General features: G+C 62.4%; 4 protein-coding genes across 6 annotated transcripts; 3 read left to right on the top strand and 1 right to left on the bottom strand.

Moving 5' to 3' along the window:
* The first annotated feature begins 8,055 nt into the window (after positions 1-8,055).
* On the top strand, positions 8,056-14,762 carry DBNDD2 (dysbindin domain containing 2). The gene is made up of 4 exons (XM_032198387.1): positions 8,056-8,123; positions 12,510-12,665; positions 13,169-13,306; positions 14,163-14,762. The coding sequence occupies exons 1-4, from the start codon at positions 8,081-8,083 to the stop codon at positions 14,369-14,371; spliced, it is 546 nt and encodes a 181-aa protein (XP_032054278.1). The 5' UTR covers positions 8,056-8,080; the 3' UTR covers positions 14,372-14,762.
* Positions 14,763-16,213: 1,451 nt separating this feature from the next.
* Positions 16,214-21,998, top strand: PIGT (phosphatidylinositol glycan anchor biosynthesis class T; the record flags this gene model as incomplete). Its single annotated transcript, XM_032198639.1, has 12 exons — positions 16,214-16,310; positions 16,812-16,989; positions 17,786-17,913; positions 18,548-18,648; positions 18,764-18,850; positions 19,189-19,276; positions 19,359-19,456; positions 19,729-19,894; positions 19,999-20,199; positions 20,739-20,904; positions 21,041-21,124; positions 21,496-21,998. Coding segments are annotated over 12 exons (1,647 nt in total), but the record flags the coding sequence as incomplete, so codon positions are not given.
* Positions 21,999-23,369: 1,371 nt separating this feature from the next.
* On the top strand, positions 23,370-30,841 carry BLCAP (BLCAP apoptosis inducing factor). Its single transcript, XM_032198657.1, has 2 exons — positions 23,370-23,473; positions 29,112-30,841. The coding sequence occupies exon 2, from the start codon at positions 29,196-29,198 to the stop codon at positions 29,457-29,459; it is 264 nt and encodes an 87-aa protein (XP_032054548.1). The 5' UTR covers positions 23,370-23,473; positions 29,112-29,195; the 3' UTR covers positions 29,460-30,841.
* A 5,645-nt stretch (positions 30,842-36,486) lies between these two features.
* Positions 36,487-57,654, bottom strand: SRC (SRC proto-oncogene, non-receptor tyrosine kinase). 3 transcript variants are annotated; one of them, XM_032198641.1, is made up of 14 exons: positions 57,586-57,654; positions 45,742-45,810; positions 43,596-43,845; positions 43,267-43,366; positions 42,783-42,800; positions 40,241-40,339; positions 39,715-39,818; positions 38,568-38,717; positions 37,933-38,088; positions 37,645-37,824; positions 37,487-37,563; positions 37,197-37,350; positions 36,928-37,059; positions 36,487-36,818 (listed from the first exon to the last, which is right to left on the bottom strand). In XM_032198641.1, exons 3-14 carry the CDS (start codon positions 43,834-43,836, stop codon positions 36,610-36,612), a joined length of 1,620 nt encoding a protein of 539 aa, XP_032054532.1. In that variant the 5' UTR covers positions 43,837-43,845; positions 45,742-45,810; positions 57,586-57,654; the 3' UTR covers positions 36,487-36,609. The 3 variants fall into 3 exon arrangements, with proteins under 3 accessions (XP_032054532.1, XP_032054533.1, XP_032054534.1); XM_032198642.1 differs by having other exon boundaries at positions 45,742-45,807; XM_032198643.1 differs by lacking the exon at positions 42,783-42,800.
* Between the last annotated feature and the right edge of the window lie 5,629 nt (positions 57,655-63,283).

Below are 63,283 nucleotides of genomic sequence, written 5' to 3'. Positions count from 1 at the left end.
CACGGCGTGCAGCCGCAGGATCCTGCGGTTCGTGCGCTTCAGCAGCCTGAGCAGCGACAGCTCCTTCAGCACCTGCGGAGCGGGGCGGGCAGGGTGAGCACCCCCCCCCCCGAGCACCCCAGCCCCCCGCGCAGCCCCGCCACGGGGACCCTCACCTTGCGGAGGTGGCTTTTTGGATCCCTGCTGCCCAGGGGACGGGGCTGGTCCCCCATGTCTCCAGCCTGGGGGAGGGAAAGACGAGGACAAGACAAGGTTAGGGTTAGGGCTAGGGGTTTGGGTTAGGACTGGGGTTAGGGTTAGGGTGGTATCGAGCTCGTCCCGGCAAGCAGCACCACAGGCTTGCACTCCCTGGGGACGTGGGGATGTGTCCCCACAAGGCAGAGGTGCGTAATTTGGGTAACCCCACAGGGGCTTCTCCCAGCCCATGGCATTGCCCAGGAATGTCCCCACGATGGTGGCCGGGGGGGCACAGTGCCATGCCGTGGGGCTGTACCTCCTGAGGGGCAGCTGGCTCCTTTTTGGGGGCCTCGGATGGCAGTGTAGGGCCGCAGGGTGAGGGGCTGGGGCAGCGGCAGTGGGGGACGAGGGCTGGGTTGTGCTTGGAGCTGGTGGTGGTGGCGAGGACAAGGGCTGTGACCTCACGCTTCTGTGACACCAGAGCCCCGGTCTCAGCGCCCAGCTGCGCAAAGGGGACCGGGGACAATCCTGTAATGGGGGACACAGCTTAATGGGGAGTCAGCTCGGGTGACACAGCTCAAGACGTGGCTGGGAGTGGGGCTCCCCTTCCCTTCACGGGGTATGGGAAAGCTGCAGGACCCCCCTGCTCCAGCTGGGCCCAGGGAATTGGGCAGGGACAGCCCGGGACACCGGGGTGGGGACAGGGGAGCTGCCAACCTGCCCGTGGATGTCCTCGAGCGGATCCTGGGGACAGCGCGGGTGCACGGAGCGGCTCCAAAGGGCAGAAGGGCCGGGGCACAGGGCCGGGTCTGCAGGTCGAGGGTCATCCCGGTCCTTCTCCCGTTATCCCACAAGCAAGAGAACCTGAGTAGGGCCAATGCCAGCAGTCCGGGTACAGCGCTGGGGGGGATTTGCCCACATTTACCTGTGCCCCACTGCTGGGTGTGGGCGGCAGCAGGACACGGCTGCACTGCCACGGGCTTCATCCAGCTGGGGGGAGACCAGGCGAGGAGCTGAGCCCAGTGCACCCAGGGACCTGCCGAGGAGAGCACAACACCGCTGCCACCAGCAGCTCTGGAGGGCTGCCTTGTGGGGGGGTGAGCTATAAAACCTTGCTGTGGCTGAACTGAGACCTCATCGCGTTTGTGTCCATACGTGAGCACGCGTGCACGCTTCACACACTTCAATCCCCGGTGGCATCTTCCCATTTGAAGCTCTCCCTTCCTCCCCTCCTGCCTAGAGAGGAGGAAAACCAAGCCGTGCAGGGACCAAGAGGCTGGTGAGAAGCAGCAGGGCAGAAGCAAGCAGCCGTCCCTACCTCGCACAGCGGGCAGGCAGCTCCTCTCCTCTGCAGTCCTGGCTGTGAGCATCCCTCCCAGCCCCACGGTGCCCTCAGCACCGTGCTGAGCACCCCTCAGCTCCTTGGGGCCGGGGCTGCCTGACCCCACTGCGGTGACGGGGCAGGCACCCACGGCGAGCCCCGCTTCCCCCCGGCCCTGCCGCCCGCCCAAAATCAGCATCTCCGCGTGCTTCCCCGCCGCCGTCCCCGGCTCTCGGTACCCAGATGAGTGTGAGCAGCGCCTTGCCAGGCCGGGGAAGGTGTTTTCACCCAGCCGTGTGTAACCACAACACAGTGACAGAGAAGGTGGCTTAAATGTCACTGCTGGAGGAGGCTGTTTCGGCTGCTCCTCCTCCCACTTTCCCTGCCGGCTGAGCGGGGCCCGGGTGGGTGTCAGGACCCCAAGCTGCCAGGATGGTTTTGGGAACGAGGACGCACCCCAGGATGCCCAGCCCTGGTGCAGCACCAGCTTCACGGGCTGTTTGCAGGAGTCCCCGGGGCCACCTCCTCTCCCCACGGGTCCCCACATGGCAGCACCCATGGGGTCACCGTGCCGCAGGTGCAGCCCACCAGCGTCCCCATCCGCCTCCATCCCCGGCCCCTTTCCCACCCTGAGGGCTCAGCTCGGGGGGGCCACAGCCCCGCAGCCCATACCTGGAGGGTCCCACGTCCCCTCCTGCGGCTGCCTCGGGAGGAGGCGCTGAGAGCAGGAGCGCTGCACGAGGCAGCCTCCCACGCGGCCCGCAGTGACCTTCTCCGCCGCACGCAGTGCGCCCCGGTGCCCCGGCAGACAGGGCGGCTCGTGCACCCTCTGGCTCCCACTGGGCTCCCCCCAGCAGGTAAGGGCTGCTCCGGCTCCTGGCCAAGGCGGGGGGCTCTGGTTTAGGGCAGGGAATGGGGAGCGGGGGGCTCCAGGCAGGAGGTGATGGGGTGTCGGAGCTGTTTGGGGGAGAGTCTGGAGCTCGGCAGTGCCGTGCTGGGGTGAGCAGGAGAGTGAGGGAGCATCGCCTGGTTTGGGGGGGGTGGTTTTGCACCCATGTGAGCACCCGGGGTGGCTGTCCCTGCCAAGCTCCTGTCCTCCCCCAGCCCCACAGACAGCAGGGAGGTCGCAGACCCCTTCCCATTTTGCCCAGCCCTCACGGTGCTATGGCACAGCTCTGCTCCGAGGGCTAACGGGGCTGGTCCCGGGCACCAGGGCAGAGATCCCGCTCCCCCCAGCCCCCTCGCAGCCGCTGGCCAGGCCGTGCCCTCACCCTGCAGCGGTGCAGAGCAGCTGCGGAGGGCACAGCACCCACCTGGTGCTGGCTGGGGGCTGCCGCAGGCACGTCCAGCTCGGAGATGTCACCCGCCCGGGGCCAGCTGGGCTGCGTTTCTATTAAGCCAGCTGAGTTTTGAAGCCGATGTTGTGCAGGGAAAAAAATAAAAAAATAAAAAAATCATGATTATGGCAGAAAGAGCACCCCTGAGTGGCCGGGCTCTGTCACTAACCCTTGCTGCTTGTGTAGCCCTCGTGAAAGTGAAAAGAGCCGGGGTGGTTTCCCCGGCGTGGGAAGCCAGCCAGGGCTGGGAGCCGAGCACAAGGGGAGAGCCGTGGGGGCGGTGGGGCTGTGGGGCTGCGGCTGGTGTTCAGAAAGCCAGAGAAATAACTCAGCACCAGCTGAACCTGCTGCTTTTTGGCAGCCCCTGCCCAGCTTCAAAGGGGCTCAGCCTTGCTCTTGCATCTGTTCTGCCTCCCGGTGCCGCTGCCTGACCCTCTAGGGGTCACATCGGCCCCAAGCCCTAGGAGGGGCTTCCCTTGCCCCTGCCACCCCTCCCCAAGCCCCCCATGGGAGCCCCGAGCTCTCACGGTGAGATGGGGACGGAGCCAGCCCAGCCCAGCCCCAGGGCCTGATGCTCCCCTGCTATGGGACCGATGTCCCCAGCGGGGGATTATTGCCAGCCTCCTGGATGCTGCGCCACTTCCCAGCCCTGTAACCCCGCTCCTGGTGCTCTCCTAGATGCTCCTGCTCTCCGAGCCCCACGGGTGACGCGGTGCCTCTGGGACCTGCTCGCAGCAGCCCCACAAAATGCCCCAAGAATCGGAGCTGCCGGAGGGTGCCGAAAGCAGGACCGTCACAGGGGGGCTCAGCCTGCCCCCGAAGAAGAGGGAGATGACGGCGAGGAAGGCGCTGCCGGCCCCGGGCAGCCCCAGGCCCTGGGGCTCCACAGCAGCTCCGGGTGCCTGGGTGCTGCTGGGGGGGGCCCAGGGCTGCCTGCCCTTCACCCCAGCATCCACCCCACTGCGTGAGGCCAGTGGTTCCTGCGGGCACCCAGCAGCCGTGGGCACGATGTGCCCTGTCTGGGCACAGGAGGGACCCTGGTTCCACGATGGGCACGGCTGATGGGGCAGCAGGGGGCTGCCCGCAGCCCCTGGGCATCGCCACCACCTGCGGAAGGGGCTGGGGCACCCCCCAAGGCTGTCCCGGGGCCAGGAGCTGCCTGCACGCCCCAGCCTGGATGTCCCCGAGCAGGCAGCATGGGGACAGGCAGGACACGGGGATGGGGACGGTGGGGGCCCTGCCAGGGCTCTGGTCTGCTGCCAGCCCGGTGGCACCAGCTGGGGGCACTGAGCCGGGCGGGGGGCTCCCCTCGGTAACCCCATTGCCCACAGGCAGTGTCCCCAGGGCACGGCTGTATTACGGACTGGCAGTGGGCACGGGCGAGCCGAGCAGGGCAGCTGCCAGCCTGCACGATGCCAGCATCCCCCCCAACACCCCAAACCCCTCGGAGCCCCCCAGCCCCTCACCTCCACCTCCCACCAGCGCTGCCCCTCCGCAGCCCCCTCCAGGGGCGACTTCCCCACTGGGGACAGGCAAGGAGCAGCCGCCCGCTGGCACGGGGACCGTCCCCGTGACACCCACCCCACTCCCTGCCCACATTCCCACCTCCCCAGGGCTGCCCCCCACGGCACCGTCCCACGCGTTGCTCTACTCCCGGCCGCTCTGCCCCGCGGTCTCGTACCGGCGGTGCCGAGCCCCGGCCGGCACCGGGGGGCTCTGGGCCATGCTGCTGCCCACCGCCAGCACGCCCGCGGTGCTGCCCCACTTCCAGAGGGGCTCCCTGGTGGTGCTGCCCGGCGGCGAGCAGAGGAAGGTGGAGGAGCTGCGGGAGGAGGATTTCCTGCGGTGCGCGGCGGCCGGCAGCGAGCTGTGCATCAGCTCGTGCGTGGTGCGGGGCATCCAGAGGAGCTCGCACGCCGGCTTCACCTCCCTGCGGGTCTGCCTCGGGGAGCAGGACGGGCAGGTGCGTGAGGGGCTGTCCCCTGGGACGGGGATCCCCGCATCCCCAAACTCACGGGGCCATTCCCTGTGCTCATCACCCAAAGGAGCCGCCTGGGCTTTGCGAATATTTTTCCCCAAAAGCTCTGCGCCTCCAGGGGCTGGCAGTGAGGTGCAGGGAAGCGGGCAAGGCTCCGTCCTGCTCTGCGTGGAGGGAGCGGGGGCACGGGGAGAGGCAGGCCAGGCTGCCTGGTGCCACCTACATGTCCCCAGCCTCATCCTTAGGGGGCCTTTCCAAGCATCAGCCCCAGAGAGCTGAGAGCACAGAGAGGGACCAGCCGGCCCTGGCACCCTAACCACGGAATCGGTGGCCTTCCTCGATGCCAGGCTGGCCCCGGCCCTACAGAGGAGAGGGTCAGAGGCCAGGGAGGGCTGAAACGGGTGAACTGCAGCTCCACCACCAAGCTGCTGCATGGCTTTGGTCACCTCTCCTGATGTGGGAGGGCAAGAAGGAGCTTCAGGGTGTGGTGGGGCTGGGGGGTTTGTGGAGGGCAGCTTGGGGAGGAGGCGGCCAGCCTCGCAGCCTCAGGAGGCTGCCCTTCAGCTGTGGGGCAAGCAGGGGGTGCCGGTGGCATTGGGGCTGCTCCTGACGCGGGCCCTCTCCTCGCCCTGCCCAGGTCTCCGTGGAGGTGCTCCAGGAGTTCCCCTTCTTCTCCCGGCAGCGGGGCTGGGTGTCCTGCTGCCCGCACAGGACCTGCCAGCTCTACCAGCTCCCGTGCCAGCAGCTGGCCGTCGGGGACATCTGCATGGTGTGGAGCCCCAGGAGGCAGGGACACGACACCCACGGGGCTCAGCGAGAGCCTCCTGGGGACCGCTAGCCCTGGTGGCCACCGCGTGCCCCCGAGGGGCGCAGGCAAGGAGCCTGCAGGGCCGGGCGGTGCAGCCCCGCTCCCCCCGCCGAGCTGGCCCCCGCGCTGCGGGGATGCTCGTTTCTCAGCAGCCACATTCCTTCACGGGTGTTTATGGCTTTGCTGTCTCCCCGCTGTCCTGGGCTCAAATCTCCCCTTTTAAGGGAGCCTCGGGAACTCGGTCGCTGGAGTTTCACAGGCTGCTCCCTCGCAATTCATTGCCTCGGGGAAAAAAAAAATAAATAATAAAAAAAAAAGCCTTGTTTTTCTCTTTGCTCCACGATGTACTGAGCGAGTCGAGCTGCGTCTCATTCCCAGCGCTGCGTGTAACGAATAAGATCTATTTTCACCTCCCAGTGATTCACCTGCCTGGCACTAGCTCACCTTTCCCTTAGCAGCTGTCTCCCCGCGCAGCTCCATCCTCGCCTCCCGCCCCGCAGCACCCTGACTCACCTCCTGTTTTCTCCAGCCCTGTAATCGAAGGGAGAAACCTGACCGGGAGCGGCAGGAGGAACGAGTCACGTTGCGTTTTCTCCTGATGACGGCCACGCTTTGATGCTGGCTTCCCCGGGGACCTTTGGCAGGAGCTGAGCTCTGTGTCCTGGAAAGGAGATGTGTCATTTCCTACCTGTGCTGGCGACCCGCATCTCCAGGGGACACCTCCCAGGGACCTGGGGATTGCAGTGAGGGCGAGTGCTGGTGACACACGGCAATGCCATGAGCCTGCACCCGCGGCACAAGCGAGGCAGGATGCTGCTGCGGGTAGGGGCAGACCCTGCGGGTATCTCCCTGGGGCCGGCGAGGCTCGTAGCAGGGAGCCCGGGGGACAAGTGGAGACTCTCCACCACCTTCAGCGTCCCCTCCGTCCCCTCCTGCCTTTTGGCCGGGGGCAGGCACGCCTGGCTGGGAGCAACGCTCGTTACGTGGGGCTGGCTTGGCTGCGTGCGTATAATGGGACTAAAATGGGTGCCCCGCTGCGCAGCACGGCTTGTGCTGAAGAGCTGGGATGAGTCAGTCTCCGTGCGGGTGATATCAGAGCTTCTCCAGCCCCCTCCCCGCCCGGCGGGACGGAGGGGATGCAGCAGCGGGGTGCCCGTGTGCGGGGTCTCTCGGCGCTGCCGGTGCCGTCACCACCGTGGGGATTTGGGGAGCCGCAGGGAGCTGGCGAGCACAGAAACGGCCTCAACGCCTCGCAGGGGAAAGCGGTGCCAATCGGCGCAGACATCTCACATAGCAGAGACCTGAGCTAATTCCCTGGCCCTGCCTCTCGCCTCCCCGCCGGCAGGGCCGGGCAGGGCCAAGGGGTCAGCAGCAGGGACGGCTGATGCTGGAGCGCGCTGCCCGGACGCGTGCCAGGGTTCGGAGCTGGGGCAAGGGAGGGCCGGCGGCTGCCCCGAGAGCCTCCCCCTTCCTGCCACCGTCCTGTGAGCAAAGCTCGCCCCTCGCACCCAGCGGCACCCAGTGGAGCTGAAGCCAGCAGCCGTGGGCAAGAGCAGGGGGTGCGGGAGCAGGTCCCCAGCTCAAAGGCGCTTTCAGCAGCAGGAGGCAATTTGGGGACAGCAAAGGGACGGTAGCCAAAGCAGGGCTGGGATGCAAACAATACCCAGTTATCTCCAGCCATGCAGACAGCGAGATAAACAGGCTGAGAGGGGCCGGCAGGACATGCCACAGACACTGGGAACTCCCCTGGAGCCGGAGGAAAGAACGCAGAGGCCCGGAGCAGCCTGAGAGCAGGGCTGGCGCTGGGCACTGAGTCACCCCGCAGGGAGCAGCCCGGCTGGAAGTGGGCAAAACACCCCAAAAGGGGATTTTGGGGGTGCTGCTGAGGGAAGTCAGGGAGAGCTGCGGAAGGAGTCCACGGCCCGGCCACGGAGTGAGCTGCCCGAGCTGCGTCAGCTGGCCGTTTGGGGAAGAAAAGCAAAAAAAAAACAAAACACAGGGAGCGTGAATCACAGGCACGCTCCCTGCCCTGCCACAGAGGCTGCTGTCCCCGCCACGCGTGGGGCAGAGCCCCCAGCTCCCCGGCCGGCTGCCAGCGGGCTGCAGAGGGGCTGACACTGCCCAGCCGTGCCCCCCACCCCACCCCGGGGACCAGCGACCCTCCGGGGGCACCGGCACCGCGGATCCCCTTTCCCACCACCCAGGACCTCTCCTCTCCATGAGCACCGGCTGCTGCGCGCAGCCCCCCTTTTTCCCCTCGCCCCTCCACCCCGGCATCCCCATCCTCATTTCGGGGGTCCCGGGGGGGGTCTCCCCGTTGCCGGTCCCCGCCCGCCGGGGCCGGGCTCGGCGGCGCCGCCCCGCGCAGCGCCCAGCACCGCCCCGCAGCGCGGCATGGGCGAGCGGCGACCCGCGGCGGCCCCGATCTGAGGCGGCCCGGCAGCAGCAGCACAAGCCGCATGTCGGGCTCCGGGGCTCGCAGCCGCAACCGGCGGCTGCCCGGTAAGTACCGGCCGCTAAACGACGGGGGGAGCTCGGAGGGGTCGGATGGGAGAGGACGGGCAACGCGGTCCCCCCCCTCTCCCCGTCTCCTCGTCCCGCAGCGCAGCCCGTGGGTGCTCCTTGCCCCGCAGCGCTGCTCGCCTCGAAGCCTGGCCCTAAAAACGCCGCCCCACAGCCCCCGAGCCCCGGTGCTGATCCCCCTGCAGCCCGGCTGGTTGGTGAGGGGCTGCCCGGAAAGCTCCGTGCCCCGGAGGGGGATGCGCTGCGGGGGCACCTGCACGGAGAGAGCCCGAGCTCGGGCACCTGTTGGGCCATGGGTTTGGGGCACCCCCCGGGTCCCCCCCGAGCACCCGGAGGAGCGGGTGCCCCCCCTGCGGTAAGGGTTGGGGCCAGAGGAGGCCGAGCAGAGCAACAGCAAGTGCAAAGGTGTCAGGGGACGGGGTGCCGTAGCCCTGCCTTGCGTCCGGTCCCTCCTGGTTCCCCGTCCTCCTTCGGCAGGAATTGAATCAGGGCCCCGTAAATAGCAGGGTCTTATGACACAGCCTCTGCTGGGGAAAGAGCTCTGGGCGGCAGGGATATTTTTAGTGCCGAGACGCAGGGGATTTGGAGATGGCTCGGAGGAGCGCAGGCGATGAGACCGCTGCTCAGGCAGGGGCTGTGCGGTGCCGTGTCCTCCCCGGCTCCTCGCCCCCTGCTTTTCCTAGCGCATGGCTCTGCCAAAACCACCGCCTCCCTCGCGCTCGCCCGCTGCGTTTCCTCTCACCGGGGCCGGGGTTATTTTTTGCTCGGCTGTGGCACGAGGTCAGGCGTGCCGCTTGGGAAGGGCCCGCGCAGGGAATTCACGCTCGGGCATCCCCTCCCCACCGCCATTCCCAGCTCTCCCCTCCGGCTGCTTCTCCTGATGCTGAGGGAGCTGAGAGCCCTTGGGACTCCCTCGTGCCACCGTGGTTTTGCTGGGGCTGGGCTGATAGGGAAACGCTTGTGAGCTCTGCGGGGCGTCCCAGAGGATGCTGTGGCGGCCGAGGAGCTGCCTCTTGCTCTGCTCCCCTCTCCTTGCAGAGGCAGGGAGCGTGAGGTGCACCCCAGCCAGCAGCAGCGGGGTGCCCCTGACCGCTCCAGAGGTGCACGGACATGGGGTTGGCTCCAGGAAAGTGCAGGGAGAGGGGCAAAGGAGGCTGAGCAAGGCTGCCCCAGCTCTTAGAGAACAAGCCCACGCTCGGCACAGCCTCTTGTTTAAACTGCACCCCTCGCCATCGCCCCTCTTCACAGAAGGTCCTGAAAAACAAACCTCAACTGCCTTGAAATTTCCACGAGGTATCAAAGAGCTGCGGGCTGAAGAAAAGGCCGTCCCCATCCCCTCTTGGCCTGGTGCCTCCGCTAACGAGGCTTCTCCCACCCCCAAGCACACCCCTCCCATTCACCAGCACAGAGGGGGGTTTGTGCTGGGATCCCGGGGACAAGGAGGAATGGAAAACACAAAACGCGTCTCCTCCCCGGGGAAACGCAGCCAGACAAGTGAAACGCGCTCAGCTCCCAGTGTGAGTGCCGCCTGAACACCTTTCCACCGGTGCTCCCTCGAGCTCCGTTCTGCCCTCGCCCCGCGCCAGCCCCATCCCAGGAGCTGCTCCCCTTCCCTCCCACGGCAGGGAGGATGAGGACGGGGCAGTTGGCAGCCCCTCGCTGCCCAGCCAGCCGTGAGAGCCGGAAGGATCTGCAGGCAGCGGGGTGCTCGGGGCCGGCCCAGGCGCGCGGGAGGTTCAGCCACCAGCGGGGAGGGCCTGGCTCTGAATGCAGATAAGCCTCCGGCCCCTTGGCTGAGCTGGCTGGAGTAATAACCATGACAATAGTAAGAAAAGGCAGGCCACCAGCAGGTACTGACAAATCCCCCGCGGTGCACAGGGGCCGCATTGTGCGGGCGAACGTGTCCCTCGGTGGGAACATGCCAGCCGGATGAGACAATCCCCGCCGCTGACAGGCAGGGAGCGTGACCGGCCGTCACATGGGGAAGGGCAGCGGCAGGGAACGCCGCTCTCCTTTATGTCCCCGGCCAGGGTTGCTGAGTAGCAGCCACACACTAGCGGGGCTGTTTGCTCCTCCTGTGCCCGGAAAGGCCCGGGAGGAGGGGGAAGGCTCCGTCCCCGACTCTCACCACGGTCACGGGTCTCAGGCCGAGCCCAGCGGCGCAGCTGCCGGTGTGACGGCCACAATGGCATCTCAGTGCTCGTGCCCGGCGCCCCGGCCGGAGCTCACAAACAAGTTCACAAACAGGTCCTGCTAATTTCTCCCGCAAGAGGAATCCCGGCCTGCCCTCCCCGTGCACCCACAGGAATGCCGCCACCAGCGCTGGCTCTGGCTGTCCCCGTCGCGCCCTTCCGATGGGGATGGACAGTGAGAACGCGAACGGTGAGGGTCAGCCACGCTCACAGCACTACAGGCAGCACCTGCCAGTGTTTCAGTTTATTTTGCACGTGCACTGCAGAATTTGGAGACTCTCCACCTTACCTTGAGATTAGGGCCCCTTTGGGAAGAGGCTGCACAGAGAGCTGCTCCATAACCCCAAATCCGGGAGCCTGAGCTGAGACAAGGCGGACAGGCGAGGGGTCACGTCCTCCTGCTGATAAAAAGCCGGCACAGTGCGCTCTGAGCCCAGCCCGATGAGCTCTCCTCAGCCCTGAGGAGCGGGATGAAGCGTGGGCTGTTTGTCACAGATTTGGCACAGCTGGGCTGGGGGGCAGAGCTTTGACGGGACAGGGCTGGCTCCAGCAGCAGCAAAGCACCAGCTCTGCAATCAGTGCCCTGGTCACCTCCGTCCCTGTCCCAGTGCAGCCCCTCCTTGTCCCTGGCTGAGCCCTGCTGCAGGTGGCAAGGGAAAACCCTCCCCTGTGCCCCGTGCTGGGGGGCAGCAGCCCCCGTCAGCTGCTGGTTAGGCAAAGCTTATCCTGGACCGTGCTTTGAACACCACAGCTCCCAGCTCGGGCTCTGCTCAGCACCGCAAGCCTCTGCGGGTGCCCAGTGCTCAGGTCAGACATGCCGAAGCCGAGGTCCCTCCAGGCAGCCAGGGTTGCTGCCCCGGCCATCCTAGGAACACGCTGAGCAGTCAACGAGGAGCAGAGCCACTGCCAGAAAGAGCTCCTGAGGCAGGGGCCTGGGGTTCAGCTGGAGGATGTCCCAGAGAACGGGGTGCAGAGGGCAGAAGAGCACCGAAGGGGCTCTCGGGATGTGACATTTACCTCCAGGACATCTCCCCAGGCCCGCCGCCTCTCTCCCGTTGGGGTCCTACCCCACCAAATGTTGCTGACAGCCCCCCGCTGCCCTCGCCCCTGCTCCTGCCAGACAGGGTGGGGATGCTGAGCGCTGGCTGCTGCTCGGCTCCCTCCCTAGCTCGGAGGAGTGGAAGGTTTGGGCTGTGCTCAGGCAAAGCAGGGGATGTTTGTTTGGTTCCCTTGGTTACTGCACTGCCTGCTCCAGTAATCACATTTTCCTTGTGCCGGCCGGGCCAAGAGCTGCAGAGAGGAAATGTGGAACAACTGAGGCCAAACACCAGCCTGGGAACAGCCCGGGTCACCAGCCACGGCCCCTCCGTGGCGGCTGGGTCCTACCTGCTGCGCGTACCCAGCCCCCGAGGGATGCACCAGCCCCTGGGATGCAGCAGCAGGCTCACTCCTGCTTTCCTTCAACAACTGCCCAAGGGCTCCGTCGTTCCCGTGCGAGCCAGGGACTCAAGCACCGGCGCTGAACTGCAGGAGGAATTACAGGAATGAAAATGTTTGTGCAGGCAGAAGCCAAGCTGGCTGTGCAAGCAGGGGATGTGAGCGCGGGAGCCTGTGAGCGTGGGTGCGGCTGTATTTATAGCGCCGGTGGCGGCAGGGGTGGCAGCAGGGGTGAGCGTGTGCAGGGCTAACGAGGTTCCTAATCCCTTTTGTTCCTTATGCATTCCTCAGCCCAGCAAGCCTGGAGCACTAACGCCAATTCTTGTTCCAGGGAGTTTCCCCTGCCTGTTGACGTTCACAGGCAGCCCTCTGTTTTGTCGCAAGGAAGATGAATTCCGAACATGTGCAAACCGTGGCTGATCTCACACCAACACCCTTTCCCCCCTCGATAATTTACTTCAGCAGCAGTGCAAGCAGCACGCGGCCCCCCAGCTCCTAGCTGCCCTGAATCTCAGAAGGGAGGGCTGAGGCTCCAGCACAGCAAGTGCTGGTGGTGCTGCCACTCCAGCCTGTCACATCCACTCAGGGCGACCGGATCACTGTGCTCTGACAAAAAAGCAAAGCAGAGCAGAGGGGAATCACCCAAGCTCCAGCACAGCAGCGCCGTGTGAGCTGGGGCGGGCAGGAGGGCTCGGACAGCCCCTCCTGGCCTGACCCTCCTCGCCTTCCTCCCCAGCCGACATGGAGCAGGGGCAGCGCAGCCTGGACACGGAGCAGATGCAGCAGCAGCAGCTGAAGCTCCGGGAGCGGCAGAAGTTCTTTGAGGAGGTTTTCCAGCACGACGTAGATTTCTTCTTCCCCGTGTCTCACCTGCAGATAGAGCACCGGAGACGTGAGTGCTGTGGGCACCGGCACGGGGCTGGGGGTGTTTCAGGGAACTGGTACAGCCGTTAGACAGGGGTCGGGTGTCCCCAGTCCAAAGGCAGCTGGGGACGTGCCTGTCCCGCACGGACACAGGACCACACACGCTGCGTGGGGGTGTACGTGCGGATTACTCACACCACTTCACCAAAGGCACTGAACTTGGGTACCCTGTACCCTGGCTGGCTCCCTGCGTAGTTACTGCTTGAGACGGGCTCCTCCAGACAGCAGCTTGGGACAGGAGCAGGGGGCGCAGCGAAACAACAAGGTTTTCCAGAGGGATGTTTTAAGGAAAAAGGATTCTCCCGGGGACCTCTTACCAGCAGGTGGAATTCAGTTTCCCACTGCAAGGCTGGCCTCCCACTTTGGGGTCCTTCCCAGCGTCTGTGGGACAGACAGACCTCGCCCCACAGGCTACGAGTGCCGTTTGCCTGGCACTTGCACTCACCTTTTTGCTGGCCTCTCTCTCCGCAGCCCCCTTGGGCAGCATCTCCTCCATGGAGGTGAACGTGGACGTGCTGGAGCAGATGGACATGATGGACCTGACAGACCAGGACACCGTGGACGTGTTTCTGGGCTGCGGGACGGAGGAGAGCAGCAGTTCTGGGCCAGGTACAGGCAGCCGGAGCGTTTTGCGGTGCAGCACGGGAGCTGTTCCTGCCCCCAGCATCCCCCCAGCAGCTCATTCTTCAGCCCTGGCCGCCCTGCTCTGTCAGTCGCCCGTCCCAGCGCTCAGCGTGCCTGCGTACACGCACACCCCCTGTACAAAGACAGCCCCGTGGTGTTTGGCCAACTGTGAGGCTGGCCAGACTTCACCCTGGGCTGGTCCCTGCCTCTACCCACCTCCACAGCCCAGAGGTACGGAGCCCGTAAATGTATTTCACTGCAGAAGACCGGAGAGCTCAGACGCTTCCCAGAGTCTGCGGGGCAAATTCTCTTGTCCTGAAGCTCCTCCAGAGCGGCCCGCGTCTTGCCATGATTTTCTAGGTCCCCACCACGCTGCAGAGCTCGCTGCACTCAGCAGGGAGGCTGCAGGAGCCCTCCCCTCCCCAGCCAGTTCCCATACTCCAGCAGCAGAGCTGTGCTGAGGTCCCACAAGCAAAGCCTGGGGTGCCAGCACCCCACGCACAGGCGCTGCAGCGAGCCACCGAGGCCAACCCGAACATCTCCCGGCACATCCTGCCGACAGCCTCACGTAGCACGGCTCCGAGCCGCGCCTCACGCGAGACAGAAACGGCTCCGCTGCCAAAAATGGGGAAGGAATGCGAGGCACGGCCTCGCGCCAAGCCGGGGGGGTGAGATGGGGAACGGCCAACGCGTGGCTCCCGCTGCACCTGAAAGCGGGGTGTGGGAGGGCAGTGCAGCCCGCAGAGGAGCAAGGTGCTTTTGTGGGGATACCCGTGAAGTTTGGGGGCCAAGAAGCCTCCAGAAGCCTTTTTCTTCCTTCTCTTACCTCTCTCTGCACCAGGGGCAGACGCCAGCCAGTGCCCAGAGGAAATCACCCTGCCGGTGCCCAGCGCAGCCGAGACCAAGTCACGCATCTCCTCCACGTCGTCCGTCTCCACGGATCCCAACAGCTTGGACACCAGCGAGGAGGGGGCCGAGACCCCCGTGGTGCAGTCGGACGAGGAGGACCTGCAGGAGGACAGTCCTAAAGAGCAGGCGGCCAGGAGCTAGCAGCCAGCTCTGCCCCGCTCCCAGCCTCCTCTGTACGGACCTGCCAGCCTGGAGGAAGGAAGGCTGCTGGCACTCTAAGCCCCATCCTGGACTGCTGCCCTGCAGGAGAGGGGAGATGTTTCCCCCCTCTCCCTCCACAGGTTCTCCTGGCAGCCAAGGGAGAAGGAAAGGGGTGTTGTTAGGCTCCCAAAATTAACACTTCAGGCTTTGCTGCTAACACTCCCTGCTTCATTCCCCCCCCCCCAACGCTCAGTATCCCACAGTCCCTCCCACACCGTTCCCAGAAAGCCATCCCTTGGGATCCCAGCTCCCCCGGTCGCACTGACAAGGATCCTTTCCGGACAAGCATTTAACAACAGCAGACACAACAATAACACTCCTGTCTAACCCAGCAGCGGGTGCGTGTGTTATTGGGAGAAAAGAGCGCTGGGGATGAGGGTTAGGTGGGGGCTGCAGGAGGGAAGATGGGGATAAAGCAAGCGTGCTGAGGGTACAGCTGAGAAGCAGATGACCACATTTCTCCTGCTAGATATCACAGGGTGGGAGCAGGCAGCAGGGACCTCTGCTTGCTCTGCAAAGGATGGGCGATAGTGGAGCTGGTACCATCCCGTGCTGCCTGCCTCACAGAGGCTGCTGTGTGGGCACAGCTGTCCCAAAGAGGGCTGCCAGTGACCTGTAACTGCCCCCAGCAGAGAGCTATCCCATGCCAAGCAGCTGAGAGGAGTACTTCAGCACATGCAGCACCAGCAGCTGTTGCTCCCCAAACCCAGTGCAGGGAGCATTGTCCCGGTTGGAGGCTGCTTTGAGGAGCGCAGGAAGAACCATTGCAGAGCTGCTGCCTCTATCAGTGGCTGCAGGCCAGGAAAGTGCTGTCGCTGCTCCGGCTGTGTCAGCACAACCGCAGTCACCCCGAGGGGGGAAGGAGCCTGCGAGATAAGCAACTGGATCCCGGCAATGCCATGCACCCCTGCTGCTTCCCAGGGGAGCTCTGTGCTGTTTGCCGTGATCTCTCCTGCACCAGGCAGCCATGCGTGGAGGCTGCTGGGTCTCTGGGGTAAGAGGAGCGGTGAGCTCGATCGTGTCCTCGTCCCAACGCTGTCCCGGTGTGACCTTCCTAGGGGTGCCCCCATTTGCTGGTGGCTGGTGAAGGCAGCGTGCATCCAGCCGGGTCCCTGCCTGAAGACAGCCGCTGCCTCTGGAAAGAGCTCGTCAAGGGGTGAGGGGGACCGGGAAATGGAGGGGCAGGCTGGGAAGAGCAGGATGATGTGGGGAGGCCTGGGACACGGGGACAGGGCTGGGACACGGGGACAGGGCTGAGCCATGCGGGCAATGTGAGACATGAGGATGAGGATGGTGTTAGGGCACAGAATCACCCAGGCTGTGGGAGACCCCCGAGATGACCCTGTCCAGCCCCTGACCTAACCCTTCCCATTCCTCCACTAACCCCCAGCACTCGGCTCTACACCCACACGTCCTTTAAAGACCCCCAGGGACGGTGACTCCACCACCCCCATGGTCAGCCCATTCACGGGCACAGCCGTGACGGGGACAGGCTCTGTGACACGAGGCCACCCCTGTGACACGAAGCCATCCCTGTCACACAGCACAGCCCCATCTCTCGCCCCTCAGGGGCCTGCCCCGGCCCCCCCCTCCCCTTAGGCCCGAGGCCTCCATGGCCCCGCCGCCTCTCCATGGCAACGGACCGGAAGCGGAAGCGCTGAGGCCGGGGCCGCCATGATGGCGGCGGGGCCGCTGCTGCTGCTGCTGCTGCTGCTGGGGGCGGCGGGGCCGGGGCTGGGGGCGCCGGGGCCGGGCTCGGGGTCGGGGCCGGGGGCGGCGCTGCGGGAGGAGCTGCTGCTGAGGCCGCTGCCCGCGGGGGACGTGGCCGCCGCCTTCCAGTTCCGCACGCGGTGGGACGCCGACCTGCGGCGGGGGGCAGGTAGGGGCCGTGACGTCACGGGACAGAGGGGGAAGGTCGGGGGGGCGGGATGACGTCATCGCGGGGGAGGCCGCGTGACGTCACGGCGCCAGGCGGGGACACCCGGTGGGGACAGGGAGGGGGCACCGCGAGGCCTGGGGACACGGGGATGTGAGGGGGATGGGGGCGGTGACGCAAACAGGCCGAGCCACAGTGATGCGAGCAGGCTGGGGGCGATGACGTGAGCAGGAGTAGCTGTGATGACATAAGCAGGACGAGCCACGATGACGTAAGCAGAGCAGGGGACGGTGACATAAGCAGGACGAGCCACAATGATTTAAGCAGGACTGGCCATGACATAAGCAGGATGAGCCACAATGACGTAAGCAGACCAGGGGACAGTGACATAAGCAAGACAAGCCACGATAACATAAGCAGGCCAAGCCACGATGACACGAGCAGGCTGGGGATGATGACGCGAGCAGGCCGGGTTGCGCTGGCCGGCACTGACGCTGCGCGCAGTCTCTCACTACAGGCTCTTCCCGAAGGCGCTGGGGCAGCTGGTGGCGGCGCAGGGCGTGCGGGAGCTGCACCTCGCCCTGACGCAGGGCTTCTGGCGCACGCAGAGCTGGGGGCAGCCGCCCCTGGGCGCCCCCGCAGGCGCCGAGCTCTGGGTCTGGTTCCAAGACTCCGTCCCCGAGTAGGTACCCGCACGGCGACACCACAACCATGGCACCGCCGGGTGTTTGGGGTTGCAGCCCATGCCGGGTGGGAAGTGGGGGCTGCAGGAGGCAGGGCAGGGTGGGTGGCAGCACTGCTGTCCTCTCCCCGGGGCCTTTCTCACCAAAGGCCTCGTGCTCTGGGGCTTGCCTGGAGCTGGAAGAGGTTTGGCAGTGTCTTGGTGGAATAATGAGCCTGTAACAGCAGGGGCCATGGCAGAAAGGGCACAAAGGGCAGAGTGGTGTGGAGAGATAAAGCTCTAGTTCGCTAAAGGAACAAGCAATTCCCTCACAGGGCTGTGTGCTGACAACCCCCTCGCTGTGCTGTGGGGTTATGCCTTGAGCTCTCATCCGTGACTCGCTTCCTTTGACTCCCATCCCATATCTGCCACCATTCCCTGTCGCACGTTTCCTCTGGCTGAGCCCAGCAGCTCGCTGTGGGTTTGCAGAGCTGCCTCCACCCCACAAGGGCCCTGCCCCCGCCCTGCTGCCCGGTCAGCGCTCAGAGCAGCACAAAGATGCCCTGTCACCCCCCGCCTGCTCCCCCAGCCCGCCTCCTCGCTGCCCAGCTGTGCCCAAGGACTGCCCCCGCAGTAAACGTCACCCAGATGCCACGTGTTAGAATAAAACATGAAGAGGGGCGGAGAGTGAGTGACCAGCAGCCTCTGGCTGTGAGCTGGAAGCCAGCACGGTGACCGCAGTGTAGCTGTTGAACGGTGCTGATTTACCACCCGTTATCCCCAGCTGCTGAGTAAACCGTGGTGTCTGTTCTCACAGCGTTGACAAAGCCTGGAAAGAGCTGAGTAACGTCCTCTCGGGAATCTTCTGCGCTTCTCTCAACTTCATCGACTCCACCAACACGGTCACGCCGACGGCGTCCTTCAAACCCCTGGGCTTAGCCAACGGTGAGCCCGACCCGCGCGTGCCTGGGGGCCGGCTTCGTGCTCTTTGTCCCCGGCTTGAGTTCTGCCCTGTGGCCCTGGGGGAGCCCGTGTGCGGGCCCTGCTCTGGCAGCATTTGTTCCTGAGCTCACAAGTCACTGCGATGAGGTAGCCCTAGAAGGGGAAATCCGGTGTCCCAGAATAAACACCGCAGAGGCTGCTGCTTTTCCAGCTCGCCCAGGAGGGGTGGGAGAGTAAGCGTTCCCACTCGGTTCCCTGCCAGCTAGCACTGCTGCCAGCTGCAGCAGCAGGTAGCGGAGCACGAGGGCACGGACAGCAGGGGTTAGCCTGTTGGAAGCGTTTCCTCTCCCTGCTGATGAGGTTTACGCTTGAACAGAGGAAAGCCACAAGCAGCACGTGGCTCCCAGCCCCTCGGCTGTCTCTCTGAAAAGCGTTTTACAAAACAGAGATTTAAAGAGATTTAAAACCGCAGGATTTAAGGCCCTCAAAAAAAAAAAAACCTGCCAAGAGATACCCTCACCTAGTCTGTCCGAATCACCCTGAACAGAGTAGGATCTGTTCCTGAAGGAGTTTGTGGCATTTTGGGTGTATTCAGGGCGTGTCGTGCCTGCTGTTAACCCCCTGCCTGCCCGCCCAGGGACGGATCACCGCCTGCTGCGCTACGCTGTCCTGCCCCGGGAGGTCGTCTGCACAGAGAACCTCACGCCCTGGAAGAAGCTGCTGCCGTGTGGCTCAAAGGTAACGGCGAGTCCTGCTCCGGGGAGCTGGGGGCAGTCCAGCAGCGTACACCGGGAAGTCTCGTGGCCTTGCAGAGAGCAACTTGCAACCAAAGTTTTGCTTCTTCTCCCCGCAGGCCGGTCTGGCCGTGCTGCTGAAGGCTGAGCGGCTGTTCCACAGCAGCTACCACTCGCAGGCCGTGCACATCCGCCCCATCTGCCGGGTGAGTGTCGGGCTCAGTGGCTCCCTCCTGTGCCATCCTCCTGCAGCAGCCGGGCCTCTCCTGGCAGCCCGGGGCTTTAGGGACTGAGGAGAGGCTCGATGTTTGGGAGCTTTCCCCAGGGCTCTGTTCTAGACAGCTTTAACGCCCCCAAGAGAACACCAGAATCCTCCTTGCTGTGACTTCAAGATGACCCTGCTTTGCCCAGCTTCCGTGCAGTGGGTTCGGTGGCTCACTTCTGCCCCCCTGGGACTCTTGCAGTCCTGCTGTAGCTCAAGCTCTCTCCTGCTGCCCTGCCCTTCTGGAAGGTGCGATCAGAGCCACCTCTTTCTCTTCCCCAGGATGCTTCCTGCCTGGCTGTTTCCTGGGAGCTCAGGCAGACTCTCACTGTGGTCTTTGACAGCTTTACCAGTGGCCAAGGGAAGAAAGGTAAGCTCAGCACCAGCACGCCGTGCCCCCAACCTGCCCCAAGCCTGCCTCACGCTGCTCTCACTGACTTTCCTTCCCGCAGACTGGTCCTTGTTTAAGATGTTCTCTCGCACCCTTACTGACGCGTGTCCTCTGGCATCGGACAGCAAGGTCTACGTTGACATCTCCCCTAAGAACAAGGTAACGCTCCTGGACTTACAGGCACCTGGCTCTCTGCTCAGCCACTTCACGTGGCCGTGGAGCATCGTTGCCTCTACACTCCGCACAGGCTGGATACCTCCAGGGCTGCTGAAGGGCTGCAGTGCTCTCCTGCCTCTGAGCTGGGCTGCTCAGAAGCGCTCAGGAGGAGCATGGCGGTGTCAGCAAGCGTGCTGAGCCGGCCACTTCTGAGAGGGGCTTTGCCAGTTACTACAAGAGGCACGGCCCTCTTCATGGCCAACTTGCTTTCTCAGGAAAAAGAGCTACTGGAGGTGACCCCCACTCCAACGTCTGTACATGAAGCTGTTGTGCAGGGAGACAAGAGAACCTACGCGGTCTACGACCTGCTCAGCCCCTCGCTCTTCAATTCATCCCGCAGCCTCAACGTGCAGCTGAAGTGGAAGCGGCCCCAAGACAGCCGTGAGTGACCGGAGCGCTGTTCCCTCTGCGCTGTCGCTCCAAGCTCCGGGCCCAAAAGCACCTGGCGTCAGCCCCTGATTCCTGTTTCTTTTTCCCTTTTGCAGAGGAGCTGTCAACACCCGTGCTCCACGCTCAGCGCTACGTGAGCGGGTACGGGCTGCAGACTGGCGAAATCAGCACTCTGATCCACAACACTCACCCCTACCGGGCCTTCCCCGTCATCCTGCTGGAGACTGTGCCGTGGTATCTGCGGCTCTACGTGCACACCCTGACTATCATCACGAAGGGGAAGGAAAACAAGCCAAGTGAGTCGATGCTCCCAGCAGCACGTGGCATCCGAGGCCCTTGGCACCAGCAGCTCATTCCAGAGATGGTTTAGCCCCTCCCTTGAGCCCCAGCTATAACTGGGGAACAGGACTGGGAAATAAAACATCTTAGGATGTTTTCCCAGCCTTCGGTTCAGCACTCGCCACAGATGAGGCTTTATTAAGTCCATTCTCTAAGAGTCCCTTGGGCAGTGTTTCATAACCCAGCAAGAATCTAAAGCAAAGGGCATTGATTTTTTTTGCAGTTAAAGGAACCTCGATGTAAAACTGATGAGTGGATGACGTTTTACATTTTTAACCTTTTCTTACAAACACCTAACTTTTGTGGGTCATCAGCACTAAAGATCAGCCAGATTTAGCTTTAACCCATGCTTTTTGTTACTTGTTACATCTTCACTTGCCCCGAAAACTTCTCCCGGGACAGTAGAAGCGAGATCACCCACCTAGTGAGATCTGTAGGCAACGTGAGGCTGCACAAGTGCCACTCCAGTGCCACTGACGGGTGTCTTTGGGGCTAGGTTATATCCACTACCAGCCAGCGCAGGACCGCAAACGGCCTCACCTGCTGGAAATGCTGATCCAGCTTCCAGCCAACTCTGTCACCAAGGTCACAATCCAGTTTGAGAGAGCCTTGCTGAAGTGGACAGAGTACACGCCTGACCCGAATCACGGATTTTACGTCAGGTAAAGGCATCGCTCAGCTCCTTGTCCCCTTCTGGGCTTTGTGTAGGACTGGCTGCCCAGGTCTCTGGGGCTGGGAAGAACTCGTGCTGTCCCTTTGCTGGCAGGACTGACACTAGTGCGTCCTTTGTCTCCTTAGTCCCTCCGTGCTTAGTGCCCTGGTGCCCAGCGTCATTGCAATGAAGGACGTGGACGTGGAGGAGAGCCCGCTCTTCGCCTCACTGTGAGTGTTCCTGTCCCCAGGAGAGGGGCAGTGTTGCAGCACGTGGGCTGGTTGCAGTTACCCTATCTGGTCTTCACCAGCCTACAAAGACTCGTGGCTCCTTGGGGAGCTGCTGCGGGACGTTCTTGGTGTGTCAGAACAGCAGCCCAGGAGCCCTTCCGAGGGGGGCTGCTGGCAGGGGGGTGACTACAAGGGACAGCTGGTGGTGTGAGGCCCCGCAGCCTCTTCTGTGGTCTCCCCTGAGATTTGGAGGTCCCGGGGAGAGCCTGGCCCCTAAAGGGGCTGTGAGCACCTCCAGAGGCCACCCAGCTCCAGCACAAAGTGGCAGTCCTGTGCAGGGTGGCACTGACTTTCCTGCTCCCCCTCTCCAGTTTCCCTTCCTCCGATGGCTCCAGCTATTTCGTCCGCCTCTACACGGAGCCGCTGCTGGTCAACTTGCCGACGCCGGATTTCAGCATGCCCTATAACGTCATCTGCCTGACCTGCACCGTGGTGGCGGTGTGCTACGGCTCCTTCTACAACCTGCTGACCAGAACCTTTCACGTGGAAGAGCCGAGCCGGGGAGGGCTGGCCAAGCGGCTGGCTAACGTCATCCGTAAGTTCAGGGGCGTGCCGCCCCTCTGAGAGCAGCCAGGGCCGCCGGAGCAGGGCACAGCAGCGACGTGCTGCTGCCTCCTGTCTCTGCTGCCTGCATCTCTCCTGGGTCCTACAAGCTGAGCTTGCTTCCAGAATTAAGATGGAAAAGGGCTCAGAGCACAGTAACCACTGAGCTGCACTCGCACTGGATTAGGAAATGTGCAAGCCGTCTGTTTGGGTGGGGAGTAACTTATTTACCAGGAACAATGCTGGAAGTAAACTTGAGCTGTTTTGTACATTTGTGCTGCTCGTTTTTGCTTTCCTGACCCCACAGGCAGAGCTGACCCCAGAAGACACTGCTAAGTGTCCAGCAGACTGCTGTGGTTGGCTAGGGGAAGATGCAGACGGTCTAGGGGTCAGGGGCATGACCTGCACTGCAGGAAAGGCTGCATCTGCTCTGCCAGCACAGTTCTGGTTGCCACATTTCACTGCCCTCCTTCCAGCCTCTAGCACATCTGAGCCAGTTTGCAAATGAACCTCCAGACTTGGTCTATAAACTATCTGCTTGTCCCCTCTTTCATACCAGGAGGTTATTTCCTTTTCTAAAAGCCAGGAGCAGAGCTTTCACTCGCAGTGTTTTGAAACCCCTCCACCTGCTTCCCTGCGCAGCAACTCACGATCCTCCATCCCTTCCCCCAAAGCTCTGCCCCTGCCCTGTATCTCTGCCTGTCTGTGCCACACGGTGTCCCCAAAGCCTTGAGGAGCCTGGGCTCAGCACCCTGCAGCCCTGGGCTGGGAGCACAGAGCAGGGGCCCAGTTTAACACCCTCCCCAGGGTGGTTTTGCTGCTGGTTGCAGGGTGGGCTCAGTTCCAGGGGTACGCCCTTCGCACCTTAGATATGGTGACAGGAACAGAGCTGAGTGCGGGCAGAGGAACAAAGCACAAGAACCTCAGCATTGCAATGAATTTCATTGAAATTGAAATGAATTTCACTGAAATGAAAACACTGCCATGAATTGCTCGCAGCAACTGCCCGAAAGGAGGACGTGGGGGCTGGGGGTCGGCCTCATCCTGCAGGTAACCGGTGATGGGACCAGAGGGAACGGCCTCAAGTCGCACCAGGGGAGGTTCAGGTTGGCAATGAGGAGCCATTTCTGCTCAGAAGGAGCAGTCAGGCGTTGGGACGGGTTGCCCAGGGCGGTGGTGGCGCCGCCATCCCTGGGGGTGCCCTGGGGCGGGTGCTTGGGGACGGGGTCAGCGGGTGGTGGAGGAAAGGGGGCGGCTGGGGGGGGTGACCGGGGGGGTGACCCCGAGCAGGAGCTGCGGGCACAGCCCCCAGGGTCCCCCCAGGGCCCCTCCAGGCCCCCCCAGGCTCCAGGAACAGCCGCAGCGCCCCCATACCCCACCCCCACATCCCCTATATCCCCCCTATATCCCCCCCAGCCCAGGCGCGCTCCCGCCCGCCCCGCGCACGCGCACTGCCCCTTCCCCCCCATCCCCGGGGCCGCGCATGCGCGCTCCCCTCCCCTCCCCTCCCCTTCCCCTCCGTCCGTGCCCGCGCAGGCGCAGTGCGCGCCCCGGCGGACGGAGCGGCCCCGCTGCCGGGGGCAGGGCCGGGCAGGGCGGGGGGCGGCGGGGCCCGGGGGGGGGGGGCTCTGAGGCGGCTCCGGGCGCTCCTCGGGGCCTCCGCGGCGGGAGGGAGGCCCCGGATGGCGGCCTGAGGGGCAGCAGGACGAGGAGGAGGAGGAAGGAGGAGGGAGGAGGCGCCGCGCCGTGAGTACGGGGCTGGGGGGGGCCGTGTGGGGCAGGGGGGCGCTGGGGGAGGCTGAGGCGGGCCGGGGGGGGGGGGGGGGGGCGCTGAAACCCGGCCCGGAGCCACCAGCGGGGTTGGGGCAGAGGGGCCGGGGCCCGGCCTGCTGGTCGCGATCCCTGCCCGACACGGGAAGGGCAGGGGTGGAGAAGCAGGGCCGCTGAGAGGTGAGAAACGAGCACAAAGGGGAACGGCACCACACGGGGCTGACAGCGGGCTGCAGGGCACGGCGGGCCCTGCTCCTGTCAGCTGCTGCTGGGAACCAGCCACGGGGCTGCTGCCTGCTGCTGCCTGCTGCTGCCCGACCGCTCACGGCCACAGGTTTGTCGCCTCTGGTGCCCACTGTGCAGTAACCCCGACGGGGCAGGGCGCTGTGCTGGCTGCAGACCAGCTGAGCGCTTCCCCAGAGGGACAGGGCCCAGGGAGCGGCTGTGGAAATGGTGAAGAGGGGTCCCACCGAGCGCCTCCGCTCCTAACGAAAGGCACGCTGCTCCGGATTGTCCCCAGCTTGAGAAACCAGAGCGCTTTGTAACCCCCGAGGCTTGATTCGTCAAGGAGTCGCTGCCCTTTCGGGAAGTGTTCGCAACCGTCTTGCACCATTGCGGAGTCTCCCTCGGGTGTTCCAAGGCATGAACTTATCAAAGAGTGGCACAAAGCCTTGGCCAAAAGTTGAAGACTCACTTTTTCCAGCTGAGTCACCCTGGCAGAATAAGCCTTTAAAAGAAAAAAAAAAAAGCATAGAAAAATAGTGGCAATGACTAAAATAAAAGCTGAAGTTAAAACCCTGTTACTACAAATAAGACTTAGCAGTTTGAACAGTTATGGCCCTGAGTTGTTTCATTTGTAGGTTTGTATTTTTTTGGGAGGGCTGACATCTAGAAAGCTGGTGCGCCGATATTTTTTGTAGATAAAAAGGCAAAAACCAAACAAACACCCTTGTCACTTGATAGCTCTTTCACCTATTTTTTCCCCCAGCGCTTTGGATGTTGTGTGCTTAGCAGCTGTTTTGGACACCAGGCAGTATTTGAGAGCTGGCTTCAAACACACGCAGGCAGCAGGAAGCTCTGCCCACACAGCAAGCTGCGTGGCTCTGACAAGGTCCTTGATTTAAACTCTTTTAAGCAAACTATGGTACAGGCAAGCCTTATACATAAGAAACTCAGGTGCGAGGCCCCGAGGCATGCTGTAAGTACACCACGCTATTTAACTGGAGAGATTTTTATCTAGATGTGTGGCTTTTAACTCCCAAGCAGGAACTTGGGCTCCTGGGAGAGGGGGAGATTGGCATCGCCACACACAAAAAGGAGTTGTTCAGCCTTTTGTTGCGACTCTGGGTGACTGGTTTGTGTAGCATGGGCAAGTTTTGCCTTCCTTGTGGACACCACTGGCTTAGCAGCTGCCTCAGTGAGGTCTGAACACGCTTACCTTTTAAGTACCTCGAGTGATTAGCGAAAGCCAGCTGATTATTCTGTCCTGTAAATGGCTTGTTAAGGACTCAAGGCATTCTTGACAAACACGTAAACTTGGTATTGGCATCCTGATGCGGCACGTCTGTGGTGTGTGAGCACTTCTCATCCTTCTAAGTGCTGAATTAGCTCGGAGAATACCAAGGTGCAGCTTGCGAGCTCCTCGGATGGACTTACTGTAAAGGTGAATGATCCATTGCAAAACACGAGACTTGTGCTGGGCTACTCGCTTTGGACTTGTCCTAATTAAAGTTTTGTTTCTGGGTGGGAAAGGTGTGCCGGGCTTGCCTGGGAATTTGCAAACCCTCCCCACGATCACATGCCAGTCCCACCTGCTGGTTTTGAATGGTCTCGGGAGGGAGGAGGAAGGACCGTGAGCACGGTGGAGACTGATTAATAGGCGTGTGGACAGGTATTGGTGTGCGCCTGCTGCCGAGGCGTGCAGGGAACTCCCCATGCTGCTCCTCTGCCTGCGGGAGCTGGCAGGGAGGCTCCGGCAGCATGGGGAGATCAGAGGGGAACCGCAGAGCGCTGGCTGCGGGCAGGACAGCAGCAGCAGCACGTGCTGTGCTGCCGAGGGGCTCCGAGCAAGTCTGAGTGGCTGAGGAGCTGCGGAGGAGCGAGAGGAGGCAGTGGTGGTGCGACGGAGAGGAACTGGCTGGTAAACACGAGCGGCTGCCAAGTCAGATGACTCGAGCCCTCCTGAGGGGAGCAGGACACCAGGCCGGCTGAGGAACCAGATGAGTCAGGCAGGCAGGGGAGAACAGGAGCAACTGGTTGAGGAAAAGCAGGATGCGGTTGTGAAATGGGGCTTGCAGAGGTGCTGCTGGGTGACAGGTAATTATTGGCTTGGGGACACGCGGTAATCTTTTGCTTGGATCATGAGGAGGGGACAAAGAAAACAAGGGAGGAATGTCTCATTTGCAAGTTTCACCTGCAGATCTAGGTGAGCATCTAGGCAAAACTGCTTTGAAAGCTTCAGGAAGGGACTTCCTACCCTGGGCACTAAGGAGAGTGCCATTTCCCTAACGAGCTGGCAGTGGGAGACGTGGCTTCTCCCTAGGAAGGCCTCTGCAGCATGAAGAGCGAGAGCTTGGGAAGGGAACACTCACTGCCAGCTGCGTACAGGAACCTCCAGCAAAGAACGAGGAAGAGTGTGAGTCTTGAGGAATACAGAGCTGCAGGATTCTCAAGCAAAGGTTACCTTATCTAAGATCTGCCAGATCACGCAGACTGCAGGTTTTCAGCCTTTAACTGGTGGGTAGTTAAGGGGCAGAGGCAAATAAAGCTTACTGCAGATACAAGGCTCAGCTGCTGAAACACCTGCGTTTGTTAGAAGTCTGAGAGCTTTGCAGATTGAAGGGCACTGCCATAGAAACTTGACAGTAAAAATAACCACCATTAAATGCTTCTTTATTCTGCAGAGTGGTGTTATTGATTGCTACGAGCAACTGGCTCCTCCAGAAAATATCAATATTTAAAAACGGGTAACCTGTTCCGAGAGCGGTGTGTGTAGGAAGGAGCCTGCCACCATGAGAAGGCCAGACCCTGGAGTTCAGTGCAGCTGTCACGAGTTTTAATTATACTCATGAAATGTAATCAAGTGCAGTTTGAGAGCCAAAGGCTTGGTGGTTGTAGCACGGCTACATCTGAGGTATTTATGACAACGGGCCTAGAAGATTCTGGAGTTTGTACTATGATAGACACGTTGTCCTAGGCTGATTTTCTTATCCATCCTTTGCTGCAGAGACAGCCCGGAGCAGTTATCTGTAGGCACAACACTAAGGCTTTAAGGAGGGGTGACCTGAAGACTGCAGCACAAGTCCAGCAAGAGAAGTGGAGCTGACATGATTTCAGGGCTGGATTTGGCCGCGGTGTTGCGTGGTGTTTATGCAGTGCTTTGCCCTGCACAGTGTTTAGGGCACTTGGGAGGGAGGCTACGGGAGACGTCAAGTGGAGAGCACTCAGGAGGATTAAGCTGGCCACATCACCGATTTAGCACAACTCGGTTGTATTCAGCGCAGCGTCATCCTCGCAGGACAGGAACTGAGAGATTGGGCAGTGTGGTTCAATTACGTATCTGTTAAATCTGCTCTCTGAACACTTCCCCTTGGAGAAGTTACCCAATGCTCCAGCAGCACTCGTACTCCAGAAACAGCTCGGTGATGTACAGAGGCTCGCAGAGAGCAAGTTTGGCTGTGGAATAAACGATCATCATTCCCAGATCGTCTGCTCACAGATGAGGGAAACTCAAGACTTGCCCTTAAAGATGTGAGCCGCATGAGATGGGATTAACACTGGGATTTTATCCCTTTAACTCCAGCCATATTGCCGTGTAAAATAACTTCCTTATTCCTCTGGCTGCCTAACGGAACCCCAGCTGGCCTCTGCTGCAGAACACTCTCTTGCAGGACAGCCAACACAACGTGCTCTCCCCAAATACTCTTAATCTGTTTGCCCTGGTGGGGCCTTTGGCCTGCATTCTCTTTCACTGCCATTAGCATCGATCCTGCCGCTAGGAACAGGGCGATGGCAGCGTGCGTCCTGCTCCCCACACCGGAGCTGGTCGGTACCAGGGAGCTTCCCGAGCTGCGAGGCACGGGCCTGACCTCAGTGGTTTTTTTGGAAGAGACCCATTTGTGGTTTTCTCTTGGCTTTTCTGTTCAGTCCCTCATTCTCTCTCCCTTCGCCAGGAAATCCCTTTTCCTGCCAGCAGGAGCCAGAGCACTGTGCTGTTTGTTTACTTTCTCACTCCTTCATCCTACTAACCTTCCCGCCCCCCAGCCCTAATCCGAACAGGCTCGGCTCAGCCCTTCATCCTCCTGACAGCATACCTCGCAGATGAGTATGTTCAGATAAAAGGATCGCTGCCAAAAAAGCTGTTCTGGCCAGGCTCTGGTTAGTTGGGGTGAGGCCGGGGCTGTCCTGCCCATCTTCCTGCGTCTTGCCTAGCAGCTGCGTGTCCCCATGTGCTGCAGGGAAGAGCAGTAGGCTTCCCAAGCTGGGCCCTCTTGCAGCATTCCCCTGTGTGCTTTTGCCTTTTAGGGGCAGTGAGCTAGGAGTTGTTCCACAAACTGAGGGAAATCTTATCAGTTGCTCTCCCCAGCGATACTGACATCTGCTAACCCGGCCGGCTGTTGCTATCCCACACTGCTCAACTCCATTCTTCCGCCCTCCTTTAACAGTTCTGGCTCTGTAAGAACACCTGTAAGGCATTTATTATTTTTAAAACCCTCTAAAATACTTGAAGATGTTTGGCTTAGAAAGAAAAAAAAAAAAAAAAACAGTGTAGTTGATCCAGTTGCTAAAGATAGAAGTGCATTTTCTGGACTGCTAGTGTGCTGCCATCCCTGCTCAGAGAAGCCCTTGAAGCTCGCTGCTTCCACAGGGTTTTGTAATAATCCAAGAAAGGAAATCCTGTGTTTACAGCACTTATGAAAATTGCCATTTTGAGACTGCCCCCTCCCCTTTGATCCATTCGCATGCTTTGTCTTATCTGCCTTTAGCTGATTGGCAAGGGTTGTAAATCCCTTAAGCAGGGACTGTCCTCTCCTTTGTTTAGCAGCAGGGACGCTGTCGGGGCTCCCCCGGGCAGCTACGTGCCGGGTTCAAATTTTCTGCTGTCCCCCTGGCAGGCTGCAGTGGGGCTGTGCCTGGGGAGGAGGCAGTTTGTGTGCTTAACACTCCCCAGAAGTGTGGCTGAACATCAAACCAGCCCTTTTTGCTTCTTCCTTTGAGCCACCTCTGAGTTTACCTCTTGGTTGCACATTTGTACCATCACTAAAGGCTTTGGACAGCCTTGTAGAAATACAGGTGTAGGGAGGCAGCTTGTTTCCTCCTCTCTTGCTCCCCCCTCCACCTTTCTTCCCCTGCACTATAAAGAAAAGGGTCTCAGGAGTGTTCGCCAGGGTAAGAGCCCCAGAAACAAAGCGCACAGGGGATATGCTGCTGTGTCAGCAAGAGGTAATCGTTTCCCCGGCTCCTCCCTCAGGAAGCAGGGAGGGTGACACCAGAATTTCACATTAGGGGTTTGAGCATCAGCGTGTGATGCTTGGGAACGCGTGAACTGTGCAAGAACTGCTGTTGGTCTGTTTGCTGAGCGCCTCTGACAGTCTGACATTTCACATCCCTACAGGCCAGCCCACCGGAGGAGCTGCTGAAGACTTGCTGGGAGCACACCTGCCTGCTGCTGCCGCAGGGCCCCCGCCAGCCGGCCACCATGTACTGCCTGCAGTGGTTGCTGCCTGTCCTGCTCATACCCAAGCCCCTCAACCCAGCGCTGTGGTTCAGTCACTCAATGTTCATGGGCTTCTACCTGCTCAGTTTCCTCCTGGAACGGAAACCTTGCACGATTTGTGCCTTGGTCTTCCTGGCAGCTCTGTTCCTCATCTGCTACAGCTGCTGGGGGAACTGCTTCTTGTATCACTGCACAGGATCCCAGCTGCCGGAATCAGCTCACGATCCCAGCATCGTGGGCACCTAGAGAACGATAATCTTCCAGTCTGCTGACAGCTCTGGTTTTGCTTTTTTAAAAAAAAGGGGGGGCTAGGGAGGAGGGGAGGGGGTGCTAGGCATGTGACTGGAGTAAAACCAGCCTGTTTCCTGTAATGTGTGTGTGGACCTGAGTGGTAAATTCCTGACCAGCCCTCCCACTCTGCCTGTGAAATTTGACTTGTTTACTGTGTGAACTCTGGCAGCGCCACCTGCTTTTTTAGAAGCAGAAGTCTTTTTTTTTTTTTCTCCTTCCCTTCCCATATCACTGGGAACGGACACCAGCCCTCCTAACTGAGAACTGGTGGAGGAAAGAGCTGCTGGCCTCTGCCCAGCTGCCGCGTGGTGGTGGAGCTGCGTGGCTCTTGTCTGCATTAGGCCACGGTGGTCTAACTCGGGGCTCCCGGCCCTCTGATTCTGCCCAGGTAGCTACAGGAGCCTCTCCATCTTTCTGTTTGCGGGGAGCCAGCCTTCCCGCCTTGCTGATCAAGGGAAAGCTCGGCAGCTCGCAGATGCACTTGGCCAAAAGCTGCTGGAGCCAGAGGCAGTTGAGTCATCTCCTCCCGCTCCGCCTGCCAAAGAGATGCGCGCACTGCCCAAGTGCTTTCTGAACTACTTACGCTCCGAGGTCATAGCCTGAAAGCCTCAGTTGTGCTGCTGCTTTTATAAAGCCTCACAGGCAGCCGAGACTGCCGCTTCCCCTGCTAGATTTCCAGGGTTTACTGAGGTATTGACTGTTGGGATAATAAAAAAAAAAAACTGCTATGCTGCAAGACGTGGGGTTTTCACAGCTGCCACGAGCCTCACCCCACAACGCTCGCCGCTAGCCTGGCAGGCTGCGTGTGGGCAGGGCAGGAGAGGGTCCCGAGGAGGAGGCACAGCTTGGAGCAGCGGCTGCTTCAGCTGCTTTGGGTGACAGTGTTCTCAGGCCAGGGGTGACAGAGGGTGCTGGTGCTGTGTGCTGGGGAAGGAGAGAGGCCAGAGGGGCGCCCGCTGCCTCCACCTCCCCTGGCAGGAGGATGTCAGGGCTGGGTGGTTGCAGGATGCTCTTACACTGCTGAGAGCTCTGCACTCGCTGCTGCCTGCAGCAGTGGCTCTTGGGGCAGCCTTCCCTGGGGCAAGGGGGTTTGCTGATGAGCAACCTCGGGGGTTAACTCAAAGCACTGTCTCTGCACTGGCCAAGGGTTCCCTCTCGTTTGCCATCTGTTCATCTTCACTTCAGTCTACGAGTCCCGGAGGGGAGAGCAGCACAAGTGGCTGCTGCTGTCCCGAGGAAGTTCGAGCTATGAGGTTGTGAAACTTCCCGAGTATTGTTTGTTCATTGCACAGCTGTTCGAAATGTTTAATAAAGCTTTATAAACTTTGGTCTATGGACTCCTGCCCAGCGTGATGCGTTTGCTGCTCACTGCAGATGCCTCAGCCCAGCAATCACGCGTCTCTCTGTATTGTTTTGTTCCCGGCGCTGTAATCCCAGCCTCTAGCAGGAGGCAGAGCCTGTCAGCCCTGCAGCTCCCAGCACTGGCTGCACTAACAGGGTAACCTAACCCAGGCTGAGAAACCTACAGGCAACCCCTAAAACAAGCCCGTTTTGCACACAACGCAGGCGGCAGCTTCTGGCTGTGTCCCTATTCGTGTGACAGATCCTCACCGTTCCCTTACTCGCTAAGAAACCCAACCCCAGAGCTGTGTCCTGCAGTCCTGCTGATCCCAGCTCCCGCTGATCCCAGCACCAGACACGTGCACCTGAGGCTGCCCCGCGGGGTCCCCCCAGTGCTGTCCCCTGGCTGCGGGCAGAGACGGGGCTGGGACCCAGCTGCTGCACGCCCAGCCTCGCTCCTGAGGACACCAAGCCCGAATTGGAAGGCGTTCAAGGCATATCAGTGTTTGCACGTCCAAAAAAACAAGCGTGACACATCCTCGGGAATAGAGGTGGCAGCCCCGTCACCTGTCGGGCTGAGGGGAATCCCAGGAGCTGCCGTGCTAGCTACAGTGTGAATAAAAATAGAAGGGAAAAAGGAAGTCCTCTCATTGGCAAGCTGTGACAACACAGTTGTCTGCACTCTGAGCAACTTTTAAGTTTTATTTATTTAAGCTAAAAGGATTTTTTTTTTTTTTAATTTAAGCTAATGCAGTCGGTTTAAAGCTATATTTTAGTTGCTAATGAGCCAAGATGCGCTCTACTGCAATTTAAATAAGTCCTAGCCACAAAGCCAGACAGCCCTGGGTGAGAGCGAGCCCTGGCTTCCTACACCCAGCCCAGCCCAGGACAGGGCTTTGGGCTTCCCCTTCTGCCAGACCTGACCTGGGGAGAGAAGCACTTCAAAAGGGGGAAGGAAATCTGCTTTTTACAGCACTCCCACCCCAAACGCAGTTAAGGGCGCTCTTTGATGTGCACATCGCCCTCACCGGGGCACTACCTGCCAACTTCTCAGCGCGCCGAGATGCAATCTTCATCTCCAAGATACAAAATTAAAGTCACTTCATCACGGTCAGACAGAAAGCCTCGGGCAGGGCGAGGAAGCCAACCGGGTCTCACATCCCATGCTAATGCCCTGATCCCCAGCTCATCGAGGCCGTGAAAAACCAGCCTGCAACTGCAGAACAGGTCAAACCCGACAGCTTTTGGAGAGCAGCACCACGGCTTCCCTGCCCGCGCACCACAGGCCGGGCTGAGCCCACACGAGCGCGGTTGTGGCTCCTCCGCAGTGGCTTTTGTCCCCCAGCGGGGTGTCCCTGTCACCCGGGGGGTCCCTGCTGCGCTGTGGGCAGTGGAAGCGCTGCGTGGCACCACGTCCTGCCGAGCCCAGGCAGTGGCCGGGAGGGATCTGGCGCAGAGCACACCTCGGCACCTGGCTTTGCAAATTGCCCATCTGCCTCGCGCTCCCCGGCTACGGGGGAGCAGGAGCCTTAAGCTACTCCTCTGCCTTTCCATCGCAAGGAGATGGTTTTCTTTTCTAGGTCACGGAACAGATCGGTGGCACTGCAGGGTCAGGGGAAGGAGAAAAGAAAAAAATAACACCAAGCCAAGCTCAGAGCCCAGCGATCAGAGCCGCAGCGGGGCCGGCCACACCTCGGGCTCCCCACTGCAGCTTCGGGACCGGGGGCTCCTCTCCCTGTGCCCCCTTCCCACCTCTCGCCTGCTCCCACCAGCCCGGGGCTGGCCCAAGCCCTGCTGGACCCAGGGAGCCACCAGCACCGCTCCGGGCCAGCCATTCCCCTGCCTGCGCCCTTTGCTCCTGCTCCTTGCACGAAAGGGGCATTTTCCTCGCCCTCGGCAGCTGGCAGGAGCTAAGTGCAGCGGGTGAGGACTTTAGCCCGTCTCAGGAGCCCAGAGATTAACCCTCGGCAAGAGGGCTGCGCTGTGCCTCCCAGCAAACAGGCAGTGGGATGAGGGAGGACCCCAGTGCCGGGACAAACCCACAGCATTTTCCACCTTCACACTCCAGCAGCCTGGATCAAGAGCTGGGACTCGATACGCTTTGGAGAAGATTAAGGGGGTGCTCAGGCCAAGCAGAGTGCATCCTTTCCAGCAGCCCCCCCAGCAGGAGCAGCCCCCTACCAGTGCCCGAGCCCTCTCCCTAGTTCACAAGGCAAGGCGAGAGCACAAACAGGGAGATTAAGCCTGTTAGAGGAGGCGAGTGGTGCAATCCCCAGGCACATCTGCCCAGCTCAGGATGGGGACGTGTGGTGGGGGCTCCTCTTCACCCCCCAGCCCAGCAAACCTCAGCTTCAGCCCCCCCCAGCATGCAGGGGGCTCACCAACAGCAGATTCTCCCTCAATCGCTTAAGTGCTTTAAGGAGAAGTCGAACACGAAGCGTTAGGCACCAAGGAGGACACATGGCTCACTCACCGGCCCCAGGAGAGCACCGCAGCAGCAGAGCAGAAGCGCAGCACGTGGATTGCAGGGCACCAAAACCACCCCGCACCGCTGAGGCTCAGCCACAGCCCTGCTTTCCAAGAGCCTATTCCCACCGCACCGCTGGTACAAATCAATTACTTAATCACCAGCTGAGGGATCCCAATCAGCACCCACTAATTACCCTAATGAAGCGAGCCTGCTCCTTGCCAGCCCGCTGATCCAGCAGGCTGCAGAGAGGAGCCTTCCCTCCCTAGCCTGGGCTTTGCCACCCGCACAGCCCCATGCAGAAAAGGATTTGGGATGGATGGATGCGGGACAGGAGCCGGCTGCCATCCCATTATAGCCCCTGCCTCCCCTGGGAGCTCACCCAGCACCACCAGCCAGGCTTGCTGTGCGCAATTCTATGTAGCTTACATAAATCAGGGGTCTGTAAGTGAATATAAAGTTGTATTTCGTGCTGGCCATTACCCAGGGGTGGATTTGGAGCTCCGGCAGAGCAGGAGGGATGTGATGGAAAAGGTTCCCCTTGCTGGAGGCGGCTCTGGTCCCCCCGAGCCCAATCCCAACCCCAAGAGGCGCACAGCATCCTGCAGGGCTGCGCACTGAATCTGGGGCACATCGCATGGAAAAGGCCCCCTGAAACCCCAGGAGCCATACAGAGAAGCTGCGTTCACTCCGGTAACCACCGACCCCCTACCAGGGATGCCAAGAAACCCTCTCATACATGAGCTACACTTTTTTTTTTCATTTGTTTTTGTGAGGTCTGTTTGTATTTAATTATCAAATTGCAAAGTATTTACAACAACATTAGAGTTCCAAAGCATCTCCGCCCCCCACCACCCACAAAGCTGGACATTTTCAGGTTTTTCCAAAGTTTTATTATTATCCAAAAAAAAAAAAAAAAAAAAAAAAAAAAAGCTAAATATTTTACTTTGACACTGAAAAAGGCAGGTGGGGAGGAGGGGGAGCTGGGGAGAGAGAACCAGAGCCACACGTTCTCTGCATAGTCGTCTGGAGATCTTACAAAAATGCTGTTTAAAAAAAAAAAATAAAAATTACACCAGCAGAAAATCTCTCGTACGGGGTTATCGGCCCATCGCGTCCGTGCCGAGGAGCATCGTGGGGTAGGGGGGGGCTCCCCTCTAAATGACAGGATTTAAAAACAAATTGGCAGACCAGGAGGGTGACGGTGGGGAGGCTCTGAGCCCGCGTGGCCTCTGTTGGGGCCACCTGCAGCAGGGACCCCAGGTGCCACCTAATGCCCCGCACACACGGTCAGATGGACGGACACGCAGACGGACACGCAGACACACATCCCCTGCCCTGCGCCGTGCTCCTCCTGGGTTGTTTCCCTGCCTCCTGCCACCAACAGTCCCCAGCCTCTCCCTGTCCTCAAACCCCCAGGGCAGGGAAGAGAGCCCAGGGCGGTGCTGACGCTGCTGGGACGTTCTTGCTCCTGTGCCAGGGAATGAAACACCTGGGTTGGGAGCACCCCGGCCCTGCTGTTCTCTCACGAGAACCTGTCCGTGCTAAAGAAAACAAAAGGTCACACGCTAACACGTGCATTCGCCTTCTCTCTCCCCAGCTCGTGGGTCCGATCCGTCTTCTGCACATGGATTTAGAGCTTTAGGAGCCTTCTCCCGGGGATGGGGATTCTGTGTCCCACCCGTGGTTTCGGCACAGGCTGCCCCTCATGGCACTGAGGGGCTTCTCCGGGACCCATCAGCCAAACGACCACGAGACCAGAACTAAAAGACCTCAGGGCGTGACGGTCCCCGCACGAACGCAAAGATGCTGGGGGAAGGAGAGGCTCCGAGTCCCAAGGTGGTTTAAAAAAAAAATAATCCATTAAAACAGTCGCTGTTCTCCAAGCCAAAGGCAGGATCTCTCCATTTGTGCCACGTTTGAAGGCTTTACTGTTAAAAAGGAGCCACCAAGCCAGAACTCGTTCAATAAATAAGACGCTGGGGAGCTGCGGGAGCGAGCGGGGGGCTCTGCCCTGCTCCTGCTGGGGCGAGGGGCAGGAGCAGCTCCCCCCGGGGCGGCCCCAGCACCTTCCTCGCCTGGTTTTCCACGGGTGCTGGGCCAGCACAGTGAGGGGTTCTGCTCAGGGACAAACGCAGACAGAGACGGCGGCGTGACGGCAGGAGGAAAACAAAACCACATGCAACCTGGCCGGCTGGTGGGGGGTGCAAGGGGGCTATGTACAAGGGGGGCGCCGGGGCTGTGTGCGGCCCCTGGGGTTCAGCCTGGGGGGGACAACGGGGGGGACGAAGCTGGGCACGGGGACACAGAGACCTCCGAAACACAGCCAAGGGCGCGGGGAGCCTGCAGACACCCGCCTGGCACAACGCTCCCCAGCAGCCCAGCCCCGGGAGGGTGGCAGCAGGAGTGGGGAAGGCAGCTGGAAACGTACCAGTGGACAACCACATTGCAAAAAAATGACTATTTCCCCCAAAATGCTCCTCTGTCGTGTGCCCCAGCCCCGTGGTCTCGATTTGGGGTTGGCGGCCGGCAGAGGCGTAGCGTTGGGTGGAGAAGCCCCGGGTGGGCTGCATGGGGCAGGCGAGGGCTCCGTGGGGTTCCCCCCCTTGATGCCGATCCCAGAAGCGACGAGGCACGGCCCTGGGGACAGGCACGGCTGGAAGACTCGACTGTGTGCCCAGGAGGTCCCATGGGACGGGGTGGGCAGCGGGGTCCCGAGCAGGGCCAGGTCCCACTCCCGACGTGAGGACGGGCAGGCACTGGAGGAAGGAGCCTCGAGGCCAGCGTCCCGTTGGCACCACGGGCCCGTGGGATCCTGGGGCCTGGTGCCTCGCAACGTCTGGTCCCCAGCTGCAACCCAGTCCAAACCAGTGCTGGCGCGTGCCTTCCCCACAGCAAAACGTCTCTGTGAACACCTTTGGGCAAACGAGAGCAAAAAGGGTGGGCGGAGGGGCAGGGAAAGTCGTGGTGATTTTAAACCAGGGAGGGTGCAAGAAGCTGTGGCCACGTGTCCGAGGCAGGAGGTGCTGTCCCCCGATTTCTCCGGGGAAAAAGCCTCCCGAAAGCCAAGCCTCTTGGGGTGTGTGTGTGTGTGTGGGGGTGATGCCCCGCCAGCCCGCTGCCCCGCTCTCCCTCCTGAGCCGGTGCCAGCACCCTTGGGCTCCTCTCGCCCCGTCGTTAATCAGGGGCCAGCAGTCTTAACGAGCGACAGGGCTCCCCAAAAACGGCCCCCTCAGCGGGGAGGCCGGCCCTCCGCGCCCCGCGGCGAGGTCTCCGGTGCCAGGAGGAGCTCCAGGTCTATAGGTTCTCGCCGGGCTGGTACTGGGGCTCTGTCGAGGTGAAGTAGTCCTCCAGGAAGGCCTGCAAGTACTCGAAGGTGGGCCGCTCCTCGGGGTCCTTCCTCCAGCACTGGCACATGAGGTCGTGCAGCGATTCGGGGCACTCGGGCGGGCAGGGCATGCGGTAGCCCCGCTCCACCTGGTCCAGCACCTCCCTGTTCACCATCCCTGAGGAGAAAGGGTCGTGGTGCTGAGCATGGGGCCGGGCAGGACCCCGCATCGTGCCCGCCGCCACGGGGGGGCTCGGGGCTCCGTGCCCCCCGGCGCCAGCTCTCACCTGGGTAGGGCACTCTGCCCTTGGTGGTCAGCTCGGTCAGCAGGATGCCGAAGGACCAGACGTCCGACTTGATGGTGAACCTGCCGTACAGCGCCGCCTCGGGGGCTGTCCACTTGATGGGGAACTTGGCACCTGGGCGAGGAGGGAGAGTCAGGGGGTGCTCCCCCACCCCGGCACAGCCCCCCTCAGCCCTCCCTAAGGGACGCCAGGCACCGAGGGACCACCCCAGGGGACAGCACAGCACACCCTGTGGGGACTGGGGGCCGCACCTTGCCGGGCCGTGTACTCGTTGTCCTCGATGAGGCGCGCCAGCCCGAAGTCGGCCACCTTGCACACCAGGTTCTCCCCCACCAGGATGTTGGCCGCCCGGAGGTCTCGGTGCACGTAGTTCATCCTCTCCACGTAGGCCATGCCGGACGCAATCTGCGGGGCAGGGCACGGGGCCTGAGGCTCGCGGGGGGACACGAGGAGCCCCCCGAGGGGGGACGGCTCCACAGCCGGGCCTGACACGTCTGGAGGGAACTGGGACACGGGACTGGGGGGGGAACCACGAACCCACCTGAGCTGCCATATCCACGAGCTGTGGCAGCCGCAGGTACTTGCCCATCTCGCCCTTGAGGAAGTCCAGGAGGCTCCCTGCGAGGAAGACAGCGCTCAGCATCCTTCGGCAGAGCAGAGCCACCCGGCCGGGCCAGCCGGCGTCCCTCCTGCACTCACCTTTGCTCATGTACTCGGTGACGATGTAAATGGGCTCCTCCGAAACCACGGCGTAGAGCTGGACCAGCTTCTCGTGCCGGAGCTTCTTCATCACCTGGGCTTCCTGCAGGAAGGCCTCCGGGGACATGGTGCCGGGTTTCAGCGTCTTTATTGCCACTCTGGTGGTGCCGTTCCAGGTCCCTGGAGGACGGGACACATTAATGGGGCCGTGTCCCCTGCCTGCTCCCCCCAGCTGGGAGATGTGGCGAGGACGCTGCGCTGGGGACACGGGGCCGACGCGGTCCTTACCCATCCAGACCTCTCCGAAGCAGCCCTGCCCCAGCTTCACTTCGAGCCGCAGCGATTCCCGGGGGATTTCCCAGGCGTCCTTGGCGAGCCCCTGGGTCTGGGGCTTGGACGTGGGGCAGACGGTAGTCAGACGGTGGCACAGGCCGTCGGCGTGTTCTAGCGGGGGACAACGTGCGGGTGATGCTCTGGCATTCAGGCACGCGATGGCTTCCTTGCAAAACACCTCGGGGACCCGCACCCAGACCCCTTCCCCTTTCTGAAACCCAAGCTGTGTTTTCACCAGGTGCCCCCAGCCCGGTTTGGGGACCCCCACGCCAGTGCTGGCTTCCAGCAGCCCCTCCCTGCAGCAGGGGCACATCCATCTTGGAAAAGACACCCAGGGCCACCAAGTCCGACCATCTCATCTAAACCATATCCCTCAGAGCCACATCCACGCATCCCTTAAACATCTCCGGGGATGGGGACGCCACCACCTCCCTGGGCAGCCCGTTCCAGAGCCCGACCACCCCCTACACGAAGAGATTCCTCCCGACACCCAACCTAAACCTCCCCTGGCGCAGGCACAGCACCCTGGGCATCACCCAGACCCCTGGGACGTGGGGCAGGGGGGTCTGGCCACGGCCCCGGGTACGCACTGGAGTAGTAGGCCACCAGCTGCTGCAGGCTGCCGAACTGCGTGCGAGAGGTGATGTAGAAGCCGCCGCTGTCCAGCTTGCGGATCTTGTAGTGCTTCACGTTGAGCCCCTTGGCGTTGTCGAAGTCGGAGACCGAGAGGCAGTAGGCACCTGTGGGCAAAACCCAGCGGCTCAGGGGCTGCGTGGGCACCGGACCCCCGTGGGGGGAGCAGGACGGTGCACGCAGGCTGCTGGTTTTACCCCAAAAAGCCCCTCTTATCTGTCATTCACAACTGGTGCAACAGCTGAGAGGCACCACGAGGCGCAGGGATGAATGCAGCAATAAAGGGGCAGGGGCATGGGGGAAGGATGGGGCACAAGGAGCAAAAGGGAAGGTTCACGCTGCTGCCTGCATGAGCTGTTTCCACTGGAATAAAGCAAATGGCACCACGTTCAAAGCACCAAAGCAGAAAAAAAAAACAAAAACATCAAGGAGCTTTTCCCAATGGTGCATTTGGAGCCAGACTAAAGCACATTTCCAGGTAAGAAATGGCATCCTCGGCCGGCCAAACCCCGGAGATCAAACTCGCACAATCAGGAAGCACAAAACAAGGATCAAGAATCGTTAGACCTGAAAGGAGGGCCTAAAAATTAATCATTGCCTTTGTCTGGTTGCTCACAAGCAAGAATTTGACATTACATGGGTGGTAGGAAAAAAAAGTGTTTGTGGGACAAAAAATAAAAGAACAAAACCAGAAAAAAGCCAGGGAGAGGACGTGCTGCTGGTTCCAGTCCAAAGTGTTTTGGAAGCCTGTGGGTACACGGGTGAGCGAACCATTAGGGCTGGGGTGGGTAAAAACAGGACATCTCTGCCTCCAGCTTGGATGCTGGGAGGAGAGTGTGGCAGAAAGGGGACAAAAAAGGAAAAAAGAAAAAAAAAAAAAAAGCAAAGCAAAGGAAAAAAAAAAAAGCAAAGCAAAGCAGCAGCTGGGTGCTGCACAGGGAGCAAACCCCGGAGGCACAAATCCTGGCGGCAGACGCTGAGCACAGAGGGGCCAGCACCAGGCTCCTGCTCTGCACTGAATGGGAACACCTCAGGGGAGGGAGGCTGGGGCCGGCACGAAGCGCAGCGGGGCGGGCACCCCGTGTCCCCGCAGCCGGGGCTCACCTTTCGTGGTCTCACTCTCCCGCACCAGGAAGGTCCCCCGGGGGTTTTCGGGGTTGAGCAGCAGCCGCTCGGACTCCCGGCGAGTGATCTTCCCGAAATACCACCTGCGGGAGGGAAGGCACAGGCTCAGCGCGGGGCCCCCGTGCACCCCTTGGATTGGCGAGCAGCCATCCTGCGCCACCGACCGCGGGCACCGCTCAGCACCTGGGCTCCAAAAGCCTCCCCAAAGGAGGGGCAGCCCCTGGGGCACCCCAAACGAGAGCTGGGGGTGGAATTCCCCCACCGTGGGCTCTGCCACCGGCTGGGGACAGTCTGCGGAGACGCACGTGGATTGGAAACCAAACCAAACCAAACCAAACCAAACCCCAAAAAAAGCCCCAAGAAATACAAGAGAGGCCCCTGCAGGTTTTGCCCAGGAGGAGAGGGACAGGAGAGAGGGAAAAGCGCTCGGTGGGTGGTGGTTTTTCTTTTTCTTATTGCTTTTTTTTTTTTTAATAAAAAAAACTGTCTAAAAGATGGCAATTACTCTTCAGCCTGGATGGAGTCTGAGGGCGCGACATAGTTACTGGGGATGTAGCCCGTCTGTCCTGTAGTGAGGGAATGAGCCAGCCACCAGTCACCTTCCCTGCAAGAGAACCAAAACACACTCAGTGTGAAGCCAAAAAGCCCCCAAGCCCCCTCGGGCCGTGCCCTCTCCTACCTCCGGGCAGCGTCCCCATGTCCCTAGAGGCACGGGACGAGCAAGCAGAGCCCAGCCCGGGGGGGGGACAGCAGCGAGCAGCACCCGCACCCAGCCCCGCAGCAGGACCCTGGCACGCAGAAAGACCCCACGGAGACCCCAGGGCATGGGGCAGGAGGGTGGCAGCAGAGCCCAACCTGCCCCAAATCAGCCCTGGGAGCCTGCTGGCACCGGGGGGGGCCCCGCTGCCACCCCCAGGACAAGCAGCATCGCCACGGTGCCAGGGTCACCCATGGTCCCAGCATGTGGGATGCTGTGAAATGAGGGGGTCTCCTGCCTGGAGAAAAGGCCGGAGAGCCAAAAAATACCTTTGGAGCCCTCTGAATTTGAGCTGGGTCTGGCTGGAGATGAGGCGTGACGGAAACCCCAGCGAGCAGGTAAGCGGGGAGCAACAGGCAAAGGGGGAGGGAGGGGAAATAGGGGAAAAAAGCGACAGAATGGCAGCGATTAAATAAACCACCAGAAAACAAACAAACAAAAAAAACAAACAACAAAAGAAGGCAGAATTTGTTAAACACAGGCTACTCAAAGCAACAAAAGGGATCAAATAAATAAGGACTGGAGCAGGCTGGAACAGGGTGAGGTGCTCTTTAGGCTGCTGCGGTGCCCTCGGGCTGGATCCAGCAGGCACAGGGCAGCCAGGCACAGGGGTCCCCCTGCAGCCTCTGCCGAGGGCTGGTGGTGCTGGGGCTCAGCCGTGGTCCACAGCTTGCCGAGCATCTCCAAATCGGGCACCCCAGGCCGGGACGTGGCTGGAATTTGGGCGATGGGGGGGAAACCTGCCTGCAGGCAAAGCCCAGCCCCAGGGTGCTGCGGGGTGTGCTCTGCCCGGCTCATCCCCGTGTGTCCCAGTGCTGGCCCCAAGCAGCCAGGGCTGAGAGGAGGTGGCCCCAGGAAGGTCTCGAGGTGCTGGCCCTCAACTGCTGCAGGCACGGACCCCGTGAGCCTGACCCCGGGGAGTTCAGCCCCCCTGTGCCCCGATCCCTGCACACCTCCACCTCGCCCCAGCCCTGCGTGCCCACGGCACGGGGCGTGCTGTCCCCTCGGTGCTGTCCCCTCGTTCCTCGTGGCAGGGGGCACGGAGCTGCTGCCCCCACCTTCCCCGGGATGGGGTCGGGGGCTGCTTCGGCTCCTTTCCCACGGGGCCGGAGCAAACATCTGCCTGAGAAGTGCCCAGATTTCGGCTCGGGGCTTTATTCCAGCTCGGGCTGGAAGGCTGCAATCTGGGAATTCGGCAAAAGCAAACTATTCCAAAAATGTCTCAGCGGAAGGGGAAAAAAAAATAATAATCACCATCATCAAAACAAAGCATTTCAACAATTCCCTGCTCGGTTTTACCCAAAATGCCCCGTTACACCCCCGCTGTCTGCCAGCAGGCTGGGAGGGGGCCTTCTTTCGGTGATGGGGTGAGCGGATTTGGCCCTCGGGGAGGCCAAGGGTCACTGCTGGGGCTCTGCAGGACGCAGGAGCAGGGAGTGGGGCGATGGGCTGCAAACCCAGCCCCAGTACAGCAGCCACCAGGCAGCAAAACCACGGTCTCACAGCCAAGCCGAGCAGCATGGTGCTGCCCAGGGCCTGGCTCCCTTCCGAGGTCTCGGCCACAGCAGCACCATGAAGCGGAGCAGGAGCCCGGGGTAGCTCCCTGCTGGGGCTGGGAAGCAGAGGAGCACCAAACACCCCAAACTGGGGCTTCTTGTGCACCACTGAAGCCCTTCATGCAGCACATCCTATGCTTCACGGACTGAGCAAATCCCCATTAATAAACGATGAGCGTGGGAAGGAGGCCGAGGACCGAACTGAAAACCCAGCTGTGTGGATCCCCGCGGGGCAGGAGCGCTGCCTGCAGGGCAGCCCCTCGTCCTTCTGCCTTTGTGGGGCTGGTTTTGGTGCCCAGGTTTCGAGGTGGCAGCAGCGGGGACAGCGAGCTGAGCGCGCTGCACATCGGGACCGAGCACGCAGCAACTTGAGGACTGTGCCAGCCCCCGGAGCGACTCACAAAAAATAAAGAAATAAATTAAAAAATGCAAAAATTAAGGCAAAGAAAAAAAAAAAAAAAAGACCAGGAAGGAGCAGAAACCCAAACGAAACAGGACTGGTGAGGGGTGCCAGACACAGACAAGGGGTTCGGGGCCAGATCAGACCTCCCCGGTGCAGAGCCACCGGCACAGAGGGGGCTTCGCGTGCTGCCCCGCTCGCCCAGGGAGGTCAAACGTGGCCGGGCACAGCCCCCACAGGCAGCCCCTGCTCCCTCCTGCTCCCACCCGCGGGCAGCCCTTCACCAGGCAGCTCGGCAGCAGCAGCAGCAGCAGCACCAACCCGCGGTACACACCTGACGTCCACTTTCCTCCTAACGAAAGCGTGGCGGGCAGGAGAGAAGAAAAACAGTCAAGAGGGAAGCTGAGGTCACAGGCACCGCGGAAGGACGAGAAAAGCATCTGGGGAGTGGAGGGGGTGAGTCCAGGCAGACGAGAGGCAGCCGAGCGCTGACGGGGACGGGGGGCAGGCGGGGACGTGGCCCCGAGCTGGGGACCGGCTCTGGGACGCGGAGGTGGCTTGGTGGCAGGGCTGAGAGGCAGCGGTGCCCAGCAGGGCACCGCTGGGCACCCAGGAGGATGGGGGAGCATCGAGCATCCCCCAAGAGATGGCCTCTGATGCCAGTGGCCTCGGACACGTCACTGCTTCCACACACGGCTCTGAAATGCCCCTTGGAGTGTCCCCGGGGACAGCTGGCCTGCCCGAGGCCGGGCTCGGTGACCCCTCTGGAGCCCTCTCGAGGGGGTGAAGCTTGGCCACAGGGGCACAGGGACACTCACGTGTTGTTGACAATTTGGAGGCGTTCTCCTTTCTTGAAGGACAGGTCTGTTTCGGTCCGGGACTCGTAGTCATAGAGGGCCACGAAGGTGGTGACTCCGCCTGCGACAGGAACCGCTCAGGGTGAGCGCCGCCGCCCCGCAGCACGGCACCGGGGCACCCTCCTGTCCCACCACCCTCCCACCACCAGACAAAACACCTCTGCCAACCTAGCCCAAAACAAAAAAAAACTCCTTCCAGAGGAGGGGACCCCACCACCACCAGGAGGAGCTGGAACCAAACCCAGCCAGACCCAACCGCCAGCACCCGAGGGTGCCGGGGCCGCACTGACCGGCCAGCGCCCCGGAGCGCTGCGGCGACGTGACGGTGTCGGAGGTGTTGAAGCCTCCGAAGAGCTTGGACTCGGCGGCCATGGTCCCGAAGGAGCGGCTGGGGGTGCGATGGGCGTCCGGGGCAGCCGCTTTGCTGGGTGTCTGCGAGGCCGGGTACCCCCCGTGGTGGGTGCTGTCGGCCGGCTCCAGGCTGCGCCGGCGCTGGCTGGGGTCTTTGGGCTTGCTCTTGCTGCTCCCCATGGTCCCGGGCTGGAGGAGGCAAAACAGGCAGAGGGCTTTTATTTATCATCATCGTCATCATTAAGCCGCTTCCCAGGGGTTTTGCAAGCTGCCTGCCCTCTAGGAAAAGAAACAAAACCCCCAGAGGGTTTCCAAGCACCAGCTGCCGCGAAGCCTGGCCCTCCTGCCCCTGCCCCGGGGTGGCATCGCTGCCCCCCACACCCCCGCTGTCCCCAGACGAGGCGGGTGGGGAGAAGTCACACAGCATGGGCTGGGGAGATGGGATAACAGCACAGCCACCGACCCCACCAAGGAATGCCAGGGCCAGCCCTGCTCGAAGGAAAAGGCTCCTGGGCACCGGGGCGAGCAGCAGCAGGAGCCCCAGGGCCACCCGCATGGGGAGGCTGCGGGGCCACGGCTCTGCTCGGTGCCTGCGGGTACAGCCCCCGAAGGGGGTTTGGGTGCTGGGAACGGTCCTGTGCAGCCCAAAGCCTGCAGCAAACCTCAGAAACAAGGAGCAGAAGTTGGGGTCGGGAGCAGTGTCAGGCAGTCAGCGGCTAAGGACCAAGGGATCTCTGCTTTATATATAGCCCTGCCTTCCCTGCCGCTTCGGATCCGGCTCTATAAATACCTCCAAGGTAATGATATAAATGAAGGAAGGGAATTATTCGCAGCCTCCCAAGATGGCAGGATACACAGCAGTGTCCTGCAGCTATGGAAGGCAATATTTAGGCTAGAGCACGCAGGCAGGATGGAAAAGGGAGGTGGAGAAACCTCTCGACAAGGAAAAACCGAGCAGGTGAGGAGCAGAGGAGGCAGCCGGCGCCCGCGGGGCACGGAGCAGAGGGTGAGTGGGCTGCAGCTGCCTGCCAGGCTTTGCCCCACAGAGGACTTTCCAAGCCAGAGCTGGGGCTGCTCCCTCCTCCAGCTCCCTCCCCGTGCTCAGGGCTTGGTTTGGCCGTCAGGGCTCGTTTTCCAAGAGACCCAGCTCCAAGCAGGGCCTCAGCCCACGCTTTGGGGAGTTTGGAGCAGAGCGGGACGGGAAGGTCAGACACAAACCCCGCGCTGGCAAATCGTCACCGCTGGCAGACTGACGGTGGAGAAGAGGGGAGAGGCTGCCCCATAAATAAATGTGCTGCTTAAATCAGAAATGCTTGAGCAGAGGTGCAGGGGAAAGCGGGTCTTGAGAAAAAAAGCAGCAAAGCCCCCTCCCGTACCAAGAGCCACCCCTCCATGCTCTCCTCCCTCTGCTCACCTCCGTGCGGGGCTCGGGCACCCGCTGGCACTCCCGGGACCCCGTGGGCTGCCTGGGGCCGGCAGGGCTGTGACCACGGCGCTCGTGACAGCCCACGCGCCTCTGAGCAAGGCGTGCTCACAGCTTCCCCTGGCCGCGGCACTTCCCCCAGCAGGGACACGGCAGGGACACAACTGGGACACGGCCGGGATGGGCAGCGGACGGAGCGCAGCCCCCGAGCGCACCCATGGGGGTGGCTGTGGGGACAAGGGGGGGGCTCCTGGCTCCCAGCAGTGCTGCCGGGCAGCGGGGTTAAAGCAATCGGGTTGCAAGAAGCTGCCCACCACCCGCAGCAATTCCCCTGAAGCTCAGCACCGCTCCTGTCCTCAGCCGGGCAGGATTTGGGGCAGGGCTTCCCCCCGAGGTGCAGGCGGTGGGCTGGAGCGCTGCCAGCATTCCTCGCGCTCGCCTCCGACGGATCAGAGGCGGCAGCTCTCCTGCGGGCAGGATTAGCAACCCAGGCACGTCGCAGCCTGCAGGGACTCCTCTCCTTTCCTCTCCGGGGGCTCGGCGCCGCTGACAAATTGCGAACCACCGCGGTGCTGAGCTGCGAGGTTTCAGCTCCGGTCCCCGTGGGACCGGCTCCTGGGGGCACCCGGAGATGGGGAGACCCCCCCAGGGCGATTCCTTACCTGTGTTTTCCAGCTACAGCCTGGCCGTGGGGTTGTGGGGGGCTGCCAGCGGCCTCAGCTCAGCTCCTGCTGCAGACAGAGGGATGTTAGTGGCCCTGTCCCCGCCGCGTGGGCTGCTGCGCCCACCCTCCTCCTCCTCCTCCTCGCCACCCGCCCACCTCTGCGGGTGCCCCCAGAGCAGGGCAGCCAGCTCGCCCCCGCCTGCTCTGCTCTCTCATGTGTGAAGAGGGGACGATTCTCTGCTCCACTTCATCGCACCCACCCAGAGAAGGGCGAGGAGGCGGCGGGGGCAGCCCCGGGCGATGCACGGCGGTGAGAGGGCAGCAGGGCCGCGGCTCCCAGGGCACCCCAACCCGCTGGGGGGTTTTTTTGGTCGTTCCCCCAAAGGAGGAGAAGCAAAGTCAGCATCACGGGGCGCTTCCAGACCAGTTGCTTTGTCTCGGATGGCTGGGACTGGCCACAGGGGTGCTGGGCCACCAAACAGGGACCTTGTCCCCGGGGACACGGGTGGCCCTCCCCGCCCCCCGCAGCACAGACAAACCGTGGCGTGGAGCGCACACACGGTCCTGGAGCACCTCACGCTGCTCAAGCCCTGACTCAGCAAGAAAAGCGTGTTTTCACCAAAATTCTCAAAAGGCACAGATTCTTATTGCAAGCGTGGGTGCTGAGGGGACGTGCAAAACACGCTGTTGTCTGGCAGCAGCAGCCCAGGGCAGAGCTTTGGGTCAGAGCAAGGAAGGGCTCCCCGCAGCCGGGGGCTCCCCACGCGCCAAACACGCAGGGGTCAGCTGCAAGGCAGCCCCTGCAGCACCCCCAGATGGGCCACGGCCCCCAGCAGAGGGATGCTGCTGTGCCAAAAAGACAGACCCCAAGCTTCCCTTCACCTCCAAGGACACCGCGCACTGCAGACGGAGCAGGCACTGAGCTTTTCCCCACGCCACCAGCTAACCACGCTCACCACCCAGCCACGGCCTCCTGCCTTCATTCAGGAGCCCCAGGTGTTAGCAGTATCACACCACCCAGCTCCACGGCAGCTGCTCTGGGCTCCTCATGCTCCAAATTTGCAGCACGAGGCACAAACCCGCACAGGAGCTGCAGCCCGCCGTGTCCCCCCCACCGGCCGGGCGCCGTGCCGAGGATGTGCCACGCTGTGGGTTTATTTTGCGCCCCTTCCCCCCACCCCGTGGCAGTAAGTTTTGTGGCTATTTTTAGTGCATTTGATGAGGGTAACGAGCAGCGGCTGATTGACAGCCCTTTTACGACTTGAATGGTTTGTAATTTGTGCCTGACTAATATTCGCCGCCAATAATTGCACAGCGGGATGGGAGGTGGGGGAAGCTGCAGTCTCAACTCCAGGCTGCAGCACATACAAATAAGGCTGCGACGCGCACCCACGTGGCGTCCCCACCGCCCCGCGCCGTGTCCCCAAGCACTGCCACGTTCCCACGGTGGCCCCACGGGAGCATCCCTCGGGTGGCGAGGCGCTCTGCCCCGCAGCAGGCACGGCAGCCCTCCCGGACCCCCAAAGGGTGCTCAGCACCGAGTTCTGCACACGGGGTCTTTCCGGCTCCCCGTTTCCCCCCCCTGCAAGCAGCAGCAGGGCCTGGCCGAGCCGTGCATCCCCGCCCAGGAGAGCCCCAGCAGGAGGGCACCGCCACGCTCCCCTCTCCAGAAGCAGTTGAAGGAAGCGCCCGGAGCTGCCCCGCTCAGCTCGGGCCCCATCCCATCCGTGGCTTCCCCATCCCCTCGTGCCGGGGGCAGCAGAGCCCCCACACAGCACAGCCGGGGCTGGGAACACCGCCTGACCTGCCCGACACCCCCAGCCCTCCGATACCCGCATCCCCAGGATTTTTCTCCCCCCCAAAAAAATTAAACGGCGAGGTGGGACGCGAGAAAAGGCTGGCTCCTCCGCCCTACCTCGCAGGGATGCTCTCGGAGAAGCAGCACAGGGGGAAGCTCGGGGGCCAAGGCCTCTCCTCCAGCCGGGCTGCTGCACCCGGATGGCTCAAGGATACAGCGCAAGTTGTAAAAGCCACGCCGATAGCAGGCTTGGCGACGCAGGGCGAAGCAATCTTTTTCTTTTTTCTTTTTTTTTTTTTTCCCAAAGACACTAACAAAAGGCACTGATTGGGAGCAGACAAAACACAGAAATACCACGTTTGCCGGCTTCTGTGTAGCAGGAGCTGAAACCTTGGGAAATTCTGCAACACGCTGGGGCCCGGGGCCAGACGGGGAGCCTTGGGGAGGGAGAAATCTCCGGCAAAACAGGCTCTGGCCTTGGGGCTGCTGAAGGGCCGGGTGGGTGCCCAGCAGGACACGGTGCTCCAGGCATGGGGACACCACGCCGGGCAGGGACATCTGCGCAGTGACCCCCCCCAGGCTTTAACGCCCCCCCGAAAGAGGTTTTGCTTCCCTTCCCTGCAGCATGGTTGCAGGGAAGCCTCTGCCAGCCCTGCCTGGGAGAGCTTCGCGTGAAGCACGGCCTGATCCCCGCCTCGCACACACCGAAATCGGAGCAATCACCGCAGGCACAGCCGGGGGGCGGCGGGCAGGGGGCCACCAGCAGCCCTGGGCAGGTTCCCCCCTCACACCCGCCCGCTTCAGCGCCTCGCAGAGCCCCCGCGGGATGAGTAACGGCACCTGTCTGCTGCCAGACTGAAAAATGAAGCGTGCAGGGCGGCGGGGACGCCGCGCGAGACAAAGCCGCCTCGTGGTGCAGCGCCGAGCCCACCGGGGGCGAGCACAACCTGAGGGAAGGAGCAAAAAGCCAGGGGCACGGCCCCCAGCCCACCCCACGCCCTTTGCCCACGCCGGGAGCAGGGATGGGCTCACGCACGGCACAGAAAAATCACCTGCAGGGTGTGCCACCAGGCAGGGAGAGCCACGGCTGGAGGCGGCCGATGAGTTGCTGTGAGCCCCCGTGCCCGTCCTCCAGCAGCCCCTGCCCTGATTTCGGCAGGAGACGCAGCCCCAGATGTGCACATGCAGCTCCTGCCCCCAAATGGGGGGCTCGGTGCCAGGGATGCCCCCGAAATTTTGCTTCCTCCCACTGCAGAGGCGGCACCAGAGCCTCGCCAGCCCGGCCGTGAGCGGTGGCACCGGGATGGAGAGGCTGGGGACAAATCCCAGGACACGGACACCTTGTAGGGCATCCCAGTGCTGGGGACGAATCCCTGGACACAGACACCTTGTAGGGCACCAGGACGGCAGCAAGGCACGCGGCTGGGGGCCAGCAAACGGCAGCGCAGCCCCTGGTGCACTCGGGAGCACCTCGCTGCCCTGCCCGGAGCTCGAGGCCCCGGCACAGCAGCACATCTCCAAGTCCCACATGCTGGTGAAAAAAGGGGGGCTGCTCCCCCAGCTCATCCCTCCCCACCACAGCACCCCGGCCACCCTTCCCTGCCTCCCCCAGGAGGAATCCTCCGGGACAGAGCAGGTTTGGGGCCGTGGCAGAGCAGGGAGGGATGCACGCGGTGGGGTCACAGCGCCCGGCCACGCGCTGCCGCCCGATGCGAGGAGCGGCCCCTCCCTTAGCACCCTGTCAGCTCCCGTTAAATTTAGAGCCATCTTAATTAAAGCTGCACAGCCCAACCTAGCAGGGGCCAGCGGGTCGTGACAGGGCGAAGGATAATTAAATCAGCCATACAAATTCACCCCCCCACCACTCCCTCCACGCACGGGGGAGAGTCACGTTCGGGAGCAATTTGGGAACGTGTCAAAACATGAGTTAGAGACCAGACCAAAGCCCTGAGAGGCACAAAGCAGGTGCTGGATGTTTATCTGGCCAAGAAACTCAGAAACATTAAAAAAACACAACACAGAGAGGTGTGCAGGGAGGCAGGGACAGACCGCGCCGCCCCCACCACCGCGGGGCCGCACGCTGCCCGGCGCAGCAGGGCCAGCCCTCGACAGCCAGATTTGGGTTTTGTTTCTTCGAGGCGATGGGAAGCAAGCTGCCCAGGCAGGCAGGGTTTCAGGGGATGGCTCCGCACACAGCCCGGTGCCCCCCGGTGACCCCCAGAGCACCCCAAAGCCAGGCGAGGGCAGGGAAGCCCTGGCTGCGGGCGCCCTGCAAGCTCCATCTTGCTTAAGGCTGGCAAGAAAAAAACTCACAAGGCTGACCTCCCAAACTCACTGCCAGCTCCCCGGGGCGAGCAGGGTGCCAGCACCTCGTGTTTTCTGGTGTTTTAAGCCTTTTGCTGCCCCAAGGGCTCCTCCCCAGCAAGGGCAGAGCAGCGGCTTTCCTTAAAGAACAGCGGGATCTGGGCGTAATCCCAGCACCTCGGGCGCGGTTACGAGGCACGCAGGGGATTTCTGTGCTGGGAGAGGGACGGACACCACCTGCAGCAGACCCGGGCACGACAGAGCCACGTCTCCAAAGCTTCAAACCGGGCAACAAGTCCAGCCCCGGGGCTAAGAGCTGAGGCCACCACTCACCTGGAGCCAGGAAGGTGCCAGCCCAGGTTCCAGGGCTCCACCAGCCCCGTGCCCATGTCCCAGAGGAGGTCCCAGGGTTCAGGGCACTGTTAGGAAGTATTTGGGGTCAGGGAAGAAGCAAAAGTGGGCCAGAGGCTCCTGGAGCCCCTCCATGAGTGCTTCTGGAGAGCATTTGGACACCTGGACAGGAGCACCTCGCCCCCAGCCAACAGAGGTGTCCTCCACTCGCTCTGCTGTGCAAGGGCACCCCAGTAATCAAAGAGAAGAAATTTTTCACCCCAAGGCCAGTCCGGCACAGGGACAGGTCCCGGTGAGGCAGTGGGATGTCCCCGAGGAGATGCCCCAGGCTGGGCATGGCCCCGCATCGCCTCCTGGTGCCTCCCAGCCCAGCTCACCCCGCGCTTCCAGGATCCCCGTCAGGGCACGAGCCAGAAGCAGTGATTGCCAAACCAGCTCCAAGAAATGCTTTCCAAAGCCCTTGGCGTGCGTTCACCTGAAGCGTGCTTCTCCCAGACAGGTGCTGAGGGCACCCTTCTCCTCCTGCCAAGGCCAGGAGGAGCAGAGGGAATGCTCCCAAGTGCACCAAACGCCTGCGGGGCCGGGCAGCACTGACGGGGAGTTGGGACCAGCACCAGGATTGACGGAGCCATGGGGCAAATCTTCCCAAAACCGCCCTCCAAAGAGACCCCCAGAACGCTCCTTGTCAGTGCCAGCCCCAGGGCATGCCCCCAGCCCGGGGCTCCCCCCCAGCTCCCGTTTCCCGCAGCCCCCCCAAATGCACGGCGTTCCCATCCTCCCCCCGAGCCTTCCGGGGGAAAAGAGGCCGGGCGGCAGCGGGGTGACCCGGGCTGGCCTCTGGAGGAGGAGCACGGGGCCGGGGAGCTCAGTTCCCCATTCCTGCCTCCCTGCTGCCGGCTCCAGGACAGCTGCAGAAAACGGAGCTCGCTTCTGCTTTCTGCAAGGAGAGAGCCTGGGGCTCCCCGTGGGACACCCAGCGCCCAGCCCGGCTCCTGGGGAAGGGAAGGGGCAGGCAGGCAGCAAACGGCACGGATCGGCCCCAAACGGCGCTGCCTGCGGGTGCCGTGGCTCAGGGGGTGCCGCACAGGCGTCCCCATTGCATGGCCGGCGCCCCAGGCTGAGGACGCTTTTTCAGGCTGAAAAGCTCCAGATCCGAGCAAGCTGCAACCACCCCGGCCACGCTGGCGTCACCGCCGAAACATTTCCCCGCTGAGCAGAACCAGCCTGGCCAGTCCGGCCGGCAGCCGAGCTCCCGGGGCCCCCCCAAACCCCTGGGGGCCGCAGCTCGGGGCGCACGGCCCCTGCCCCGCGCAGCCCCCGCGGGACCCTGACGGCACAAAAGGCTCCGAGGTGGAACAAGAAGCGAAACGGTGGCTGCCAGCACAGGAGAAGGGCTGGGAGGTGTCCGCAGGGTCCCCATCGGTCCTGTGGAGCGTGCTCCAGGGAACCTCGGGGCCACCAGGCAGGCGGAGGGGGCTGTGGGGGGCTGAGAGTCAGGGCTGGGCGATGCAGCCGCCAAGGCAGGGTCCCCAGGGATGCTCACGTTACCCCTGCCTTCACCTCAGCGTGTGTGGATGGGGCTGGGAGCAGCTGCCAGGGCGGCGGGCACAGCCTGGGAGCACAGCGCTGCTCTCAGCACCACCACGCTCTGCCCCGAGACGTGCCCGGGGAGCCTGGACCTCTCCGGTGGGGACAGCAGCCCCCACGGCCACTCCGATCTCCAGCACCATTTGTCACCAGGACGAGGTGACCACCTTTGTGGGCACCAGAGGAAGCTCGGCACAGCTACTGGAAGGGTTTCGGGGTGAGCTGAGATCAGCCGGACCCACACGGCGTTTCCGTGCCTAAAAAAACCCCGTGCTGGGCTCCCCAGGTGTGCCCCAGCTGCTCCCGGGGTGAGCGGGATGCTCGGAGCCAGCCGCGAGGTGCAGCCCAGCCGGTGCTCACCGCAAACAGCCCCAGCAGATGCAAAACAAAGGAAAACGCTGAGCTGGTGTCTTTCATCCTGCCGCTCCGGGAGGGGAGAGCCAGGCCCCGTGCACATCCCGGCCCCGCACCGCTCACTTGGGTGCCCAGAGCCCGGCTGGGTGCTGGGCGAGTGGCAGGGACCAGCCCGGGGCTGCTGGCACGGGACGAGCTGCGGGCACACGGGCACCTTGAGCCCCCCCTGGGCACCTCTCCCACCCGTGCTCGTGTCTCTCGTCCCACCCAGGGCTGCCGAGCGCCCTTCTCCTCCCGGGGGCAGCACCCGCGGGGCAGAGCCGAGCGGCACCTCCTGCTTTCCATCGCCTCCCGTCCCTGGCAGCTTGGACACAGCACGGTCAGAGCACAGCACCAGAACCCCCTGAGCCCTGCGGCCGTCAGCACCCCCAGCAGGGCGAGAAGGGCTCCCAGGAGCTGCAGCACGCACGGACGTGCGTGCTGCAGCTCCCATCCTCCCCGCAGGCTTTCAGACCCAGCAGTGAGCTGGGAGCACCACACCGATCCTCACCGCAGGGTCTTTGGGGTCACACATGTGTCCTCCCCACCCGATCTGGTGGGATTTGGGCTTTCCCGTCTGATCTGGCCACCCCTCAGCACCGCAGGCACTCACCCCAGGCAGCAGCCCGGCCACCGCTCAGTGTCCCCAACTCATGAGATGTGGCCTCTTGTCCCCTGGCCTCTCGCCCCTTGTGCTCTCGTCCCGCCGTGGTGGCAGGGCCCAGCCCCACGCAGAGCTTCCCGAGCCCCCCCGGGCCGCTGGGGCTCCCCTTATCTCATGCTGGAGGCAGCCAGGGAAAGGAAAGGGCACGGCAGAGCAGGGAGTGACTCCGAAAGCTGTTACGTTTGCTTTTTTTTTCCCCTGTTTTGTTTCATTTTGGGGAAGTTCCCCACCGCACGGCTCCACCCCAGGAGCATCCAGACCCCAGAAGGCACAGCCCGAGCCTGCGGTCACGGGGACACAGAGCTGGGGAGGGAGAAGCTGAGCACAAAACCAGCTGAGCTGGGGAGGGAAACCCTTAAAAGTCCCACAGGGGGGCTGCTGGCGGGGAAGCAGCGGCACGCCACGTGCGTAAGGTCACATTTGCCCAGCTGCAGTGGGTCTGGATGGGGAAACTGAGGCAGGCGGCTGGGGAAGCGAGGCGAAGCAGCGAAGCTCGGGCAGCCCTGCAGCCCCCAGCTTCTGCTGAGCAGGCTGCGAGGGGGAAACTTTTAGGATGTGGCTGCTCAGACACACGGCAGCCCGCAGGCACGGGGAGCTGCTGGGGCCGGGCAGCGTCGCTGTGCCAGGGGCTACGCGGCACCAACCCCGCTGCCATCCCCCCGCACGGCTTAGCCCCGGCCGAGCGGACACCACCCAGCTCAGCCCACCCCACCTGAGGCTGCCCTGAGCCGTCCTCTCCCACCTCAGCACCCCAAACCCTGCCCTTCCCAACAGCTCCTCGCCCCCGAGCCGGGGCACTCATGGGGACCCCGTTGGGGAGGAGGGCACGAGGCTGAGCTGAGCCCGGCTGCCCCGTGGCGGCTTCACAGGGGCGTTTCGGTGCCTTGTGGCAGCACCGGGGGGAAGTGACACAAGTGTCCCCGAGTCACGCAGGGCAGCCCTGCTGTGCCCCAGCCCGGGGACAGGCACGGCAGGATGGCTGTCACCGAGCCGGAGATGGCACCAGGGTGACAGCAGGGGTTTGGTGACGGGGAGAGGCCGGGGATGGGCGCAGAGCACAGGCTCACGAGACCGCCCTGCTGCTGAGAGCTGCGCTTCCTCATTTCCCTCCCTGAAGCCCTCTCCCACGCAGCCAGGCACCGAGACGAGCCCTGCTGACCCTCGGGTTACGCCACAGATATTTCGGCTACTCCACAACATCTCCACGCAACACCAAGGCAGCCTGGAGCTGTGGGGCTGGGGCAGGCTTCTGTAGGGTCTGAGGCAAAACCTCCCCCCGGATCCCCCTTCCCCAGGGTTTCTCCTCCTCGCTCCGCGCACCGCTCTCATCCTCCCTGTGACCCAAGGGTCCCTTTGCTGGTTTTCGGGCGCTGCCTCCACGGGTGCCCCCCGTGCCCTGCAGCAGCCCCAGCAGCCCCCAGCGCGTCCCAAGCGCTCCCCAGCTCGGCTCCCGGGGAGGCAGAGGGCAGCGAGGAGATCCGTAGCCTCGAGGGAAGTCAGCGCGAGACGCAGATTTACAGGTCCTGGTTCCTGGCCCAGGTTCAAACCACATTCGTTCCCGAAATCTGTTTCGGCGCTTTCTTTTCCGAGCCGTGCACGGCAGAGGCATGTGCAAAGCGCCACCGAGGGCCTCGCAGCGAGGCCGTCCGTGCCACAACAGGACCCGGGCGCACCTGAGCTGCGACGCAGCCCACGCGGGTCCAGCTGTGCTCAGCCAAACAAAAAAACACTCCCCCCTTTTTCCAGCCCTCTCGACTGGACCTCAGGGTGGACTATCTCATGGCTCACTGCCAGTTTAAAACATCAAGGACCAGAACCATCACTTTTTCCTCCCCCCCTCCGAGGCACGCACGTTTCTGCTCCTGGACGGAGGCTCCGGCACAACGCGAGCCCCGGGGGAACAGCTCCGAGTGCCCCCAAGTCAGAGGAGGTGGAAAACAGAAGGATGGCAGAATGGAAAGGGTGACAACCCCGCGCTGCAGTCACACGGACGGCACGGCCAGGGGGGCAATTTCCACGCCAAGAGGTTGGAGCTGGCTGGCGAGCACCGCGCCGCGGGGAGCCTGCCCGTGCCGGGCGCACACGCGCTGCTCCGGCGGGGCTTCGAGGGCTCAGGGCTGAGAGGCAAAGTGCTGAGGAAGCAAGGTCAGACGGGAAATTGTTCCAGGAGATAAAGGAACGAGTCAGAAGCCGAGCAGCAGAATAGGCAGCGCAGGAAACAATAGTGCCTCAGATAGCCCCGCGCGCTTCCCCCCGCGAGGCCGAGCGGGCAGCGCTTTGTGGAAGCGATGCTCTCGTGCTCTTCCCCCCTGAACACGCCGGGAGGAAGCGGGGGCTGTTCCTTCAGCTGGGCTCGCTCCAGCTGTTCCCCTGTCGAGGCGTTACACGCACTCGCTGGTCGCTATAAGGAGTGGCCAAATCCTCCCTGCCCCTACCAAATACCAATTTCATGTGTGAGCGGCTTCACGAGCCAGGCACAGCCCTGTCTTGGGGCGTGCAGGAGGGGCAGGGGTCTAGGGGGGGCACAGGAGCCCCCAGCTCCATCCCCTCTGCTCCCTCCTCGCCTCCATGAGCCTGGTGAAACGCTGCTGCTTGCCCCGGGCCAGCCTGCCCTGGGGAGCGCCGATGTCCCCTCTGTGTCACCACGGAGTTTCCTGTCCCCACAGCGTAGCCTCTGCAGCTCTCGGCCACCGTGAGCCACACACAGCTCCTTCCCCTTCCCAGCCCTCGCTGCCTCCCCACAGCACCAAGGTGATCTGCCTTCACGTGGGACAAAGTCATTAAAGGGCAGAGATATCGTTAGGGCATCTCCAGCGCTCTGTGAGGCCGCTGAAGACCCAGACAGGGAACAGCGGACTTCCCTTCACCGCCGTGTCAGCCCAAGGACAACCCCATCCCGTAAATAACCCCGTCCCCAAAATCCTAGGGCTGGGGCTTGGTGAAGCTCCCTGGACAAGCCCCTGCCCCAGTGCTCGGGGGTCAAAGCCTGGCCCTGGGAGCCAGCCCGTGAGCTGGAACAGAGGTGCCCTCCTGTGAGACGCCAGCACCGACTGGCTAATGATTAGAGACACGGCTCCCCGCCGAGCAGCCTCATCTCGGAGGCACCAAATAGCCGAGGTCTGTCCAGGGGCCAGATCCTGAGCTGGCACAGGGCGGCACAGAACAACTGCTGGCAGCACGGGGAGCAGCGCAGGATCGGTCTCCCCATCGGCAGAAGCGCTGGGAGCTGCCCTGCAACGTTGGCGATGTCCCCCCGTGCGTCCCCATCGCACCTCCCCGGGGACTGGCGGTGACATTTTGGTGCCGCACGGGAGCCCAGGCACACGTTGAGGTGCTGATGGGGTTCCCGGGGACAAACGGCCCCCAGCCCCAAAGGCCGGACCTCGGGGGAGGTGGCCGTGGCTCGGTCCCACGCCCGCGCGCTCGTCACCGCTGGCGGTGGGCGCCTCAGCAGGTCGGAGAGGAGGGACAAAACCCTCCAGCTTCCTGCCTGCCGCACACCTCCTCCTGCGGGGAGCACCAGCCTGGGAGGAGGGAAAAAAAATAAATAAACCGAGCCTTTTGTTGCCACCCTCGTGCGGCTCGGCTGGCGGACGGCACTGCTGGCGGCGCGCTGTCCCGTCCCCGCGATGCCAGCACCGCACCCCGGCCCCAAATGCCACTGGGCGGTGGGACCTGTCCTGGGGACCCCCCTGCACCGAGCGGCCCCACCACGTCCCCTTCCCTCGCGTCGTGTCCGGAACAAGCCGCGATAGCCCCGTGGCCCTATATGCTCTGGGGTGGCCACAGCAACATACCAACACCCCATGGGAACGGCACCCCGAGCCCCTAGGGCAGCGCGGGGAGGGGACCGAGGTCACCGCCTGGCTCCAGATGGGGACCAAACACGTTGGATGCTGCGGACCCCCCAGTGGGTTTCGCAGCTCTTTGGGGTGACACGGCACACCACAGCGGGTCGGCACCCCGATACAGCCAAAGGAGCCCAGCCCGGCCCCACTTTGGCTCTGCTGAACCCCGTGCTGCTGCGGCGGGGACGGTGGGGACAGTGGGGACGCGCCAGCACGATGGCTCCCAGCCACGCGTGGCGACCGTGTCGCCTGGGTGGCCATGGGGGAACTCAGCGGGTGGATAAAGCCCTCGGTGGGGCCACCCTGGGCACCGCAGCCTCCCGCCGGGCTGCTCCCCGCAGCATCGCCCCGGCCCCACGCGGCCCCCCCCGGCACTGGACGCGAGCCCCCCGAAAATCAGCGGCGAGCGAAGCCTAGGAGGGAAAGGGATCGGGAGACATCAAAGCGAGGAGCAGGGGGGCGATGAATATTTCATGTCCTGGCCTACATTCGGCCCCGCTCTCCCCGCCCTGCGCTCCCGGGGGTCCCCCCGCAGCCCCTGAGCACAACAAAGGGGAGCGCAGGCAGGCGGTGCCGCCCCGCCGGACCCCGCTGCACCCTCGGCACCCCCAGCCGGGCTCAGAACCGCCCCAAACCCCGACCCTCGGCATCCCCCGGCAGACCCCGACCCCCAAAACCCCGCGCATCCTCCGCTGGACGCCCCCCGACCCCACAAACCCCACAGACCCCACAACCCGCCCGCGGGCACCGCCGCCCGGACCGACCCCACCGCACGGCGGGGACACCCCCAGCCGCTCGGGGGGGCTCCTCCCCAACCCCCCCCGTACCCCACGAGGACCCCCCCATACCTCCATGGGGACCCCCCCCCCTCTCCAAAACCGTGCGCCCCCCGCTCACCTCCCCCGTGCGCGCCCTCCGGGGCTCGATCGCGGCTTTGTCTCCGTGCCGGGGGCGCGGCCGCCGCCCCCCCCCGAGCCGTGGCAGCCCCGGTGCCCCCCCCGCAGCCCCGAGCCGAGCCGAGCCGGGCCGGGCCGGGCGCTCAGGGCTGCGCCGCCGGCAGCATCGCGCAGCGCCGCCGCTTCGCTCCCGCCCCCGCTTCGCTTTCCAACCTCTCCCCCCCCCCCCCCCCCCCCGCCACCTTCTCCGGGGTGTGTTTGGGGGGGGGCAACCCACAGGGAGGAAAAAAAAAATAAAAAATAAAATAGGAATATGGCAGCAAACCGGAAGCGGCTATACGGAAAAAAATAAAAATGCAGCCCCTCCCCTGTATTTTTTTTTTTTTTTTTTTTTTTTTTAAAGGGAGAAGGCTCCGGGCAGCCGGGCTCCGAGGGGTGCGGAGCGGGGTGCGGAGCCTCCCCCGCCTGCGGCTTTAGGGGCGCGCCCCGGCCGTGGGAGCCGCGAGGCTGGAGCTGGGGGGCTCTGGGCTGAGGGAGGTTCAGGGTCAGGGGGTCCTGGGGCCCGGGGAGCTCGGGGCCGAGGGGTCTCGGGCTGGGCGCAGCACGGAGCTGGTGTTGGTGCTGACCTGGCAGCCGAAGGTGGCACCAGAAGAGAGCGATGATTTTTTGGGGTGGTTAGAGCCAGGCCGTTGTGCGTTTTGGTGTACGGCCCCAGAGCAAACTGCTGTTTGGTCGCAGATTTTGTGCTTGGAACCGAGACCGGGCACCTCCAGCCCCGAGCTGTGATCCACCGGCCCCCAGTCTCTAGGAGGAGGCAAAACCTCAGCGGGGAGGCCCTGTGGGCGCAGTGCTGGCCGTGCCGTGTCCCATGCCATAACAAACACGAGTGGGGTCTGGCCGTGTCACCCCCATGGCTGCCCCCATGCTGCCTGACCCTCGGGGCAGCTGGCAGCCCCCCCACGGCCCCCATCAGCCACCCACGGTGTCACCTGGTGCTCCGCGAACCAGCGGGGCGAAGCAGCCCGCTCCGTAAGCCCTGCACACCCGTTGCCCTGTTTTATGAGGCCGTGGCAATCCGCGGGCCGTATTTCCACATCCACACTTCACCCGCCACCCCTGCCCACCCCAGGGACCCTCGCAGCCACCGGAGCGGGGATTTTGGAAAGCCCCCCCCCCCGGCTGAGCGAGCCCTGGCACTTCAGAAGCAATTTGGGAAGTTAAGGAGGTTCAGGGAACCATGCGGCGGAGCTTTCCTTTCTGTTTCCAATCCTCCCCCCTCGTTCGTTTGAGTTATTAAAAAAATATTTCCTATGACACAGCCGAAGGCCAGCAAGTCCATGAGTCACCAGGAGTGAGGAGTCACGCACGCACTGATCCATCTCCGCCGGCCAGCGCAGCGCCGAGGGGCCCTACCTGGGAGGAGCCGCTGCTGATAAAGGTGGCGAGGGCCAGCGCACCCCATGCCAGCTGGTTTTGGGGCAGCAGCCCTTGAGACCATCCCGGAATGTGGCCTGGGTTTCCCCCGAGGCTTTTTGGGGTGCCACTGTGCAGCCCGGCAGGCACAGGGAGGTGTTAGGGAGGGATTCCTCCACCTGATGTGGGCACTGTGTGTGCCACTTGTCAGGACATAAATCATACCACGGCCCCCCCCGTGCTGTCTCCCAGTGGGACGTATCCTGGCCGTGTCCCCACTGCCCCTACCCCAAGGGGACAGGGCTGCGCGCCCCCCGCCAGCCGCCCAGCGCCGCCTCCCCTGGGGGAGCCCAGGAGCAGCCCCGCGGGCGGCTCAGCCCCAGCCCCGGGGAGCTGCTGGGGGTGACTCAGCCTCTGCCGGATCCAGACCCGAGCCCAAGATGCAATTATGACTTATAAATATTTGAATTTTGTTTTCCTCTTTTGCAATCGGCCCCTTTTCCACCCGCGGCCCTGCAATCGCGTTTCCATCTCTGGCAGCGCCGGGCTGTGGCTCGGAGGCAGCGCGAGGCAGCGGCGCCTTCAACGCTGCACCGGGCCCGCGACGCAGCCTCCCGGAGGAAGATGCCAACGTGCAAATTTCACGTGGCAAACAGACACTCTTTAAAACCAGCCTCTTATCTTTTGGGCTCCCGTTCAGGAATGTGCCCTCGCAGGACTCTGACATTAAGCATGCAGCGCTGGCGATAACGCGATTTAAAACATTTGGGTTTAAGCAACTCAGCACGCCCCGCTGCCTGCCTGGCTCCCAGCTGAAGTCCTGAGCCTGACGGTGCTCACCTGCAGCCCTGCTGCTCTCCTGCTCCTTCTGCCACACTCCAAATATTTGTCTTCAAGCAGCCCGAGCCACGACTGGTGTTTCACCCAGCTTGGGACTCCAGTCTCTTTCCTGAAACTATTCTCTTCCTTCTCACCTTTAAACACCACCAGAAAATAACACATGGGAGAGGGGAGGAAGGTTGTAGGGACCGAAACTAGGAGGAAAGCAGGTTCTTTCAAATCAAAGCAATCCGTGTATCTATCACCGAGTATTTCTGGTGGCTCACTTCGCTGCACATCTTGGTTTCCTGTTAGAGTTCCACCTTGAGACAAGCACAGGTATGCTTGCACTTTTTTTTTCCCTGACCTTTAAGCAAGTTTCAGCAGGAGAAATAACTGCACGTGGTTTTTCCCCCTTTAGGCGTGCTGTGCACGGAGGGCGCGTTGCAGCACCCGGTGCTGCAGTGTTCCTCCCCAGCGAGCTCCGAGGCTCGGCCCCGCTGCTGGGGACATGGACGCTGCCCGGGGCTGCAGAAGCCGCCGAGCTCCCAGAACGACCTGAGCCCTGTCCAAACCTTCCACGGGGCTCCTAAAATCTTCCTGCAAGGCAAAAGGGTGCCGCTGGGGTCCCATCACTGATCCGAGTCCTGCCCTCCCCAGCGTAGCCAGGGATTTACAACAAAACAGCCATTCATCTCCAGCCAGGTTTATTTTTAAGCATCCCTTTGGCAAGCACGAATAAGTTTTGTTTCATGGATTCCGTTCCTGAGGCTAGCTGCATTTTGCGCGCTGCAAATCCCTAATATATTTGCATGAATTATTACTATTAATAATACAATGGCTGTGTTCGAGATGCTGGACAGGCACAGAAGCAGCCATGGCTGCGTCCCCGAGCTTTATGGTCTTGCACAGAGTGAGTGTGCGTGGCAGCAGCCGGCCAGCAGCAGGAGAGCTGCAGTGACGAGCTCAGGGGCTGACTTAGGCGTACCGAGGGGGATTGACCAGAAGGACAGTCAAGGCACGAGCTATTTGGCAATATTTCATGGCAGAAATGCTAACTCTGGCCATTCTGCCCTGCACTGAGCACTGGGGCAGCAAGAGCTGGTGTCTGGCAGGCTGCGTGATGAAGGGGGTGGTGGAGGAGAAGTCACCAGGAGGGCTCAGGACCCATCCTGTCCCTTGGCACGGTGACAATCTGCTGCGCTGGGGACCCTCAACCCTGGCACCGAACTGCACGAGCCAGGAAACCTCACTGCAGAGCGCCCTGAGGACCAGGACCGCTGGAAGCCACTGGCTTGTTGCCGTCTGATAAGAAGGCACCAAGTTCAGCAGCTCCGCGTGCTCGGGGCAGCCACAACATTCCCTGTCGGGCTTCGGACTGATAACGCACAACGTTTCACCAAGATCTGAACTAAGCATCTTGGAACAGCTCGCTCATGCTGAACTCTGGCACTTTCCACTTCCCGCCTCAGTCCAGGAGAAAAGCCGCCCACGAAACGTTAGCATTTCCCAGCGGTGGAAATTCTGCTTTTTGGCCAGCCTCGGCATCAACAGCAGAGAGCGGCTCAGAGGAGCCCGGGGAGGAGCGTCCGGATGAGATTTACGGCCCTCTTTCCAGCCACCTTGCGAGCGCAGCAGCTGGGGAACGCTCCCAGCCGCCGGGCGGTTCAAAGCTCTTGCAGCCACCCTGGCGCAACAATCCCCGGAGCCGAGGGCGTGCGTGGGGACGTGGTGCTGGGACACCCCCGGGGGGCAGAGGAGCCCCTGGGGCACCCGTCTGGGCTGCTCGAGGTCCGGCAAGCGGCTGCGAGCTGCGTGGAGTGGGGCCAGCGCAGACACGAGGGTGTTTCCCCCGAATCGCCCAGCGCCGGTCCTTTGAGCGAGGGACGGGCCGAGGAGGCCAAAGTCTGAGTCTGACAAATTTAAACCACATGACGTTCGGATCCGCGCTTGGTTTATGGTGAACTAAGCAAGGAGGGAGGCAGGGGAGCAGTTGGCAGCTCCCCCGCGTCTCTCAAAACCTGTTCCCCTGCAGTTCTCATCACCTCGGAGCCCAGACCCCTGGGGATGCTCGGACGTCTCCTCCAGCCACCCAACGGAGCAGCTGCAGTGCCAGGAGCACCCACCCGTGGAGCCCACAGCCCCGGGCACCCAGGGACAAAGCCGGGGGGACACGACCAGGCCGGATCCTGGCCCCAGCAGGGCGCAGCCACCTCAGGGAAGCGGCCGGAGCCTGGCACTGACACAGCCGCCAGGTCCCCGAGCGAGGGGAGCGCCTGCGCCCTGCAGCAGCTCGCCCGGCCCGCGCTGCCTGCCGCACTCTGGACTTTGGTTTTGTGTGAGAGGCATTTACGGGCTCGGGGTGGCTTTTGCAGAAGCAGCGGCCAGAGGGAAGGTGGTGGGAACTGGCTTTGGAGCCAAGGGCACCTGGGCTGTAGCCTCAGCTCGGACAAGATGCGCGACGCCAGGCCAGTGCTGGTGCAGAGCTGGCACACAGAGACCCCCGGGACCTTTTGGTTAGGAAGGAGGGGCCGGTCCAGGGTCAGGTCCCACAAATAAGGAATGCTGCATTTAGCACGGAAATAGGGCATCAGTAAAGCCTAGCACTGGGGATGACGGCCCCTCGACTGGAAAAGGCGTGAGGAACTGAGAGACCCTCAGCCCCTCCACCCACACCTGGGAGCTGAGCTCTTCAGGTGCTGCAGAGCGGTCAGCCAGGCAGGAGAGGTCTTTACAAAGGAAGCAAAACAGACGTGGTCCAAAGCGGGCTTGCCTCGTACCTACCTGCCAAAAAGGACGCCAGAGCGCACGGGGCACAAGCTACCATGGGCTGATAAGCAGAGAAACCAGAATAAAAACAGGCTCCTTCTCTCCAGGCTGGCTGATCGCGCCTCAGACAGCAGCGTGGGGACGTGGGTGGGAGGCAGGCTGGCCCCGAGCCACGGGGGAAGCTGCCAGCCTCCGCTCCAACCACCCGCTGCGCCGCGCCGAGGGGCTGCGGGCGTCTGCTGCGTGGCTGCTCACGCCTCCGGCGCGCAGGGTGCAAAGAGCATCAAAGCCACACAGAGGCCTTTGGGCGCCAAACGGAACTGGGCAAGCTCAGAGGAGGGAAGCAAACAGGGCGAGAGGTTTGGGGTTGCACAACGCCGATGCGTGCGTGCTGGCGAGGAACGGATCTGAGCGGCGCAGCAGCATCGCGCTGGTGTAGCGGAAGAGCTCGGGAGCGTAATATTTAATTGCTGTAACTCCTCGTAGCTCAAGGGTAGGCTGAGGTGCGTGGCACGGCTCCCTGGGTGCACCTGGGGTTCCCAGGGCCGAGAGCTGCCTTTTCCCCTGTTATGCTGAAAAAATATTCAGGGAAAGGGGAACAAGCTCAAGGGGCTGATCACAGGTGACAGCCTTCTTCCTCCTGGGCTGCTTTCTTTCCACGTTCTTTGTATCAGTCCTTGCAAAGCGAGGCGATTCTC

The sequence above is a fragment of the Aythya fuligula genome, chromosome 16 (assembly GCF_009819795.1).
Source record: "Aythya fuligula isolate bAytFul2 chromosome 16, bAytFul2.pri, whole genome shotgun sequence".
In the NCBI taxonomy this organism is placed as follows: domain Eukaryota; kingdom Metazoa; phylum Chordata; class Aves; order Anseriformes; family Anatidae; genus Aythya; species Aythya fuligula.
Note: the sequence above shows the minus strand (reverse complement) of the source record. Positions and strands in the feature narration are given on the sequence as shown.

Coding starts and splice junctions, on each gene's coding strand:
- BLCAP (XM_032198657.1), top strand. CDS start 29,196: ATGTACTGCCTGCAGTGGTTGCTGCCTGTCCTGCTCATACCCAAGCCC.
- DBNDD2 (XM_032198387.1), top strand. CDS start 8,081: ATGTCGGGCTCCGGGGCTCGCAGCCGCAACCGGCGGCTGCCCG. Junction 12,666..13,168: donor GCAGATAGAGCACCGGAGAC/GTGAGTGCTGTG, acceptor CTCTCTCCGCAG/CCCCCTTGGGCAGCATCTCC. Junction 13,307..14,162: donor GAGCAGCAGTTCTGGGCCAG/GTACAGGCAGCC, acceptor TCTCTGCACCAG/GGGCAGACGCCAGCCAGTGC.
- SRC (XM_032198641.1), bottom strand. CDS start 43,836: ATGGGGAGCAGCAAGAGCAAGCCCAAAGACCCCAGCCAGCGCCGGCGC. Junction 38,089..38,567: donor GCTGGTGGCCTACTACTCCA/GTGCGTACCCGG, acceptor GTCCCCCGCTAG/AACACGCCGACGGCCTGTGC. Junction 37,825..37,932: donor CTTCGGAGAGGTCTGGATGG/GTAAGGACCGCG, acceptor CCCGTCCTCCAG/GGACCTGGAACGGCACCACC.